The sequence below is a fragment of the Peromyscus californicus genome, unplaced genomic scaffold (assembly GCF_007827085.1).
Source record: "Peromyscus californicus insignis strain IS unplaced genomic scaffold, ASM782708v3 Scaffold_11__1_contigs__length_118956290, whole genome shotgun sequence".
Taxonomy (NCBI): domain Eukaryota; kingdom Metazoa; phylum Chordata; class Mammalia; order Rodentia; family Cricetidae; genus Peromyscus; species Peromyscus californicus.
The window spans coordinates 52838663-52909887 of NW_026294402.1; the positions used below are offsets into that span (position 1 = coordinate 52838663).

General features: G+C 48.9%; 1 protein-coding gene across 3 annotated transcripts; it reads right to left on the bottom strand.

Annotated features, from left to right (window-relative positions):
* Positions 1-6798: 6798 nt before the first annotated feature.
* Positions 6799-23177, bottom strand: Tbc1d21 (TBC1 domain family member 21). 3 transcript variants are annotated; one of them, XM_052729129.1, is made up of 11 exons: positions 18565-23177; positions 14797-14904; positions 14581-14684; positions 11671-11765; positions 11044-11154; positions 10840-10940; positions 9921-10017; positions 9556-9653; positions 8711-8827; positions 7954-8037; positions 6799-7541 (listed from the first exon to the last, which is right to left on the bottom strand). In XM_052729129.1, exons 1-11 carry the CDS (start codon positions 18718-18720, stop codon positions 7509-7511), a joined length of 1104 nt encoding a protein of 367 aa, XP_052585089.1. In that variant the 5' UTR covers positions 18721-23177; the 3' UTR covers positions 6799-7508. The 3 variants fall into 3 exon arrangements, with proteins under 3 accessions (XP_052585089.1, XP_052585079.1, XP_052585099.1); XM_052729119.1 differs by having other exon boundaries at positions 9556-9656; XM_052729139.1 differs by lacking the exon at positions 14797-14904 and having other exon boundaries at positions 9556-9656.
* Between the last annotated feature and the right edge of the window lie 48048 nt (positions 23178-71225).

A 71225-nucleotide genomic window follows, 5' to 3' on the forward strand; every position in this document is an offset into this window, starting at 1 on the left:
CATCATCTCGTTGAGCTCCACAGCTTGTGGCTTGTGGCTTGCGAGTTTGACATGTACCCGGGGTACATGCTCCCTCAACCCTGGGAAGCTGAATGAAGGACCATGCTTGTGTGCTCGGCTGCCACCGAGAGAAAGTGAGGATTGACATCTAGTCCACACTGGGCATGTTTTGCTTGGCACAAGGGCACTGTCTGTCAAGGGCTACATGTGCCCAGAGCGGGGCAGCCTTGTTCTCACACAGTCTTGTATTGGTGGTCAGAGTCTGTGAATTTTAAGTTGGCTTGCAGTAGTCTAGGGCTTCCAGCTCAGCCCTCAGACTCTGGCAAGCCAAGCACAGAAGGACAGGAAAGAGTGTGTGGGTACAACAAGCAGGTCCACATCTGACTCACTTCCACCCAGAAGCCACTGATGGAGCAAGTCTTTCCAGGGAAGCTGCCTGGACCCTCCCTGAGGCACAAAGAGGGAGCCCTATGGCTCCTAGCCTGTCCACCTCAAAGTCCTTGCCTCTCTTCTCTTCGTAGACCTCTCGCACAAAGGCCTCACCTTGGGCTGAGCCCCCTCAGGCCAACTTCAGAAGGTTGCCGTCCACATCTCTTACGACCACACAGTAGGCACTTCCCAGCTCATGTTCTTCCCAGCTCTCCCTCTCTGTCCTGTCTGTCTGTGACCAGATACACATACCTCACCTCTCCCCACCCCCCCACCCCGCCCCATGTGTGTGCTCTCACGCCTAATAATTCCTTTTCTCTCCCCAGATTCCCCTCTGGCCCTCTGTCACTTCCTGTCCCCTACATCCCACATCTATACCTTTGCCATGTGCTCTCAGATCTCTTTCTTCCCCATTTAGCCTCTTACAGGGCCTGGGGTCTTCCCTGCCCATCAGGAGGAGTATCGTCCAGGACAAGGAGCTCTGGAGGTGCAGATTAGCATCTTTGATGGCACTTAGGACTGCACTTAAACAGAACGTAAGATGGAGCCTCTGTAGGACTGTACCCCACTGTGAGCTAGGGGCCTAGAGCCAGCACATTGGTTCCTCAGGAGGTCCTAGAACAACCTTACTGAATGAACTAAGGGCTCCTCAGACGCTTTGGCCACAACTGCTACAGGACACCTGGGAGAGCCACCAGCCTATAGGGCAGGCAGTATGGTCAGGATGAGCACCAGAAGACAGAAGATGACATGTGTGGGCTGTGAAGACACAACACCAAAAAACTGTCAAAATTTTGTGGGTGACTTTATATTGATCACCCGTTGAAATAATATTATGTATATGTTGGGTTAAATAAAATTTTCCACTTATCTTTTTCCTTTTTGTTTTGACAGGGTCTTTTAATGTGGTCCAGGCTGGCCTTATTCTATCTGCCTCGGTCTTCCAAGAGTTTAGATTATAGGCCTGATCCACGATGCCTGGCTCTTTTTGCTTTTTAAATACGGCAATTAAAATATTTAGAAATACATGTATTGTGGTGATGTATTATGTACTCTAATAAAATTTGCCTGAAGATCAGAGAACAGAGCAAGCCACCAGATTAAACATAGAGGCCAGGCAGTGGTGGCACACACCTTTAATCCCAGTACTTAGGAGTCACATGCCTTTAATCCCAGCACTAGGAACTAGAGCCTTTTGGGCTGGAGCCTTTTTTCAGCTAGAGCCTTTTCAGCTGGACCCCTTTCGGCTGAGGACTCAGAGACATTCAGTCAGAGGATTCGTGGAGTTGGTGAGGTGAGATGTGGTAGTGGCTTGCTCCTTTGTCTCTCTGATCTTTCAGCATTTACCCCAATATCTGGCTACCAGTTTTTTTTTTATTATAAGACCATTTTAGAATTTGTGCAACAATGAGTTCCTATTTGATTTTGTGGAGCATTGCTGGTCTTAGGTATGAAAGGCATTAGAGAGGCCTGTGCCATCACAGAGCGGCTCACCCCCTGGTCTGTCTTTCCTTCTCCCCAACCTTATAAGGTCCTTGACTTAAGATGATTCGATACAGAACTTCTCAGTTTTATCGTGGTTCAAATGTGATCCACATGCTGTTGAAACCATAGTTCTGAATTTTGCTTTTTTACTTTTGTTCTGTTTTTCAAAACACTAAGGATTGAACCTAGGGCTTCATTCATGCTAGGCAAGTGCTTTATCACTAAGTTATATGTTCAGCTTTTTTCTCTTTCTTCCTTCCTTTCTTCCTTCCTTCCTTTCTTTCTTTCTTTCTTTCTTTCTTTCTTTCTTTCTCTCTTTCTTTCTTCTTTCTCTCTCTCCTCTTTTTTTTTTTGAGTCAGTGTCTAGCTAAGTCACCCAGGCTGTCCTTGAACTTAAAATCTTCTTGCCTCAGTTGCCCAAGTAGGCGAGATTACAGCCTGGCTGAATTTTACGTTTTTGTTTCTTCTAAGGCTAACCATAGGCAGCACCATACCCTCTTCTACTGCGCCCCTAAACTGTGATAGTCCATATGTTAAACGTAGATTCATTTTCACGTTAGGTTATTTTCTGTTTATAATGGCTTGTCCAGGCATAGTCCTATCATAAGCTCAAGAGTGTGTCATCGGTTCCTTGTCTGGGGTAAGTAGACATTTGTTTTTGCCTCCCTAGGAACACCAATTAGACTTCTGCAGTCAGCAGTTCCCTCTCTTGGGTGAGTAGGTTTGTTCATGTCTCCCTAGGAATAGTGTCACACAACAGTGTCTAGCATTTAAACTGAGACTCAGACCAGGACCCATCAAAAAACATCCTGCCAGGGTGATAGACGCACCCAGACTTTTCAGAGCAGAGGATCAGCAAGCCAGGTGTCTAAACAATCTCCCCTCCTGACCTGAGAGCTGACCCTTCCTCAGGATGCTTCTAACAGGAGTCCATTCAGCCCTGTGAGGAACACTTATCCCTAAAGAGACAGCTGCTGCCTGGTTGAAGGATGGGGGCCATTAATCTGGGGCTGCCCTTGTTTGCATAATTGTTGCATATATTTGCATCTATTTGCTCCCAGCCTCTGAATACTGCACTGTGGGTGTTCGGGTACCATTTGCATATCACTGCAGGTGAGGGTCAGGTCTTTAAGACTTGGGTACTTATTAAATCCCCACCTCCAAGAGATTCTTTTATGTTGTAGTTCAGAAAAAATAAACCTGGGATGCTTATTTCTAGAATGATCCTGGGGTGTGCTATCTAAGTGGAGGGGTAGGGAAGCTCTAGGGCCTGCCAGTGCGCCACACTGAAGCTCCTACAATCCTCTCCTGACAGGCTCTGGATCCTGTTTCCCCATCTCTCCACCTAGCCATGCACACCCACCTTTTCCTGGGCCCCAGGCTTTGCCCCTTCAGATTCCATGTGTTCATTTCCCCATGACTTCTCCTGCTCACTCCTGCAGACTGACTTCTTAGAAACCCCAGAGCCCCAGCCCAGACATGCTCCCAACATCCACCCGACTCCTCCCCTCCCATCCTGAAGAATGAATGTCTAGAGAGCCTGAACTTGATATAATGGGTTATGACTACTAGGGGCCTTCCCCCAAATCTACTAAGGGAATAACTGACTTAGAGAAGGAAAAAAGAAGATGAATGAACCCTCCTGCACACCCCTTGCATCTAAGCCCACTTATGGGTCCTTAATTATTGAACATAGGGCAGTCATTGAGGTGAGGGACTGCCCTGAGGAGGACCAGATATGTTAAGGGAGAGTAGCAGACCCTGAGGTGAACCAGAAGGAACCTTAAGACTGTCATTGTAGAGATACCTGGACTCCGCTCAACTCTAAGTGCCATGGGAACAGTACTTGTGTGTCTTTCATCTAAACAGTTGAAACTCGGAGAGCAGACAACTCCCAATTAATACTATCATCTATGTTGGTGTCCCCTCAGATTCATAGAGTGGAACTTATGAGGCATGAGGAGGTGGGTCCCCGGGGGAACGATTGTGGGTCGTTGTCAGGAAGGCTCTACCCTTATAAGTGGGGTTACCACCCTAATGAAAAGAGGGGCTGTGAATGTAGCTCATTGTAGAGCGCTTGCCTGGCATGCATGAGGCCCTGTGTTAAGTCTCAGCACTGAACAAAGCAGGCTTGGTGGCATACACCTGTCACCCCAGCGCTGAGGCCGCAGGAGCTGGAGAAGTAAAAGTTCGAGGTCATCCTAAGCTATGTAGGAGTTTCAGGGCAACCTGGGCTACATGAGTCACTGTCTTAAACAACAAAAAAAGAGCTAAACAGTTTGGAAGGAGCTGCCTTTATCCCCTTTGCTGTCCTGTGTGGACACTAAAGCACCATCAGGGAGAGAGAACACACCACACACGGATTCAACCAGCACCTTGTATTGGCACTGTTAATCCCAGAGATGTGGGGGGAAAGACCACTGACCCACGTCATCACGGCCAAATTAATTAAAGCAAGCAACTAATTAAAGCCAGTTTTTTTATTCATGTACACAGGCTGCCTCCGCCTATTCAAGAGGGTTGAGAGTTCAGCCTTGGGATGAGGAAGATAAGGGCTTTTATAGCTCATGGGTAGGGTGTTTTCAAGTGGGGGATTTGGCAGGCAAATTGGCAGGGTTATAGAACAGAATACAACAAAGTAGTCATAACAACAGATGGTTATGATAACCTTTCGAAACCAAGGTAGGGTTGCAAGATGGTCATAACAACATTTTGAAACAAAGACATGGTTGCTGGTTTCTGAAACGGGGCAGTACAGAACCATTTGTAGTTAAGCTTACAGGTAGGGTATTGCCCAATCCTTGAGAAACAGATTTAATCATAAACTGGAATGAGCCTAGTTTGTCTTTACTATAAGATGCCTTTCAAGCCTAAGATGGAGGCAGACTGGTTCATCAGGAACCACCCAGCTTTGGCTGAGGTATTTTGTTACTGAAGTATGAACACATCAAGATAGTACTCAATATATGTTGAAATAACCTTTTATACCAAACAGGCCCTTTAATGATGCTGACTTTAGGTGTGATGACTCTGGGGCTTTTCCATAGTTCTGGCCTAGACTAGGCCTTCCTAGGAAAAGCCCATAGGGAATATAATTGATCCTAGACTAGGCCTTCCTAAGAAAAGCCCACTGGGTGATAAAATTGATCCAGTGAGCAGAAACCTGGCTGAGGTTATACAGAACAAGAAAAGAGAAAAGTCTCAGTCACAGCCTGCTGAGAGTGGGGACTCCAAAGATCTCTATGTCCCGCCCCCAGTCTTAGGCTTGACCTATCTGCACCTGGATTATTCAGTGTCTAGGCTCAAACCACCTCATCTTTAAGACCTCACAGAGATTTCAAACATGTTCTCCAGTAGGCCAGAGGATCCTTGAAAGGACTGTCAGGAAGGATGTGAAATTCAAGGGGGATCGTAGCAAGACGGGCTCTGGAATCACCACCCCTGCTTCAGCCAAAGGGGGAAAGACTGTAACCATGAGGCTCCAGTGATTTTTTTAAAAATATTTTATTTATATATTTAAAATATTTGTGCATGTGCGTGTGCACACGTGTACGTGTGTGTGTGTGTGTGTACACGCGCATATGTGGTGAATGTATCCATATCATAGCACATATGTGGCAAGGACAGCCGTTGGGGTTCAGTTATGCCCTTCCATCATGTGAGTCCCAGGGATCAAACTCAAGTCGTCAGGCTTGAAGGTCAGTGCTCTACCCACTGAGCCATCTTGCAAACCTCTCTGGTGACTTTCAAAACAGATTTGTGGGGTTGGAGAGGCGGCTCAGTGGTTCAGAGCACATTATGCTCTTCCAGAGGATCTGTGTAACACCCTGTTGGGTGGGCCACAACTGTCGGTAATTCCAGCTCCAGCAGATCTGATGTCCTCTTTTGGCCCCCTCGGGCACTTGTACTCACATACATATACCCACCCACAGACCCTCACATACAAACACATATAATTCAAAATAAAAGTAAATATAAAAAAAGAACAGGTTGGGAGTCATGTCTCAGAAATGCTGAGATTTTCTTTCATTCTTGAGCTGGGTAATATTGTGTATATTCCACCCAAAGTCATGGGCTAACTTACGCCACCAAGCCAAGGGACCACGAAAGAGTACCCATCTGCTGCCCCGATGCCAAGGATCAGTCAGGAAAATGTTTTACTCTGTGTGGTTATTTGGGAAAATAAAAAATATGGCTTCCTTCTTGGAGAACTGTTTTCCATGCAAGAAAAAAATATGGTTTCCTTCCTGGAGAACTGTTTTCCATGCAAGAACGCTCATCTACATTGTCTTGTCTTGAGAACACAGAACCGAGGAGAGCACACACAGTACATGAATTTACCCACGTGCTTTACTGCTTAGCAAACGCTCTCTTCTTAACTATGCAAAGAAAACCCTGTTGATGGGACAGGGCTCCGTTATTCAGCACCTCCACCTCCATCAAAAACAACAGCTAAGAGACTCGGAGTCAGCTATGGGTGGGAGACTGTCCCTTGAGAAGAGAAGACCAGAAAATACAGAGAGGCATAATACCTTCTGAGAGATGGTCACTGAGAATGACATTTTGAAAACAGGAAAGAGGGGTTGTTGGCTGGAGAGTGGGAAAGATGGTTGTGCCTTACCCCCGGGGCCAGGGTCTGCAGCAAAACCAACGGACCCACCAGACTTCCTGAAATCTGTAGCGCCTGGAAGTGTGTGCGTGCACACGGGCCTGTGTGTGTGTGTGTGTGTGTGTGTGTGTGTGTGTGTGTGTGTGTGTCGATGTGCAGCTCTGGGGCACCCAGCCAACCCCAACCCCTCTGTAGGTCCATCCCCTGCTCCATGCCTACTGGCACAATGGCTCACCAGAGCCTTGGGAGGCTGGGCATGGAGCTTGAGGGCTATGGCATGGCCTGGGGGACCTGAGCCAATTGCCCCAAGAGAGAATAGTTTCCTGGGCAAGGGCAGAATGAAGTCTCAGGAGAGGATGAGGAAGGCTGAGAAACCCAGCTTCGATCAAGGAGACACTTGGAGGTGGTGGAGTAAAGGTAGAGTCATGAGGAAGACTTTGAGACCAGGAGGGGACAACCTGGTGGCCAGAGATTTCAGTTGGTTCTTCCAGAGTTGGTGGGAAGTCTAGGGTGTGGGAGAGAATGGAAGAACTATGTTGAGAGTAAGGGGTAGTGGGGACAGATGCAAAGGCCACAGCTCATCTCCCCTTAGAACTTGAGTCCAGATGTGTGTTCACTCTCGTCTGTGGCAAGTGTCTGGGAGGCTTCAAAGCTGGTCCTACCCTACCCATTTGCTTTTAGGTGTGGATCTCTGAAGACCCATCAGTCACCAAGGGTGGCTGTCCCACGCCGTCCTGTCCCAGTATGCCTTCTCCATAGTCTCACAGTGTCTGTCCACTTACTATATGGCCTCAACTATCATGCACTGCAAGGTCAAAAAAGACTCGTGACCACCACAAACCAATACTTCAAAGACTGTTTCCATGTGTTGTATTGTCTATGCCCTCATCCCAATACTCATTGAACTTGACCCTGACCGCATGGCTGAAGAATTGCCTTCATCCAGTCCATTGAGGGCATGTGTCCATTGTGAGTGTTGGCGTTCTCAGAGAAAGAAATCCTTTAATGGCTGAGGAACCTGGGGGTGAGGAGAGTCATGAAGGTGTGATGGAGACAGACGCTATCTGATTTGGCTCTCATCCTTCAGTCTATCCAGCCAGTGACATTCTCCTGAGTCCCTGGGGGTCCAGGTTTGTACTTGGACCCTTTGGGAAGGACACAGTGAATGAGAGATGAAGGCTGTGAGCCCAGGGATCAGACTGCCCGTGAGGATATCAGCAATGAGGAAACAATGCAGAACAGCTTCTGTAGGCTGGTGGGTGGGAGCGCAGCACAGACTGTCTCTGAAGCCAAGTGTGACTGGTAGAGAGCGGGCATGAGAAACCAGGGAAGGCTTCTTGGAGGAGGAATACAGGAAGAGGAACAGAGGAGGAGAAGGAAGAGGAAGAAAATGACAGGAGAGGAGGAGGGCAAATCACTAGGCAACTTACCTCCTTTTGCATGAGCTCAGCATAAACCATGCAGGCAGCAGAGATCAGCTCATCAGCATCAAGGTCAATGAGGCTGTTGCAGGCCTGGGGGGCGGGGAGAGACATATGTGCTTGGGATGTGTGTGTGTGTGTGTGTGTGTGTGTGTGTGTGTGTAAGCAAACACCTCTCCTGTGCTTTCGGACATAGGCAACACAAAGGTAAGAAAGCTACTATTCACAGCAGTTATTGGGGGCACCTCGATGTCTCCACAACCCACCACAGTGCCTACAGATCATATGCTTTGTGGGTATGACAAACACCGCCTTCACACGGGGCGTCTAGGAAGCCCGGGCGCTCTGTGACATGTCTCAAGCTCCTAAGGAAGACCTGGTTCATAACTGGCATACCACCCAAGATTTTTTTTTTTTGGTGCTTCAGCTGGCCTTTAAGCACCTCTGAAAACCTTAGGCCCTTCTGCCACATGGCCAAGGGTTAGCTTCAAGGCAGTAGAATCTAATGGTTAGCCCTTCAGTGTCCTCACATGCTTACTGGGATGGCAAACCAACACAGCCTCTGTCACGGTCGCAGGGCCTTTTAGAGCTAGTCTATTAAGGGCCATCAGCATGGAGCCTCACACTTCAGCACTCCTCATTTGTTCCTCTCTGGAGGCAAAAGCAGCCATAAGCTAGCACACCATGGGTCTCTGCATTCTTCTACGAAATGGGTACAGGCATCCGGCTCTGGAGGCTGGAAAGGGATCCGGCCGAAGGCACTCACCAGGAGGATGGCGTCACCACTCATGCTCTCCACCAGTGCCTGCTCACGCACCATCTGTAGCATGCTGTAGGCCACCAGCACCTGGAAATTCCTGCAGGGCTTCCCCGTCAGCAAGACCTGTGGGCAGCCAGCAGGCCTCAGCCCTGCGGTCTGAGACCGGGACGCCCTGAGGGTAGCAAGCTGTCATCAACTACACACTCAGAACAGGGTAGAGAGAAACTAGAATTTGAGTGGGAGCTCGGCAATCGGTGGGAGAAAGGTTGCTATATGAGATTTGGGGGTAGAATGGCGGGCCAAGATGATAAGGTGAGGGAGGTGGAAGCTGGATGGTGGGACGGTACATGCCAGGCTGCAGCTGGGCTGGATCTTCTGTTTAGGAACAGCCGTGAGGTGAGGCAGGACAGCGAGAGGTGGGGGGCTCATTCCTAAGGAGGATCATCTCCTAGGAACTGTGATTGGAAGACTACAGGTGTCCTTGGGGCCTGCCTTGGGGGAAATCAGGTTCTAAGAGAAGCTGGCATTCTAGGGGAAGGGAAGGCCAAGGAAAGGCAGCAAAAGAGAGCAGGGACAGGGTGCTGAGCTGCAGGCCAGCCCCGGCACATCAGCAGGTGCCCTGTGCTAACTGCCCTGTAGATGGTCAGTGGAGTCTGGCATCAGAACTGATGCACAGATGCTCTAGCACTCTACAGCAAGGCAGGAGTGGGGCTGCTGACCTAATTAAACCCCAGACCACTGAGCACCATCTGAAGCCAGGAAGAAAGGGATGCAGGAGAACTTGTAGCTTCTCCTCCTGACGCAGGAGAGGTACAGTCCACACCAAGTGTCCCCAGCTGCATGTCCCTCACCTCCCAGAGCCTCCAGACATCGTCGAAGGATTTGAAGGCACGCTGGAAGCAGAGGCAGAACCAGGGGAAGAGAGACTGCACAGCTCCTGAGCCCTTCCCTTCTGTGAGGAGAGAAGCAGGCGCGTCAGCCGCCACACAGGCAAGGCCACACAACCGATCACGCGGGACATAGGAAGCATGAACATTCCGGCTGCTACTTTCCCAACAGGCCATGGAGTCTGTTTGGAGCAGATGTTCAACATCAGAGACCCAGGCTCCTTCACATAGGTCATCTCCTCCAGGCCTGAGTATGTCGGCCATGGGCCTTGGCCCTTCCAAAGCCTACCTGCTGGTGTGGGAAGTAGTAGTGACTGTGGACCACTCACTGAGGTGTTCAGCAAATTCAGGGTCCAGTAAAGTGATCACGCTGTTAAGCATGTCCAGGTTCTTGCCTACCCCGATGTTGATGACACAGCTGTGCTCCTGTACAAGATGGGACCAGAGAATAGTCCTCCTCAGTTCAACTTGAGGGCATCACAGAACCAAGCCCACCTCTCAGTCCCAATTCTGAGAGGTGATGTGCCTGGTTCATTATCCATGTGTGTGTGTGTGTGTGTGTGTGTGTGTGTGTGTGTGTGTGTGTGTTTTGTTGTCGTCTCTGGTCCCTGTGTGCAGCTGTGCCTGTTTGCATATGTGTACATCTCAGGCAGTCATGTGTTCATGTGCATCTTAACATATGGGGGTGGGGTGGAGCTGCAAAGATGTCCCACATGTGACCATGACCCTACTTATTAGGTCAGAGCCAAGAAAGAAAGTTCAGCAAACATATTTTTGCAGAGGTGCAAAGAGAGGTAGAGGATGTGGGAAGCTTCTAGAAGGTGACAAAGAAAATCTTCCCAGACGGTAAACCCCTCATCCTGGGTGCAGAGTAGGGTACACCCTGGATACTGCTGAGTCCTCCAGGGTGTCTGGACTATGAGTCATGTGGAGGAAACAGGGGGAGGTGGGAACAAAGAGGCAGCCCTGGAGTCCTGACAAAGGCTGCTGGGTTTTACTCTGGAGGCCTGGGAAGCCACAAGAGATCTGCAGGGAGATTTGTGTGTAAGGAGTGAGAGGCCTTAAGAGGGTACCATCATGGGGCTGGTGGGAGTGGGACTCTAAACAGTCCTTCTGAATTCTAATGCCTCTACTACCCACCCCCTGACCTACAGATGTTTGGGGGCTGAGGGAAGTAACTGAGGCCAGTGGTGCCTTGGTTTGCTGGGTGGTGGGGAGTAGGAGATTTGAGCTTGGCTTAGTCCTCACTGTTTTCTGCAGGAAGAACTGGAAGAGCCAGAAGGTCTCATGCTCATGCCCCACCATCAGCTGGAAGAGCATCACCATCTCATGGAAGCCTCGCTGGTACTCTGCGGGGGAGGGTTCCCGGGAGGAAAAGCCAATGGGTGCTGGCTGGCCCAGGGTCTAGGAAGGAGCTGGCAAGCATGGGCTGGGGCTCTACCCTCAGCTCACCAGCCTTCGTGTTGCAGACATAACTCAGCAGCAGGGTCTTCTCCAGTTTCTTCTTGTCCACAAGCACATTGCCCAGGGGATCTTTGTCATAGAGTCTCTGGATGTCATATGCTAGATTAGAGCAAGGGACAGGAGGTGACATTAGATCATCTCCAGAGCAGAAAGCATGGATGAATTCATCTCCCATCCTTTAGAGGACAGGTCCTAAAAAAAATCCTAGCTGGGAGGGGGGCTACAAAAGGCATGCCAGCCCCACCAAGCTCCACTCATCACCATACCTTGCTGGTCTGGGTTCCTCTTTGCCTCCAAATCTTTGACTAGACCATACCTTTTGTCAAGGAATGCCCCCTCCCAATCCAATTCAGATCCAGTCTACGTCAAAGTCATGGCTTGGGGGGGAGGAAGTCAAAGCAACAGGGATGGCATGTGGCAGGGGAACCTCTAGCAACACCTGTGGGCAGGGGTGGGTGGATTGACCTAGGTCTGGCTAGAAAATTTTCCGGGCCAAAGTCAAGACAGTTGCCAAGCCCCAGGAGTCAACCTGTGCCTAGAAATGACTAAGAAAAGACCAGAATGGCATCTACCCTCTCCTCCGCCCAGCCCTCCCCCGTCTCGCCCTCTGCTCACCGATGTTGTTCCTAGTCTCTGTGAAGTTCCCATGCAAGTTTTCCAGCAGGGGCTGGATTTTCTCATACATCTGGCACAAGGCTTTGTAGTTCCTCCTGAGAGAACACATTGGGGCTGGGTAAGGTGGCCTTCCCCTCCCAAGAAGGGACAATCAGAGCAGCAGCAGCTGCTGAGCTCAGGGGAAATCGGGTAGCCTTGTCTACGTGGTCCCCACCTGCTCCCCGCCTGCGCTGTTCTCTCCCACCTCAGCCTGAGCAGCCGGAAGTGCTCTCCAGCATGCAGCTGGCACCCAGGGTGGAGACAACCTAGTGTGGGGTGGGCTCTGTGCGACAACTGTAGCACCCAAACCCTGGAGCCACCGCTTAACAACTGAGTGTCTGCAGAGGGATGTCACCCTCCCTCTCTAAACCTCAGTTTCCCCACCTGCAGAGTGGAGACGGTCTTACGCTGACCACTGCAATTTGATTAGCTGGTGCGGTAACTGACTGGCTGTCTCTAAAGTCGTCGTGTCCTAGAAGTAACCCCTAGATCCTATAATATAGGCTTATTTGTGGACGGGGTCTTTTTCAGTGTGATTAAGGATCGCAAAATGCGACCGTTCTGGGTTTTCCAGGGGGACCCTAAATCAAATGACAACCGTCTATAGAAGAGACACACACACAGAGGTGGGAGGGCTTGTGTCCACTGAGACAGAACGTGAGTGGATGTAGCCTCAAGCCAAGGAAGCGTCCGTGGGAGGTGTGGAGAAAGACTTCTGTCTCTCAGAGCCTTCCCAGGAGGCCAGCACGCCGCAACCTTGTCCTGTGCCTCCGGAATGCCAAAGGGAAAAAATGTCTGATATTGTCAACCACCCTGTTCATGGCACTTTGCTCACTTGTGGCTTTTTGCCTCGGCAATCATGTGTAACACACACAAGGCCTGTTCCCTGGCTTGGCACCTAGTCCGACATTCACATCCCTGCTGTTCCAGACTATTCTCTGCTGGTCCCTGTGCGGGTTGTCTTTTCCACATCTCGGCTGGGAGCTGCTTTGGGGCTGAGCTCAGCTGCTCAGGCCCTAAGACTTGGTCAGGTAGCCCAGGATAAACACCTCTAAGAAGGAAGCAATCCACCGTGGAGTCATTCAGACCCAGTCCACCTCGAGCACTCACATGGGCAGGTGAGGCCTGCACTGAGCTAAAGAAAGGCGATTTGGGGAGGACTCGAACTCTGCCCCAGTGTATGCTCCACCTGAGATGAGGCAAGCCCAAATCCCAGGGTCACAGAGGCGAAAGTCCACAGTCTCCAGTTTGTGGGAGCATCCCTACTGACATGAGCCCTAGCTGTTCTTCCCCTGGACATGGTGACGTGCCTGTTTCTATAATTAGATCTCTGTAACCACTCTGTGAACTGTATTGTGACCGCATTAGACAGAGGAGGAGACTGAGCCTTCAGCAGGGAAGTTCGTGGGCAAGTTCACTCAGAGTGTGATGTTAATGCTAGAATTTGAATTGAACTCACTCTCAAACTTAGACTGTTCCAAGTTCAAAATCTGTGTATACTTACCTACAAAGATCCTCCAATCAGGAGGAAGTGCCCTGTGTGGTCCTGGCCTTGAAGCAAGGATGGAGTTTTTGCATTCATTTATTTATTCATTCAGTGTGTGTGTGTGTGCGCGCGCATCACACACTTGTGGAGGTCAGAGGACAAGTTGTGAGAGTGAGTCCCTTCTCTCCACCCACCATGGGATTGAACGCAGTTTGTCAGGCTTGGTGGCAAGTGCCTTTATCCCCTGAGCCATCCCACTGGCCCAAAGGTGGGGTTTTGGGAGACAGCTAATAGGGAGACCGGTGTGGGTGGAGGGAGAAAGAGTGAACCAAGAGCAGAGGCAGTACGAAAGAGCATGCAGCTCTGCTGGAGTGGGGTGGCCGAGCTGATGGGGAGTCCCTGTGCTGGTCAGTTTTACATCACCTTGACATAAGCTAGAGTCATTTCAGAAGAAGGAACCTCAGTTAAGAAAATGCTCCCACCAGATAATCCTGTGGGCAAGCCTGTCATGAATTTTCTTGATTAATGATTGATGTGGGAGGGCCCAGCTCACTGTGGGAGGTGCCACCTCTGGGCTGGTCCTGGGTGCCACAAAGAAATTAGATTGAGCAAGCCATGAGGAGCAAGCCAGTAAGCAGCATTCCTCCATGGCCTCTGCATCAGCTCCTGCCTCGAGGTTCCTGCCCCAGCTTCCCTCAGTGATGGACTGCAATGTGGAGCTGTAAGCTACGAAACAAACCCTCTCCCCCACTGCAAGCTGCTGTGGGGCATGGTGTTTCCTCACAGCAATAGAAACCCTAACTCTAAGGTTGTCCCTCAGGAACGGTCAGATGGAGGGCGCTGGGATAGGAGAGCTAGGATTAAGAGAAAATAGGCTATTTGAAATGTCAGCAGATGCCTGAAATGTCACACCTCTGGGACTGTTTAACCCGAGGACATGAGCAGCCCATAGCGGGCACCAGGAGGAGATGTGGGCAGGACAGAGAGGTGGAACCTAGCCTCAGGAGGCAGTTTGGCCATGGGGTTTTGGGGTAACAGTTGGCAGGAAAGGGGATTAAGCCCAGGAAAGAAAATTCCTAGGGTCCTTCACAGGAAGGCTAGGCAGGTAAGGATGAGGTTGGGAGCAAGGCGATAAGGGGAGTTTTGGGACAAGACCATGCCTGCAACTGATTACTTGGTCGGTGAACTGGAGAGGAGATGCCAGCTTAAACTTAAACCTGGCTATACCCACTGCATGTGGGTCCTGTGTGGGAAGCATCAGAGTCTTCTCAGAATAAGGAGTCCATATGAAGAAGAAACCCGAATTTCTAGGTTGGGAGGGTGCCGGCCCCCCCCCCCCACATCCCTGACAACTCTCCACAGAAAGAGGTTCTGGAAAGTTCTACCTTCTGTTGCTGTCCACCATGAGCCGCTCATCCCGGGAACTCTGCCATGAGTAGTAGCCTGTGAGGAATTTCCAGGCTTCTGTCCTCACGAAGGGGTGTAGACCCTGGACACGGGAGGTCATGAACTCTCAAGATACCCAAAGGCATGCCTGATCCCTGCCATCTGTGCCGCCCCCTAGTGCCAGGGAAAGGCTGAGGGTAGCCTGGGAATCATACCCTTTCCAGGATGTTAACACAAATGAAGTCCCTAGACTTGGCCAAGTGACCATTCTCATCGAAGAAGCTGTCCCATTCCGTCTTGTCAATCGGGGGTTTTCTCTTCTCCTGGCAAGGACAAACAGATTAGTCCTCCGCTAGAGGCTTTGGGCTTTCCTTCTAATTCGTGGTGATTTTCAAATGCTAGGCTCTGGACTCTGGGAGGGATCGAAACTCACAGCTGCTGGCTCACAGCTAGAGTACTCTATCCTGAGAAAATTGCTGAAAATAAGTGGAAAACAAAAATCCAGGGTGGACAATAATGTTCACTGCACAAAAACTTGCCCAAATTAAAAATGTAGGCGCTCTGAATGCGCTGCAATAAGGGAATAGTTAAGTAAACTGTTTTATACACACCGCACAATACTGGCAGGCATATAAATAGATGTTTACAAGGCACGAATAATGATCTGGAAAGATACAAATGTTACAGGAAAAAGCAGAACACACAGTTGGTTACTTGACATTTTCCCTATGTACTAGTGCTACCTCTCCGTGTGGTCTGTAGCCCTGCAGTGACAGTACCCATCTACACGCTACCTCTCCACGTAGTCTGTAGTCCTGCAGTGACAGTACCCATCTACACGCTGGGCCCTCCAGTGCAGTCCCATCAGTGTTCTCCACACTACTGTTTGGATACTGTGTCTGTTATATATTACAAAAACTGTACCTCGTAAACTCGAGTGTACAGGCATTCTTATAAAAGAGACTGAAGGTTGGGTGGAGTGGCACATGCCTGCAATTCCATCCAGCACCTGGGAGGCAGAGACAGGCAAACCTCCAAGTGTGAGGACAGCCTGGTCTACAGAGTGAGTTCCAAGCTATACGAAGCTATACAGTGAGACCCTGCCTCAACAACAACAAGTAAACAATAGGAAGAATACTGAAGAAAATCCCAAGAAGACATCCTCCATTAAAAACAACAGTGGGAGCCAGGTGCTGGTGGCGCACGCCTTTAATCCCAGCACTTGGGAGGCAGAGGTGGGCCAATCTCTGTGAGTTTGAGCTGAGCATGGTCTACAGAGTGAGTTCCAGGACAGCCAGGGCTACACACAGAAACCCTGTTTCAAAAAACAACAAAACAAAATAAAACAAACAAACAGTAGGACTGAGAAGATGGCTCATCAGTTAAAAACACTGGCTGCTCTTCCAGGGGACTCAGGTTCAATCCCTAGCATCCAGATGGCAGTTCACAACTGGCTATAACTCCTATTCCAGGGTACCTGATTCCCTTTTCTGGCCTCCTTGGGCACAAGGCACATGTGTGGTGCACAGACACACATACAGGCAAAACATCCATACACATAAACTTTAAAGAAAATAAACAATAGTGATTGGCGATAAAGAAGTAGCTCAGTTGGTAGAGTGCTTGCCTAGCACATAGGACTCCGGTTTGATCCCCAGCACCACAGACTGGGCATGATGACACACACCTGTGGAGGCAGGAGGCCCAGAAGTTCAAGGTTATTCTCAGCTATACAGTGAATTTGAGGCTAACCTGGGATGCACAGGGCCCTGTCTCAAAATAAAACAAAAAGCTACAGTGGTTATCTTTGAGTAAGCTGGGGAAATATAAATAGCATTTCCTTTTTCATGTATTTTATGTTTTTCTATGATTGTGCTGCCTTGATAATGGGAAGATATAAGATAAGGACAAATTAAACAATTCTTGTGCTCTACTTTGTCTTCCCTGAAAATGTAAAGCAGCCTGCCACAGGAATATTTAAATGAGATGTGTGTGTGTGTGTGTGTGTGTGTGTGTGTGTGCCTGTGCGTGGTGTGTGCGCTTGTGTGCCATATACTCGTGCATGAGTGGTAAGTACAATGCCTGCAAAGTGTTTATAAAATGACAACTAAGAGTGAGGCTGTGGGGTGAGCATCCCCTCCTGCTGAAGAGAAGGGGATCTTGAAGTGCCACATCGGAGAGAGATGTGCCGATGGACAGAACCCAACAGCTGGCCAGAGGTGTCCCCATCTTTCTCTTAATACCTGAATGCATAAACACGGGACTCTAAACTAAAATTGTATACAAGTCATGGAGGGTCTTCTGGTTCAGAAAGTTTGGGGAACAGCCTACAGAGATGTAGTTTCCTGGGCGACTGATGCTGTGGTTCACAGACTGAGTGAGGAGCCAGGCTTCAGGCAGTAGAAAAACCCTTGACACCAAAAGTTGCAGCCACCTCACTGACTGCAGGTGGGGCAGCTTCACTACCTGCACATCAGGTGGGCTTGAGAGCTCCCTTTTGTTATTGTTGTTGTTGTCGTGTGTGTGTGTGTGTGTGTGTGTGTGTGTGTGTGTGTGTGTGTGCGCGCGTGTGGTGTGTATATATTGGCACATATGTGAGCACATGTGTATAAGTGCCCGTGGAAGCCTGAGGTTGATGCCCGGAGCCATCTTTGATTGCCCTTCCACCTTATTCAATGAGTCAGGGTCTCTCACTCAAACCTAGAGCTCACTGATATGGCTAGATCTAGTCAGCTTGGTCTGGAGATCCCCTGTCTCTGCCTTCTGAGGCTGGAATTACATCACACCCACCCAACATTTCGCATGGCTTCTGGGATATGAACTCCAGTCTTCATGTTTAATACTGAGGTATCTCCCTAGCCTGGAAACCCTTTTCTTGATAACTCACACATGCTTCATCTACAGGGCCATGAGCCATGGGGCACAAGAAGGTGCAGGGAACTTTAACACTGGTCTGCCCTTGGGAAGCAAGTTCTCCCTGATGCTGGCAATCAACTCCACACTTGGGAGTTTGTGAGTTGATGAGAAGGACTCGTCAGCCCACATCCTGAGTCTGCAGAGAAGCTCTGCCACTGACTGGATACCTGATTGTCAGGATGCTAAGTCTCTAGGATCCATTTTCTCACTCATCAAATGATAATAGCCCCCATCACATCCCATCTCAGAGGGCTGGAAGGAGAAGGAATGACTATAAACAAAACATTTACAACATCATTTGTACACACCAACTGCTGTATGACAGCTTATTCATTATTATTATTATCAATGGCCTTCTCTAAGTTTGAAGAACAGAAGAAATACAGAATATTCAAGGCTTGGTGATCACAGGCAATAAAATCATAACATTTAAAATTCAGGTGCTCATTTTGAATTTTGAATGTATCATTCTATTAATCACATGATAAATGGATCTTGAGATTGGTTAAGGTCATAATAATTAGTTATGATTTTGAAAAATAGTGCATGGAAAATTTTCATGGCTCAAGTCGACTAAGGAATTGTTTATTAACTGCGCTTGGGACCCAGTAACAGAAGCACTACTGCCACCTGGTGGCAACATACCAAAATTGTTGGCAAAAGCACCAAAGAAAACTCAACAATGTCTGCGCAACTCTAAGAAACTCAGTAAATTTAGAATAACGCCTTTGGGGAGGAAGCCATGCTGGGTTCTAAGATCTCCCAATAAGGTAAAAAGGGATGTAGGTATCTGTTCTGTGGTTGGGTTGATGGTGAGACCAGAGTACAGCTGGCCTTGCTCCACCTTCCATGTCCAGCCTTCCCACTCAGCAGGGACAAAGAGCCCCAGTGTAAACCAGAGGTTGGGGAGGGAGGCACCTGGGACTGATGAAGAACATGTGTCAGTCAGGTCTGGTGGCACACACTTGTAATCCAGCACTCAGAATGCTGAGGCCAAGGGATCACAAGTCAAGGCCAGGCTGGGCAGCACAGTGAGACCCTCCCTCAAAAGAAATCAAAGAACAAACCAGGATGAAGGTGGCTGACTGCCTCGCAGAGAGGCTGTTTTCCGGAGAAAGGGTGGTCATGTTTCCCTTCAGCTGTCTTTGGAGTTGCCTGTGTCCAGATCTCCTGCGGAGCCCTAGTGATGCTGAGGGAGCCAGGGAAGGGGCTCTTCCTTGCATTCCCTAAAGGAACAGAGCCTCTCTTGGCTTCCCCACTTGAACAGATCCAGCCAGGTGTGTCACAAGGCCCCGGAACCCTCATCACAATGACCTTGGAAGACTCACAGAAGTCAAAGGAGCAAACCTACTGGGTCCCCCCCCCCAATCACAGTGCACACAGGCTCTGCTCTGGGGGTTGGGCTAAGAGAGTACCAGGATCCGGTGGGTTGGACCAGCCAGGGTAGCCTTCCTGAAAGAGGTGGGCCACAAGTCCCTTCTCCATGTCGCTGGCTCTTCATCTGTTGTTTTACCAGACCAGTACCAGAGCTAAGTGGTAACTACAGTCAGCCTCAGGTTTAGGGAGGACTTTACAAAACACCAAATCAGTGTGTCTGTTCTAGAGGCCAGGAGTGGATTTTTTTAAGTTTATTTAGGGGGCTACGGTTTAGCGTTTGAATAGTGGTTCCTGGTGTGTGGTGTGTGTGTGTGTGTGTGTGTGTGTGTGTGTGTGTGTGTGTGTGTGTATGTGTTGCACTTCTAGACACCAGAGGTTGGCCTGGGGTGTTCTCTTCAGTCTCTGCACCTTATTTTTTGAAGCAGGTTTCTCACTCAGTCTGGCTAGACTGGCTGGTCAGTGCGCTCCAGGGATCCCCCTATGTCTGTCCCCAGCCCTAGAGTTACAGATGCACGCAGCTGTGCTGGAGACCCAAACACAGGGCACCATGCTGTGCAGCCAGCACTTCATCCACCGAATCACAGCTCCAACCCTCTGTTTTATTTACCTGTATACCCAGAGCATGGTCTTGACGGAACTAAGACAGTTGGTGTGACTACCAACTGAATAAATGATTTAATAGAATAAGAATAACTGATACTGCCAGGTGTGGTGGCGAGCACCTTTAACCCCAGCGCCCGAGAGGCAGAGGCGGGTTCCAGGCCAGCCTGGTCCACAGAGTGAGTTCTAGGACAGCCAGGGCTACACAGAGAAACCCTGTCTCAAAGGAAACAAATAAGCAGAATGGCCGACACTCTCTTGGATTTCCCACCGATTTCTCTGCCTTGTACGCATCCCTCTCCCCTCTCACCCCAATTTCCGTTAGACCAGGGTCACGTCATTATTTTGTGTTCACTCTGGTGATGCCCTCTGGTGCCTGGTAAATGCTGCTTCAATCGGATCTAAATCGGTGGTGCCTCTTGGCTCCACAGTCATGCTCTCTACCTCTGACATTGCTTGCCTTTCTGTTTAGGTCCATTCTGACCGGAAAGCACTTTCAGTCATTACACAAACACAGATTACACAATTTGCAGTCAGGAGATCCAGGGTGGAACTCGGAGTCTGACCTCAAATGTGGATTCTACCGATCTCCTGGATTCCCCAGCCATGAAAACAAAACACAATCAACCCCTGCCTTTGTGGCCTTATTAACTGAATTGTCCAGATGGAAGTCTTGGGTGGACACATTCATTGTCTTCTTGCCTGCTACTGTTCTACTGGCTGGAGGCACCACAGGAAGACTCTGCAAGCCCAGCACCCATCTCTCCTCCCTCTGCTTCCTAACCATATATAGGAAGATACCGAGGGCCTCTTCACCTTAGCCTGCTGCCCCAAGTCTTCACAGAGCTGGAGAGGTGGGCAACACTAGCAGGGACTGAGTGGAATAGGAATCAACTCCTTGCACATCAGAGCAGCTTCCTTTGGAGGTCTGTGAGGTTTCCAAGTCAAATGCAAGGGAGCAGGAGACACAGCGTGGGCGTTCCGAGGGAGCACAAGGATGACGGATGCCTCTGTTCCTCCACATTAGCAATGCACATTGCGTAGAATTAACTGCAAGCTTCCCTGAGAAGAGGGGGACTGGGCAGAGAAGAGTTCCAATGATCTGAATGCTAAATGCAACTTGGTTTCTAAAATGAGTGTGGTGGACATAGATCATCTGCTGAACTTCCTTTAACCTTCGACTCCCTGGGTGCAAATGCTGGGTCGTAACTCTTCAAATTAGCCAGCCCAGTCTACTCATGTTACTGAAACCTCGGAGAAACAATGCAGGGGCTTAGCATTCAGAGTCCAAGGATCTGCACAGGGCACAAAGGGCCTGAATCTGACCCACACCTTCTTTTCAGATACTTTCAAAACAATGTATTTATTCATGTATGTGAGTGTATGCTCATGCACGCACGCACACACACACATGTGTGTATGTGTATGTGTGTGTGTGTACGCATGCGTGCACGTGCAATAGTGTATGTATGCACAGAGACAGAATAAGGCATGGAAGGTCCTCTATCACCACCCATCTATTCCCTTAAGGGAGGCTCTTTCCTTAAACCTGGGGCTCCCACTTTCTCCCTTAGCCTAAAAGCCAGCAAGCCCCAGCTCTTCTCCTGTCTTTCCCCTCCACTTCAGAGCTGGGGTTATAGGTGTGCCCCAGAAGCCCAGCTTGTTACGTGGGTGCTGGAATCCGAATCCCACTCGACTGCTGAGCCATCTCTCCAGTATCCTTTACAGTCTTACCAGCACGTCACATCTTCCGGGGCTAAACAGGCCTTGCGTCTGTTTTTGTATATAATTGAAAAAAATTTTGGATGCCAGGTTATTATTTTTCTTTTGTGCATCTCTCTCTCTCCTCACTCTCTTTCTCCTTTCTCCTCTCTCTCCCCTCTCTCTCTGGAATCCAGCTTTCTGCTTTAAACCTCTGTGCATGGAGATGCTTCAGGGCACGAGAGCCACATTTTCTGAAATGCCATTCTTGAGGTCAGCATTACAGACGTTCACCTAAGCCATCTTTTCCCTTAGGAATCTGTTAGCTGATGGGCTGTGTTGGTGGGGGGGGGGGGCGCCTTCCAGGGGTCAGGGGACTCTCACCTTCAGACATTTCAGACTTTTCACCTCTTATTTGTTGCTGTTGTTTTTTGTTTTGCTTTGAAATAGTTTGTCATTGACCTGGAATTCTCTAAGCAGGCTGGGCTTACTGGCCAGCAAGCCCAGGAATCTTCCTGTCTCTGCCTCCCCAACACAGGGAGTGTAGGTATGTGTCAGCATACACAGATCTTGTTACCTGGGTTTGGGGAGGAGTGACTGAACGCAGCTAAGAAAGCTCTTGGGTTGTAGTGCCAGGGAGACCTTTGTCCAAATCCAGAGGCAGCCTCACCAACAACTTGACCTTGGTCCCAGCAGTGGGGAATACTGACCGGGTACAAGTAGCCTTTGACTCCTGCTTAGCTTCGGGAAAGTGGCCTGGGCCTAAAACCCTTTCTTTCCAAGAGATAAGGTACATTAAGGTTGAGTGGAGCTCATCCGTTTCCTGCAACCGTCTTTCCCCTGTTCCAGGCTCGAAGTGTGCTCCTTTGTTCTGCTTAAGCTTGTGCGTCATGTGGCTCCTAGCCAGCCCGCCCTGCTAGATCTCTTCCAGGTGGAGCGGGAAGGAGGCCTTCACCTGCAGCAGGAAGGCTGCTATGTGAAGGTCATCATCCTGGGTTGGTGGCAGACTGAGACCCCTGGTCTCAGGGGGACAGACACCCGCTATTGAAATAGCTCTTGTTCCGTCTCTTCTCCGTGTGACTGAAGCGGGATCCCATCTGGTGCTGGGTGACTTGTGTGTTCCTTGGCGACACCTGCCAGCCGTGGAGTGGGTTGACACCCCGAGCCTGCTGCTCCTGGCAGCAGGCATTGTTGTGCCGTTTGTCATCTTCCACACAATGAGACTCCTCCCGGGAGGCGGGACAGAAGTCATTTGTTTGACACTCTCTCCTCTTACCCTGTATGAATCTCGGTATCCTCCCGGCGGGCGCCTGGGGGGAGGTGGGGGATGGTAATGCCTGCTGGGCCTGAAGGATAAACGAAGCAGTGTCTGTCAAGAGCCCAGTGTGGCTGGCAAGCACTGTGGCACCAGCCACCGGTTCTCACTGCACCTCCGGCTACACCGCGGCTGTTCCCTATGCCCAGGGCTTGTTCATGAAAATCACCGTGCTCAAGACTCAGTCAAGATGCCACCTGATTCCATGAGGCTTGTAGTGACATCTGTGCCCACGTTCAGAAATCCCACAAACCTGTCAGTTTCTGTTCTTCTACACATATCCAGGAACCTAAGACTGAAAAAGCAGTAAGGTCAACAACGTAAGGAACCGAGTTGGCTTGCATTCCCTTCAAGCCAATGCCACATGACATAATTCCGAAATGCCGCTCAGCTGGTTCTCTGTGAGTAGTACCTGCCCCTTCAAAGTGTACGTCCCAGGACCCTCAGGGTCTGGGACAATCGAGGTCTCCGTATAAGTCATGCACACTGAAGATGTTTTACTGTTCTTTTCTCTTCGCCCCTCTTTGTGGAGAGCCAGGATAAGTTTAGATTTGGGGTGTCAGGCTTTCTGCCCTCACTCCCACAGAGCGGGGTATTTCTGACAGTGCTGGAGACGGCTGCATGTCATGTGTCACCTGTGTGATAGGAACAGGGGCGAGGGTGGAGCGGGTGGCAGCTCTTCTGAGCACTGAGATTGTCGGAGTCTCCTCAGAACCAGAACAACCCATCCGCACTGTGAATCTACTGTACGACTTGGGGTGCCTAGGCGTGTTTTGTTGTATTTTGGGTCACCTCCCAGTTCTGCCAGCCTACTGCCTACAACACTAAAAATGACCCACAGGAACCATTCCAGATAAAAGCAAGTTGGGGTGACAAATTCTTTGAATCCCCTACTGTCCCAGAGGACTTTGCTCGCACAGCCCCATGGGGAGGAAGTTAGCACATTCCTCTGGAAGTTGCACGTGGTAATGATGGGGTGGGGGTGGGGGGGGGGGTGGATGCTGCAACCCAAATTGTAACAAGAATGGAAAGAGTGAAATGGAGAGGAAAAAGGACAAGACATTCCTGAGAACACTAGGGACAGCTAATGGAGGGAAATAACGTGGCTAATTACATTCTCTGAAGGCTATCCATTCCAAAATAAATTTTTAATGAAAAAATAATGCATTTTCCCTGCAACTTAAATCTGGTAGAGAAGGGAATGAGCTGAGCCTCTCAGTGCAGGCAAGATCAATGATGTGTATCTAGAAGCAACAGTGAACTCCTCGCTGGTCATTTCCCTGGTGTCCTAGGCATGCAAGTTGGGGTTTCATGGAAGCCATAGGAATGGGCCAAGGGAGACGCACATGCAAGCCAGGCATGACTCTCTCGTGCCATGCAAGCTCAGTCTGTCTGCTCATCTACTGCAGAGGCCTCCTCCAGGGAAGGATCCTTCCGTTTTCCTCCTCTATTTTCTCTTCCAGGGAGTGCTGGATCTTAAATCGAGGGTATAAAGGTGAACTCTTTCAAGATGGTAGCTGTTACCCAACAAGCTTTTTTTTTTGTTTAGTAAGTGGGCCTTAGAGGAAATGGGCTCCCTTCCCTTGCCTAAGACAATCTGTAGATCAGAACATGGAGAGACATGCCCCAGGTTCAGGGTCTTACAATGGGACTCACACCCTAGTCTTAGAATTTACTTGTCATATGGTCCAGGGCGATTTGCTGTGTGGTGTAAGTCATATCCATAAAGCCTTCAGCCCACAGCACTGTGCCCACAGCACTGTGCCCTACCATACCCCAAGCACACAGTAAGCAGTGGCTCTTTGGGGGTAGTGTGTGTTCTAAAACACACTGAAGCAAATCTTGAACCCCGTCAGGAAACTTGTGAGATTTCCAGCCTGTCAGTGGCTACCTGGACTGGGGACAGCTAGGGACACTGGACCAGCGAGGAGGTTGCTGAGGCTGCTGCTGACCCTTGGCCTCAGATAGGCTCTATGATCAAGGGCTCAGCTCCCATTCCAGTACATAGGAGGCCAAAGGCTGGAGCCAGCAGGATGCCCTGCAAGCAAAGGGTAGTCGATGTATCCAGGAGCTCACAGAAATCCAAACACACTGGCCTCGGGCATTCTTTCACTTTGTGGCATTCCTCAAATGTAGGAGCACCCCTAAAAGTCAGGACACTGTGCTTCCACTTCACTCCTCAGCATCTTCAGGGCCACAAGACAACCTGTACACATTGCAACATGCCTGCACTTCCACATTCCCCCAGACAGACACTTCACTCCGTGTGGAGCTTGCATTCCACAGCATGTCCAACATACATGCCCACGGGATGCACACATACCACATTTGCGTGTGCACATGCTCAACACACAATAACTCACAGGTACCCCCACAATGTGCCCTTTACAAGGACAGCTTCTCTGGGCCTTGATGGTCATGGTGGCAATTTCCAAGAGAGGTCGTCTTCCGTAAGTGGCCAAGGAGGGAGTGGGCAGGAGAAGGGCTCCTGAGGGACACAGAAAAGGGATCCCAGGACTACTGTGCTGTGGTTGGGATAGGTGAAGGAGGATGCTGAAGGTCAACAATGACACCTCGGGGACCTGAAGGCAAAGAGGAATTTCCAGAGCTGTCCTGGCTCACTTTGGCACATTGCAGAAGCTTAGACATGGGAGATATTTCTTTCCTGCTTCGTTCTCCATTCTTTGCTTTCTTCTGGAAATATTCTACTCTTCACACCCTGGGCAGCTTTGGGAGAGTACTTCTCTGACCTAAGGAGACCTATCAAGCTTCACCACGAGCTATAAAGTCCCCACCTTCCCACTAGGGAATCAGCAGCTCCCGGGACCTGGGGTTCTAATTCCCATCAGTCTTGTCTTCATGTAGCTCGTCTCGAGCCAAGGCCTGCTCAGTGGATACTGAGATCACCCCATTGCCCATACACAGCAACTGTGTTGCCGGGATTCTCAGCCACTCCTGGGGTCTGTCTCTGAGAGGCAGGAGGTAAGTAGGGGACCCGACTTGATCTGAGTTTGAAATGCTTTCCCTCTGCAGCTTGGAGAGTGAAAAACCCCGCCACACTCACCCGTGTCCGTGGAGAGACATCTGTCCTTCCCCTCCTGACACCCAGCGCCTCCCCACCTGCCTGTTCCCTCCTGCACGTTCTCTCCCTAGCCTTTCAGGACACAGTGATCCTGTAAACCTCCGGTCCACGGTCCCTGAACCAGCTAGAGGCAGTGCTGATGAGAAATGTTCCTGCCACTCCCCAAAGGACAGAGCCTACAGACTCGGGGTGCAGCCTAGCCTGTGGAACAGCCCTCTGCGCTAGGGAGATTATGCAGGAAACTGTTCCGTGGAGACACAAAGGAGCCAGGGAGGTCAAGATGACAGGGGCAATTACTCTACAGCAGCATCAGAGAGAGACAGTTCTACAGCCCAAACCTACCCTGAGCCCCAGCCCTGTCCGCAGGCTGGTCTGGACCTTGGAGTTTTAAACTGGGCCCTAAAGCGTTCCCAGCAGCTGTACTTAATGGAGAAAAGACACCCCAGAGAAGGGCAGTAACTTGCTCAAGGTCGCACAGCCTATCAAAGGCAGACCTGTAACTAGAATCCAGTCTCCTGCCTCCTGGCCTAGCATCTTTAGATCTCAGCAAAAGGTGAGGTTTGAAAGCAGACTTTGAAGAGAAGAGAGGGAGTGCCTGGGCGAGGCGGGGGCGGGAGGGGGCTGACAGGAGACTCTCAGAGGACCTAGTTTCTTGGCACTTAGCATTCATTACCTTCTCCTCCTTGTGTCTGGCACTGATCCAAGCAGAGGTCAGAAAGTGGCAAATACCACACATGCCCCTGGCCCCAGGGGTGGCAGGGAGGCAGGGCAGGGCTGGTTGGGTACTGCCCGCTCTGCTCCGAGTTTCTTGGCCTGCAGCAGCACATGACACACTGCACTATGCAGAGGCTGAGATAAGAAGGAGGATTGATCTTCCCGCTGCTTCAAAGACAACTGAAGCCAGCCCTGTCCTTGCTCTGGATCAAAGTTCTGCAGAGGATGTCTGTGGGCCTACCCAGCCCCCACCTGAGGCCCTATGGGCAAGAGGCCTACTCCTGTTACGCCCAGACCTTTTTCCAGCCTTATTGAAAGCTAGACACCCCCTACCTTCCAACCAGGAACTCGGGAGCCTGGGAGCCAGGGTTCCGGTTCCCACCAGTTTGTCTCCTGGGCCAGGTCTTCCCGGTCAGTGGATGCTGTAAACATCTCATTGTCCAGAAGACTAAATGAGGCAGAGAGAGGTCAAGTCACTTGTCCACAGCCATGTGCTAGTTATCCCTAGGGAAAACTCCGTTCTTGTGTTTGTGTGTGTGTGTGCATGTAAGTGAAAGCCGGAAGACAATCTTGAGTGTTGTTACTGAGGATCCATCCACCTTTTGATTTTGAAACAAGGTCTCTTACTGGTCTCCAGCTTGTCAAATAGGTCAGGGTGATTAGCCAGCAAGATCCAAGGCTCCCTGGGGCTGAGATTACAGCATACCACACTCAGATTATCCTGTGTGGGTTCTGGAGCTAGAACTCCGGTCCTCATGCTTACAAGGAAAGTACTGGACCAAAGGAGCCCTCTCTCCAGCCCAGAAAGACCCCATCTTTGCTGGATTTGGTCCCAGAAAGCACATCTGATGGTGGAGACATAGTTCTCTCTTAGAGGCTGTGGGATCAACAGGAATGTATATGAACATACTCCCCAAAACTACAGAATTAACCTGTGAAAAAGGAAGGTCAGGGCTGTTTCTAGGATGACTTTTTAAAAACTTTCTCATTGTAAAAGGAAAAAAGGGGTTTTGTTGTTGTTTATTTATTTATTTATTTATTTGTTTGTTTGTTTATTGAGACAGAGTCTCACTCTGTGGTACTGACTGGCCCAGAACTCTCTTTACAGACCAGACTGGCCTTGAGCTTACAGAGATCCATCTGCCTCAAGAGTGCTGGGGATTAAAGGCATGTGTCACCACCATGCCCAGCCTACGTTTAATTTTTGGTTATGTGCATGAGGGTGTGTCTCTCTGTGTGTGGCAATATGTGCACATGAGTGCAGGTGCCCACAGAGGCCAGAGATCCTCCTGGAAGGAGAGTTAGAGATGGTTGTGAGCCATACAACATGGGTGCTGGGAACATGGGTCTCTCTGTAATGTACATGCTCTTAACTGCTGAGATATCTTGCCTGTCCCCCAAATTCTTATTTTGTGAGAAACCCTGCTCCTTACGTCTCATTGCCTCCCTTGTCCTGTCTTTCCCAGACATCCCCACAAACTACACCAGACTCATCTCTTTGCAAATAGTGTTCTGCCTTGTAAGTTTAAAAAAAAAAATCTCCTTAACTGGGCATCCTTCAAAGCAGTGCAAATCCCAAAGTCCTTAGGCTCTGGAACCTTGAGAGGCTGTGTGACCTGGTGGCCAAACACGGGCTCCTGGGCCAAACCTCCTAGTGCCTCAAGCTCCTCGAGGTCACAGTCCTTTGGATTATATGGCAGTGGTCTAATTTTCAGTCCAGTCTTGTTCCACACACCTATATTGTAGTCAGTTACGGACCGCATAGACAAAGGCTGCCCTGCAAGATTCTATCACCCAGTGATATTAGAGCCATCGTGGTTTCTGTAAGTACAATGTCAAGTTCACACAGTGACAAAGTCACTTAACAACATGTTTCTATGAATACGTGCCTGTCCATTACTTCACTGGGGACTTCCAGATATAGTGCCCCACTTCTTTGCAGTTTGGCTCTGCATAGTTTCAGTTATGTCTTGGTAACCATGATTTGAAAACACTAAATGAATTCAGAAAGAAACTATTTGTACCTTTGAAATCATGAACCATTCTTATGAGAATCATGAACTCTTTCCATATCCTGGACCATCCCATCCAGAACGGGACTGTCCATTTTTCCAGGACAGGCAAATAGGATGTTTTGAGAGAGGAGGGACTACATAACTCATCATATTTTATTATAACATTTGCTAAGTTCTTCTATTTTATAATTAGTTGTTATTGTTAACCAATTTTTGCACCCAATTTACGAAGTTCAACTTCATCAGGCTGGTGAGATGGCTCAGTGCATAAAGACGCTGTCACAGTGCCTGACAACCCCATTTCACTCCTGGGACATCTCCAGTGCAAAGAAGACAACCAGCTCTCACAGGCTGTCCAGAGTGAAATGGTGTCTTCCGATCGTGACAGGACCGTTACAGGACCTCTACACTAATGAACTCGGCAGCTGTGGTTGCTTGAACAAGATCAAGCCAGTCAACATTCAATAGCCTATCTGTAGACAAGGAGCTATTGACAACTGATGGAGGAGAGTCAGTTTTCTTTCTTTCTTTCTTTCTTTCTTTCTTTCTTTCTTTCTTTCTTTCTTTCTTTCTTTCTTTCTTTCTTCCTTCCTTCCTTTCTTTTTTTCTTTCTTTCTTTCTTTCTTTTTTTGTTTTTTTGGTTTTGTTGTTGTTGTTTTGGTTTTTTCGAGACAGGGTTTCTCTGTGTAGCTTTGTGCCTTTCCTGGAACTCGCTTTGGAGACCAGGCTGGCCTCGAACTCACAGAGATCTGCCTGCCTCTGCCTCCCGAGTGCTGGGATTAAAGGCGTGCGCCACCACCGCCCGGCCCGAGAGTCCGTGTTCTTTAAGAGTGTGGCTCCTGGTAGGTTGACCATGATCCCGTGTATGTTCTCATATTCATGAGTCTATGGAAAGCACAAATTGTAATGGTTGGATTAGGTTGGTTATTAAAAAAAAAAAAGTACAGGAAGTTCGTGGAGAGTATGGATAGTGGAGGTGAATCTGGGAGAAGTTAGGGAGAGGCATGGAGATGAATATTATCAAAATACATTGTATGCATGCATGCATGTAATTCTCAAAGAATTAATAAAAATAATGTATTTTTTTTAAAAAAATCATTGTTTGGAAAACTTAGTACTACCCACAGTTCCAGCACACACTAGGAAAATGTCCCCCCTAGACAGGAGAAGGCTAACATAACTCTCTGTTTCATTTTTAGTTTATTTCCTTTCTAGACAGCATTTTTATGTTCATTATTACTTGATTTTAAGTTGAGGTTTGTGTTACGCCTCAGAATGTCTTTCTTCTCCATGAGAGCAATTTGAAAAGAATGTGTGTTCTGCTTGTCAGATACAAATGTCAATTTTATTGAGCTTGTTGACAGTGTGTTCACAACTTCTGTGTCGTTATTGATTTCCCTCCCAATGCCTCCCAATATCGGGAGATTGGTTTGTTTGCTAATTCCTCTCTCAGTTCTGTTGTTGGACAATCCTCAGTTAGGACTGTTGTGTCTTCTAGATAAACTAATTCCTTTATCCACATGTAAAATTCCTCAACATGAATCTTACTTCCTATTATATCTATTTTCTGATATTAAAATAGCATTTAAGAAGTTGGTAACATTCCGTGATCTATATTTTTGTTCTTTTACTTTTTTGGTATATGAGGGTGGGTAATGGTGAGGTGTGGTTTCATGTTTCCAGGTTGACCTCAGAGTCGCTATAGAGCCTGGACCTTGAACTCCTGATCCTCCTACCCTGCCCCACCAAGTGCTGGGATTACAGGCATGTGCTAGCACACCCAGCTTGTCCTTTTTCTTTTAGCCTGCCTGCATCATTATACTTAGAGTGCATATTTTTGTTTGTTGTTTGTTTTTTTTTTTTTTTTTTTTTTTTTTTTGGTTTTTCGAGACAGGGTTTCTCTGTGTAGCTTTGCGCCTCTCCTGGAACTCGCTTTGGAGACCAGGCTGGCCTCGAACTCACAGAGATCCGCCTGGCTCTGCCTCCCGAGTGCTGGGATTAAAGGCGTGCGCCACCACCGCCCGGCCTGTTGTTTGTTTTTTGAGACAGGCCTGACTGTCCTGGAACTCACTATGTAGACCAGGCTGGCCTTGAATTCACAGAGATCTGCCTGCCTCTGCCTCCCTAGTGCTGGGATTAAAGGCCACCATGCCTGGCTTTAAAGTACATTTCTTATGACTAGCATACAATTAGTTGGGCCTTTAAAAAAAAATTCTAACCTGGCAAATCTTTTTTTTTTAACTGATGTGTTTAAGCCATTTATATTTAATACATTCACACGATTGGGGTCAGTTCTACCATTTTGCTATCTGTTTCTTCTGTTTTTAATTGTTTCCTCCTTTCTGTCTTTCTTTGGATTTTGTTTCATTTGGATATAGTACCACCTTTTAATTTCTCTGCTAACTTGCTGTTGCTTGCTTGAGACTGTCTTCATGTAGCTCAGATTGGCCTCAACACTCTGTGTAGCCTTGAGCTGTGGATCCTCCTGCCTCGTCTCCCACATGCTGGGATGATGGATAGATATGTACCACCACACCCCAGGTCTCTGTGGGCTTTTTTACTTTATCTTTGTGTACAGTTGCAATTAGAAAAATGTTAAGTTGTCGCTGTGCATGTGTGTGTGGAGGGGTGGGGATATTTGTGTTATGGTGCATGTGTGTGTGTGGAGGGGTGGGGATACATGTGTCACGATGCATGTGTAGAGATCAGAGGACAGATGCAGGTCTCACCTCCTACCTTTATGTAGACTCCAGGGATTGAACTCAGGTCTCCATGCTCTTGCTTTTCAATCCACCAGGTCATCATCTTTTTTTTTTTAAATGGTTACTCTAAGGCTAAAAGATGCATACCCAACCCTTCATGGTCTACTCAGAGTTAATTTTACTATGCAAGTGAAACAAAGAAACCTCACAGCCACACAGGGCCCCCTTTCTTCCTTTCTTTATGTTGTAGTTGTCCATGTACAACTGTATCTTTATTAACTAAAATTTCACCATGTATTGTTAGACTGCTTGCTTTCAACCCTCCTGTGTGAATCTGAAGTACTTGATAGGATACGACAGTCTAGTTTATCTACCTAGCTGTGCGAGTCTAGTTTATCTACCTAGCTGTGCGAGTCAACTTTCCATCACTATGACAAAGTAGCTGAGATAATTATACAAAAAAAAAAACCCAGATTATTTTGGCTCAAAGTTTTGGAAGGCTTTAGCCTATGCCTGGGTGACACCATTGTTTGGGGATCTGTGGATGGGAACACATGACAAAGCAAAACTGTTTGTACCACGAGCCAGATAGGATGGGATGGGAGTCCCGTAATCCTCTCCAAGGACATCTCTAATGACCGAAGGACTGCTCCCTGTCTCCTATAGGAAGGGATGGGAGTCCCGTAATCCTCTCCAAGGACATCTCTAATGACCAAAGGACTGCTCCCTGTCACCCAAGGCTCTACCCTGTCCAAATAGGGCCACCCTGGATGCCAAGCCACAGAACAGGAGGCCTTGGGAGTCAAGATCCAAACTGTAGCACCAGTAAAGTTCCACGTTTCCTTCAGTGATAACTTTTCTCTCTCTCTCCCAAAGAACTTCTGTTAGCATTTCTTTTAGCGCTGGCATACTGGCAAAGAATTCTCTTCATTTTCATTCATCTGAAAATGCCTTCATGTGGCCTTAGAAAAGATGTTTCCACTGATACAGAATTCCGGGTTAACACTTTTTTTTTTTCTGAGCACGGGTGATGCTATCACTGGATTTGGCTTCTGTGGTTCTGATGAGAAATCTTGAGTTATTGAAGTGTTTTCCCCCTTGTATGTAATATATTGTTTTCCTCTGGCTGCTTCTAATACAGTTTTCTTCCAATTTCAGTGGTTTAAGACATTTGGCGCAGATTTTCTCTGAATTTATTCTTGTTGAGGCTGAACTTCTTGACTCTATAAATTTATGTCTTTTCACTAAATTTGAAAAGTTTTTGCCATTATTTCATCCAGTAGTTTTTTTTTTCTTGCATCAAGCTTCCTCCTATGTGAGACAGTATTGACTTGAATATCAACGCTTTTGACCTGCAAGCCTCTGGGGCTCTGTTCAGTCTTTCCAATTATTTTTCTCTGTTGTTCAGATTAGGTTATTTCCATAGGTCAAGTTTATTGACTCTTTGCTTTGTCATATTGAGTGATATTTTGTCAGTTATAATTCTATGTGCTTGTACGTTTTTGTGAGTATATGTCACATGTATGCAGGGGCCACAGAGACTGAAAGATGGCATCAGATCCCCTGGAGCTGAACTTACAGGTGTTCGTGAGCCACTCAATATGGGTGCTGGGAACCAAACTCAGGTCCTCTGGAAGCACTCTTAACCACTGAGCCATCTCTCCTAGCCCTTTTTTTTTTTTTTTTTTGGTTTTTCGAGACAGGGTTTCTCTGTGTAGCTTTGTGCCTCTCCTGGAACTCACTTGGTAGCCCAGGCTGGCCTCGAACTCACAGAGATCCGCCTGGCTCTGCCTCCCGAGTGCTGGGATTAAAGGCGTGCGCCACCACCGCCCGGCTCTCCTAGTCCTTTTATTAAAATTTTTTTAGTGATAAAATTTCCATTTGTCTTCTCTCTCTCTCTCTCTCTCTCTCTCTCTCTGTGTGTGTGTGTGTGTGTATGTGTGTATTAGTGTTGTTAATAGCTGTGTTAAAGCTTTTATTGTCATTTACATCATCTGGACCTTCTTGGGGTCAGTATTCATTAGATGTATCTTACTTTGAGAGCAGTTGAGGTTGGAGTAAGGTAGGGCATTTTGACTCTGATGATGTAATCAATCAGGAAGACCAGACCTGTCTTCTGTTTTGGGTGAGTTCTTACACCCACAGTGTAAAGGTGATCACACCCAGACTTCAGTGAATCTTTTCTATAGCTCTCTGTGAATCCCCTCACATTCCCAGGCTTTCTGAAACTCTTTTCTTGATCCTTGGGCCAGAAGCCTTAGAGTTTAGCCTCCTCATATTGCCACATAGCAACAAGATCACAGGAAGCAGAAGATTAAAAGAATTTCCCCAAGCTCCTGTCCTAGTCGCTCTTCTGATGTTGTGGTGAGACAGCATGGCCAAGGCAACTTACGGAAGAAAGAGTTTATTTGGGGTTTACAGTTTCAGAGAGTGAGTCCGTGACCATCATGGTGGGGAAGTGTGGCATCAGGAAGGCAGGCCTGGCACTGGAGCAGTAGCTGGAAGCTCTTATCTTGAGACACAACCAGAAGGCAGAGAAAGCTAACTAGAATGGTGTGGGCTTTAAAAACTTCACAGCCCTCCCTGAAAGACACACCTCCTCCAACAAGGCCACACCTCCTAATCCTTTCCAAACAGTTCCACCAACTGGGGACCAAGCATTCAAATACATGAACCTATGGGGGCCATTCTCATTCCAACCACCACAGAATCCTTCCCAGTTCCTCTGACCAGAGAGCAGGGTTTTCCTCCCAGAGAAAACTCAAGGACAACTGGAATGCAGTTCCTGATTGGGGTTTTCCTTGGGGAAGGCTCAGAAGAGTTTAAAAAAAAAAACAAGGAGAAGGAGGGGGAGGAGGAGGAAGCAGGTGGTGTACAATTCTATCACTGACTCTTAGTCCTACAGGGTCCCTGTCCTCAGTCCCTCGGTTACAAAGAGGATTTCTTTTGGAGCAGATTTTTTCTTATGCTTCTATGCAGGTCTGGATTTTGGCTTCTTAAAATCCAAACTGGTAGATATGAAAGAAAGAATAACAGCAACAACAGCAAAACACTCCCAGAAAACTCCCTGGAATAGTGGTTTTTCCTTGGGTGCTTGTCTCACACCCACCAGCTATTGTTTCCTTTGCGAAGACGTCTTAGACAGTGCCGGATTTCCTCCTGGGTGAGCAGGAGAGTGAAGTGTGCTCACTCCGTCTCAGCTGTAATCACAAGGTATAGAGAGGTGATTTCAAGTTGAAAGGAATGGGAGAATTTGACTAATTTTGCAAGCAGCACTGCAGTATTTACAGGGATGTGAAAGTCGCTCTACTTATACATTTAATTTATTAGATTTTACAGCACTTTTCCAAGCACACGATGAAAAGAGTTTGGCTGTTCAATTAGACATTTAAGTTACTTAGGAAAAAAAATCAAATAGATTAAATGTTTAAATGCAGTTGAAATGGTTTAAACAAATTTAATTAAGTTGTACATGGCACTGATTGTTTAAAAGAGTATAGTTTTTTCCCAACTCAAGTTAATCAAACTTTAATTGAAGGAAAGCAAAGGTTCTTGTTCTTATTGTATTACATGTATAAATAGAACTGCGAGATTGGTACGTGGAACTTAATTCCTTAAAAAAGCTATGTTTTAATGTGTGTTCTTAAATTGAATATTAATTCTGAAAAGGTAACTATAAATAGCATTTTTACATGCACACCCCCTCCCCCTCACACCGGAAAAATCTCCTGACAGGGCCTCGCCACCTCCGTACTCAGCCAGCTCCCACAGTTGCGAAGGTGGTTGTCTTTCCATCTGGGATCCACAGGTCATGTAGCCTGCAGAGGCTTCTGGAGACCATCTGCACAAGTTACTGTCCCTCCTCTGAGCCTCAGTTTCCATATTTATAAAATGAAAATCTAAAGAGACCTATTTGAAAAGGTTTCATTTTGTTTGGCCTTGAGAATGGAGTTGTGTGTAGTCCAGATTGGCCCTGGACTCACAATGTAGCTGAAAATGAACTTGAACTTCTGACCCCCCTGCTCCCAGCTCATAAGTACTGAGATTACAGACGAGGAATGCCCCCCGCAACACCCACCCATTTTAGGCTGCACTGAGATTAAACCCAGGACTTTGTGCATGCTAGGTGAGTACTTCTTACCAGGCTATGGTAAAGATTAAATGAGATGTTGCCTGTAAAATGCATGTATGTGCAAAGGTTGAGCCTGGAAAGCCACAGCAGTAGAAGCGAGGAGTAGCCACTTCTGCCCCTGGTCGAAGTCCACCGTGAGAAGCAGTGAAAAGCCAGGCTGGAAGGAACATCTGGGCAGGAGAACCCGCTCTTTTGTCCTGCTGCAGGCAGCTCTCTCCCTGGTCCAGCTGTTCCTGACGATGCAGGTGGTTGTCTTGTGTCCTCGGGTGGTGGCCGAGATAGAGAGCGTTGGTCTCTGAGTGTTGGTTTAGAGCTCTACCATTTCCTCCTGGGGGAGTTGACAAAACTTCCCAGAATCTCCATGCTTGGGGAGTTTAGGACATGTCACCAGTGAGGTGGATCTGAACATTGACTGGGGTGCTGTGCAAGGTACCCAGCCTATGGCTGCGTTGCCTCTCTGCAGTTATGTCTTGTTCCACAGTGGAACCAGTGGCCTGGGTAATCCAGTTAACCTCTACACTGGTTATCTAGCTTGCCTATATCGAGTCAACCGAGGAGCAGGGAGCTGAGGTTCTAGTCCTGAGCCAGACAAAGCCCTTCCTCTTACCTGGGACACGGTCTCCTTATCCTACATTGGATGTGACACTCTCCCTTCTGCCCCACAGGCCCCTCATGGCTCAGGATGCCCTCAGTTGCAGAGACCTTAGTTCTGAAGGTCAGTTTGCACAGACAGCTAGGCAGGGTTCTTGCCTCTTCTCAGCCTCACAAGAATGTGGGTGCCTTGTGTTTTGTAGGCCTAGAGACGGCTTGCAGCCCGCCAGGAGCACAGAGCTGTTCCCAGGCTCATGTCTGAGGCACCCGTTCATTAACCCCATGCTCCTTCTTTCAGAGCTATTGTGACAGAAGCAGAAGGCTCTATGGTGTGCAGGGCCGCCCCCACGTCCTCTTGAAGTCTTCGCAGCTGCTGCTGCGGGCTTCCCTGCTGGTGGGCTTCTGAGCATGCGGCTCTGGTCCTAAGAACTGGAATTAGTGAGAGTGTTTCCTGGGGCCGGTTCTCTTGCCTTTGGGGCCATGGGACCTTAATCCACTGGGTTCACGCTCACTGCCACGGCAACTGTATCTTCCAAGGCCTGCATGGAGCTTTTCCCTCACTCTAGCCTACCCCTCTGTCTCACACCTCTGAGCACCTATACTGCACATCAGCTCCTGCTCATGCTGTGTCACGCTTGGGTCTCTCGCTGTTCTCTGGGTGGGTTGTTACCCAAGCAGGCGGTCCAGGAACCCCACTCTCTCTAATTCCCTCACATCTCTGCTCTAAATTGGGCCCAAACGGAAGTGATGGCTGAGGAAAATAAGATGGGGGCGATGAAGGCGGGGGTGAAGAGGCAGGCCCTAGGTGTGTTCCTCAAAGCCCCTCCACACACACAGAGAACCCACCTCACCTCAGGCACATGTGGCTCTAGAGAGGAAGAGAAAGCTCTCTGGACTCAACATGGACAATATCTCCCGGGCGATTGGAGCCTTAGGCTTTTGGGAGGTCGTTCCCAGACCTCTGGCCATTCCACAGAGCGGGCTTCATCACCTTTTACCCACAGTGGGAACAGCCAGCATCTAAGGACAGCTGGACCTCCCAAGGCCTCAGAAATGCCAAGGGCCGATACCTACAGTCTGCTTCCAGCCTCCTGATCTTTGTCTCTAGCAAGGGAGGGGGTGAGAGCTGGGGGTGGGAGGAGGGAGCGGGAGGAGGTGGTGGTGGGAGGAGGAGGTGGGGCCAGAGCCAAGCAGTGACTTCTCAGCCCCTCTACATCCACCTAAAATCCTTCCACGCTTCCCCCCATGCCTTCCCTGCTGAGGGGTAGACCGGGAGGAGGCGGAGTGGGGAAGCAACAATGTTTGAGCCCCTCCTGTAATGGAAGGGATTTGGAGGCCTGGTCAGCCATCTTTCTTACATCCTACAGCCCTACCCCAGCCTTAGAGACCCCAGGAACTCCTGCCCAGACTCCTTCCTGGTACCCCAGAGAGAGGCATGCTGTGAGCATCTTTGGAGCTGCCCTGACTCCTTAAGGTCCTGGAGCTGAGGCTGGCCTGAGCTGTAAGTGGTGATGCTGGCAGGAAAGCACAGGAGACTTCGGTCTAGCCTCAGCTCACCCTCTAAACATGGGCCAGGTTGGGCTCTGGCTCCTGAGGTCTTATATCCTTGCTCTGCAAGCGGCAGTGGAGAGGTCTTCCCTTCACTGGCCCATTTTCCTCTCCTCATCTGCCTCTAGAGGGTTCTAAAGAGGAAAAGGCAGTCAGTCAGCATTCTTTCTTACTAGCCCAGCAGAAGCTTCAAGGAGAAGAGCCTTCAGTGTGTGTGTGTGTGTGTGTGTGTGTGTGTGTGTGTGTGTGTGTGTGTGTGTGTTTCCTGATGATAGGCTAGCCCTCCACTCCACCCACTGCCACCGCCATCCCCCTTTCCCCAGGGCAGGCAGAGACCCAGCCTTGTCCCAGGAGTGCTCACAGAAGAGGTGCTTCCCAGCGCTGGGGCCTCATTATCCCACTGGCAGGTTCAGGAAGTGGAAGGTGCTGACTGTCAAAAGAAGCCAGGCCAACTCATTAGCTGCCACTAACTGTGCAGGGGCTAGTCAGCAGGTGGGAGACTGACACACAGCACAGCCAGGGAGGAGGGATGGGAGGAACCGGGCCAGAGCTCGCAGAGGGCTGGAGACGAGAGCATGCCTCACAGATGCTCAGCGCTGGCAGGGAGTGGGGCAAGCAGCTCATTATACACATGGGGAAACTGAGGCTCAGAGAGGGCAGGCCTCTGCCAAATGTTGTAGACCAGTCAGGAACTGAAAATAAACCTTGGAGGGGTTTCCGCTGGGGCTTCGTAGGCTGGATTATGCCAAAATCGATAGCTGGAAACGGTTCATCTAGATTCTTTGCCCCGTTAGGGACATTGTGGGCAGCGAGCCCTGTGCAGAGACTTGGAAAGACCTGGGGTTGCATGGAGCTGTTCCCTCTGCAGCCAAGGAGTATTTGCTGTCCCCGAGACAGGACAGCCCCGTGTTCTAAAAGCACTACTGATGAAGTTACTGTCAGAGCACAGAGAGACACAGGGCAGCGGCAGGAATAAAAAGGGGCAATCTTACGCACACCCCGCTTCTTCGTTCTCAAAGGACTCACAGGGGCTGTGACACTGTGAGCTCAAGAAGGCTTCGCGGTATGACCTGGTCTTGAGGGTGAACAGAATTCAAAGAGGACGAGATAGGGACAGGCAGATGCGGGGTGTGCACGAAATCTCAAATGAACAGGCAGCAGAAGTACCCACTGAAGATGGTGACTGCCAGGTGCCAGGCTACTGTGAGCACCGTTGTGAACAAGCTTGTCCTTCTAGAAGCTGGTTCCCTAAGTGTCACCGCACTGCCGTGTTAGCGCCATGTTGCAGACTGTCCCGAATGCAGTGGCTTGAAACAGTACTGCAAGGCTCGGTCCTGAAAACCCAACTGGAGTGACGAAAGAATGGAGAAAGGACAGACTCACAGACTCACGTACAGAAAAGCTGGGATTGGGCAGCCGGTGCTCATTCTGATGGGGCAGTGCCCACCATTGCACCACCCTGGAACCTCATCGCTCGGATGTTGCTCAGAAGTCAGCTAGTCCCAGGAGGAGGTCTCTGTAGGGGAGCAGCCTCAGGCTGCAAACATCTGGGAAGAGGAAGCTGCAGTCAATGCTTCCTGCACGCTCTGTCAGCATTCGGACACCGGCTAGGTGAAGGCTTTGCCAATTCCAAGCCTGCCTCAGGGAAGGCTTTGTTCTGAGGGGTCCTTGTCAATAAACACATAATCACTCAGGACTTCATTCAATCCTGACACACCCACTCAGGTCTCCCTCTGCTCCCCATGGTTACAGTTACTATCCCATGGTCAGCAACTCAGACTAGCCCTGATGGCTGTTTTTTCAGGTTTCAGCCAGGCTCTCTCACATCTGGAGGTAGGTTAGCCTTGGCTAGGTTGGGGGAGTAGGGTGCCTGGCCTTCTCTGTGTGTCTCATATCTCAGATCATCTCAGGCATGTTCTTAGTGACGGCGGAAGTACAGGAAGCCAGAATCCTGAATACAAAGCCATCTCAAGCTTTTGCTGACAGCTGTGTGCTGGTGCCAAAGCAAGTGACATTCATTGGTTGAGCCCAGAGCTGAGGAATGGGCAAGTCACTCCATTCACACTAGGAGGCCTAGGCAACACGGTACAGTGGGGGCCTGGACCAAGGGGTATGGAACAGGGAGCCCTGGAGGCTTTCATTCAGTCCCTGGTCATTTGCCGTGTAGCTATGACACCGGCATCTTGCACGGGTGCACAGTCGACCTCTAGAACTCAGGAGAAACTCTGACTTCTCTGGGGATCCCTCCTTGCCTGGTCATGGTGTGTGTGTGTGTGTGTGTGTGTGTGTGTGTGTGTGTGTGTGTGTGTGTGTGGCTGTTTTCAGCTGCTGGTGGGAACTGGGAACTGGTGGAGGTCCACCTGTTTCTTCATCAACCTCACCATTCTGTTTCATAGATCCATAGAGGTGCCTCACATGTGGTCCCTGCTCTCCAGAAAACCTTGTTCTCTTTAGGAAACGCTCCTACCAGCAGTGACAAGCCAGCATGGCAAATACCAGGATCAAACAGATAAGACACAGAGGAGGCCAAAAGGAAGCCCATGCTCAGCCCAGTAGCCAGACAAGTTCAACTGAGAGCCAGAGGCCCCCGAGGTCTGGGCTCTGGGAAGGCTTAGGTTCCTGACCGTCAGCAGCCTCAGAGGCCCGCTGGTACTAGGGCAGGAGTGTTTGTCTCTTTCCAGCCACTTGTCACAGCCCTTTCTACAACCTGCTGCTTCTTCATCTGACACAACCTGACTATGTCACAGCTCAAGGACAAAGAGCAGAGGGAGCTTGGTAAAGGCACCAAAGACAGGTGGCCTAAAAGTGCCTTTCCAGCGTGTGCCCCCAGCTTCAAACTGGCTTCAGATGTTCCCTCAGGCTAGTGGCCTGAGGGTCACACTGTTCACCAGGAAGGCCTTCAGTCACATAGCTCTCCCCTGGAGAGCTTCAACAGCGATCTTATAGTCAACCTCCTATTTCCTATCAGGAGCTAGAGGCTGGATCCTTCCCACAACCTGGAAGTCCTTGGTATCTTCACCTCTGAGCCTCGGGCTGACACCAGCTTAAGGGGCTTCCTCCCTGCTGCGGGACTTCCTCTCACCTCCAGGCTTCCTCTGGCTCAGGATCTGTCACCCACTGTGCCCATCCGGCCCAGAGCATGGGCTATGCTGTTCTAAGAGCCAAGGTTCCTGTCACTCCTGAGTCTGGTTCAGTATACTGCAGGCCCAGAAAAGCTGGATGCAGCTCCCAGGCAGCTGCTAAGGGACAGAAGGGTTTTCAGCTGGGGTTGTAGCTCGGTAGTAGAGTGTTGCACAAGCAAGGCCCTGGGTTTGACCCCCAGCACCATAAATAGTGAGTTAATTAATCAATTATTGAGCAAGAACTATGGAAGTATTTTCCCTCCTTCCTTGTTTACCAGAAGGAGCAATTTCAGACAAGCTCCAGTTGTGGAACTAGGTTCCTAGCCTCGCCCTGATGATGTAGCTTTGAGAAGCCTCTTTGGGTTCAGGTTTCTGCTCCTCTAGAACGGGCTGGTCTCCAATTCAATAAGATAATGTGCCTACCTGAAATTGCTTCATAATGCTAGGCACAGAATAGGTACTCATTTTCAAAAACTCATTCAACAGTCCACACAAACCTTTTATTCCTAGGATATGGGAAAAGAAGGGTCCTAGGGAGGAAGTGCCTTGGAGAGGTTTCAGGTGTCTGCTGAGGAATGTTCCTACTCCACACTGAGTGCAGGTCAACACAGCCAGCAGGGGTCACATGGAAGAGCCCAGAGCAAGAGCATGGGTCGGAGGAGCATGAACAATCAAACGGGACAGAAGATGGTAGGGTGGGCAGGGAGGCAGGAAGGAGGTCTAACGACATTAATATTGGAAAGGCAGAGAAGACGGGGACAAGTCCAGTGTGTCCCTAACGTGGGTCCTTCAGGGACCCTGTGTCTGAAGAGAAAAGGGAGAGGATGAAAAGGTGCTCTAATCCATAAATCATAAATGTCTCGATTGACAGAGAGCATAGTCTGGTCTGAGCCTGCATTATTAACTGAATGCCGTTGTAGCCATTCTTACGCCTACCTAGAACTTTCCCTTTCTGTAGTTTGCAAGACAGCCTGCTTCCTCATCCCTGACACAAACACCAATACATCCCACATCTGTTGCCCGTGGTAAAACCTAATGGTCAATGCCAAAGTTATATAGATAAGTTCTGCCCTTCCTTTGTGTTTTCTTTAGCCAATCTGTATCCACCTGAAGAAAGACCCAAGGATGAGACCTGTGAATTTAACAGAGACACAGGCAGGCATGCATTCTCTCTCTCTCTCTCTCTCTCTCCACACACACACACACACACACACACACACACACACACACACACACACACACACGTTGTCTGTGGTCTCTGGATTTCCCAGTGGTATCCTCATTGTCTCATCTGACACCCACCCCAAGCCTAACATCCCTCACTGGGGCTCTCTTATGGAGCAGTTATTTTGGCTCATGGCTCTCAAGAGACAGATCTCAAGACTAACTGGTAGAATGCTGACCCAGCATACACAAAAGCCTCCGATTCTATCCCCAGCACAGCACATAATAGGCATGGTGGCTCTCAGGCCTGTAATCCCAGCACTTAGGAGGTAGAAGCATGAGGATCAGAAGTTCAAAGTCATAGCAAGTTTGAGGCCCTGTCTTAAAAAAATAAATAAAGATTAAATTACAATATAAAAATAAGTCACAACCCCAAGGGAGGCCAAATGCCATCTGCTTTTTGCCAGATCTCCTCAGGGCCGGGAAGATGAGTGACATGGCCTTGGTCTTGGCTGCCACAGGCTTGCCTGGAAATGCCAACTGGTTTTACAAGCCCGGTGGGAAAGAAGTTCTTACATCCTAAAGGTGGGACTGAGAAACTGAACATCTGAAGTCACACAAAATACACATTACAATCATTTCAAGGACATGAGGCGTCTGGAATGACAATTTTCTCCGCCTTGGGAAGCAGGAACTGGGTCTCTGTGCAGAGCGAGCAAGCAGGACTGGTGAAGGTACGGAAGTGTTCAAGGGACAGCAGCAGCCTGCCTGTCACAGAGCCCAGCCATTTCAGCGGAGGCAGGCACAAGTGTTTGTCAAATTTATTCGGTGAAAGATCTAGGAGATTCAGTAATGGAGACGAGGGCAGAGACCGACAAATGAAGAGATGGAGAGAAATACACACTCAGGGAGAGATAGTGAAGCAGAGAAGCAGGAAAATAGAGACAGTGCAAACAGAGTGGAGAGAGGAAGCTCTCACCAGCGGCAACTGCTGGGGCCGGCGGCCTGCCCTGAGAGGGCCCTTTAATTGGGGCTGAACTCAGCATTCTGCAGCCTGGCGTGTTAGTGTCACCAAGGACAGTGCGTGCTGGTCTGAGGTTGTCCGAAGGGCCCAGCTGGAGTAGAGTGTGTACTATGTGTGTGGCTGCCGCCCTGAAGGCCAAGGACCTGAACCTACACACACATATACTGAGAAGGCGGCACCGGGCCTGGGAAGGTGAAGGCCTCTCCTGCCTGCCTAGGGAGAGCGGGGGAGGAATGAGAGGACGGTGGAGAGAGAACTTTAGAGACAAGTTACACTTTCACAAGACTAACTCTTCCCTCCCCCCACCCCCACCGTGTGTGTGTGTGTGTGTGTGTGTGTGTGTGTGTGTGTCTGCGCGTGCGTGAGCGCACTCTTTTTGTATGTGTAGGTGCAAGTGTGTGGGTGTTCACACATGTGTATATACATCTATGTGGAGACCCGGGGTTGATGTCAGAGGTCATTCTCACTGGCTTTTCTACCTCCATTTTGTTCATTGAGATAAGATCTTTCAATGAAACCCAGAGCTTGCCTACATATATATATATATATTTATATTTATATCTATAAATATAAAATACATATATATGTGTGCACACATGCATATATGTGTGTATATATGTGTGCATACACACATACACATATATACATACATACATACATACATACACACATATATTTTGAGACAAGGTTATGCTATATATCCCTAGCTGGCCTGGAACTCTATATTGACCAGGCTGACCTAGAATTCATAGATTCACTTGCCTGTCTCCCGAGTTCTGGGCTTCAAGCCCTGTACCACCACACATGGCCAATATGGCTAGTCTGGCTAGCCAGCTTGCTCAGAGGCTGGAATTTGCAGGTAGGCCATCATTCCCATTCTGCATTTAAGTGGGTTTCTGGGGATCCAAATCCAATCTGAACTGGCAAGGCAAGTGCTCTAACCACTGAGCCCTCTCCCCAGCACTCACAAAACACTAAGAGGCTGTGCATCTGCTCACATCCCCTCCAGTGACAGTCAGGTTCCAAGTAACCTGAACTTAAGATGTTTCCTTCTCGCCAGCCTTCGCTTGTTGCTTAAGAGGAAGGCTGGTCCTGTGTCTTAAGAAAACAAAATCGCTGCTCCCCGCAGATATGAATGTTAGCTTGGCTGGCTTCCATTTCCCTTGGGGTAAAGTGAAAGCATTCACTGTTCCTCACATCATGAGGAATCCTCATTAGATATCAAGAGTTTTCTAGAAGAGGAGGAGGATGAAGAGAAAGAGTCTGGAGAAGACCCAGGTTCAATCCCCAGGACTCAGGCGGCAGCTCACAACTGTCTGTAACTCCAGTTCCAGAGGCTCTGGTGCCTCTCCTGACCTCTGCATGTTCATGGTGGACATACACACACTCAAGCCCACACAATACAATAAAACAAATACATTTTCTAAATAAATGGGAAAATTAAATTGAATGAACACCACCCCCTCCATCATCCATCCCAAGGAAAATTCTAAACTTTTTCTGTAGACTTATACTATATCTGTTTGTAAGTCTCAAAAATGAGTCAGCAAAAACTTTTGAACTGGATGCCCTAAACTTAGGAGTACAAAAATAATGATTCACCATGGTGCCAGAGTTCTCGATGCTTACGTGAGATGAAGTTTTGAGCAAGTAAAAGGTTGCCTCTTAGGTGACCCAACTACTTTTGGGGATACCTGGCTTTGCGATCCTCCAGTCCCCTGTACAATTAAAAGACCAGACAAGACAGAAGATTGCAGAGCTACTTCATTTACATGAGTCAGCAACACTCTCCACCACCGTGACCACTAGCTGGTAGCCCACACCTGTAATTCCACCAGTTTAGTGACCTAGCCAGGCAGACTTTCATGGGGTTGAGGCCAGCTTGGTCTATAGAGCGAGTTCCAGGAAGGCCTGAACTACAGATCGAGGCCTTGTCTAAAATTAATTAATTTATTTAATTAATTCATAGTTTTACAAATTTATTAAAAATAAAAATACAAATTGGCAATTAGTTAGAAGGTTACCCCAGACATAAAAGAAGAAGAGGATAGCACAGATGTGTGTTGAGTTCACATTTACACACCAGGCATATAAGCATTCTTACTTCTATTGTATCATTTAGTCCTCACAGTAGGTCTACAATGTTTTTATTATCATTATGGGTTCCAAATGAGGGGATTTCAAATAGAGAGATTGGATAACTTTCCAAGATCACCTAGTTGGTTAATGAAGGAATCAAGGTCCAAGACCCAGTATGCTTACTTTTAAGGCCCATTTCCCTACACAGATGGCCCCAGGAACTTCCTAGACATAGGGCTAATCATTGTCATAGAAAGTGGAATGAGCCAGTCTTCCAGGAGACTTGAGGAAATAGATGTGGAGGGTGGATTTCCTCTCTCTTGCTAAGCCTGGGTTTGTATAGCCAGCTAGCAGGCAGGGGTGTTAGCAAGAAGCTTAATCCCAGAGGGCTAGGACTGTAGAGATGCCATAAGGTAGTCAAGCAGAAGCTGATGTAAAGATGATTAGCATGCAGAGTCCATCCAAGTGTGGTCTCGAACCAGTGCTTATATGAGAGGGGAGGAAGCAAGATGGGGCAGAGGAAGCAGCTGGGCATCAGGGCAGCCTCAGTGGAAATTTCAGGTGATTGCACAGCATCTCCAAAGACAAGGTGACTCTTCAGAGCTGTGCAGTGTTGGGGAGAGGAGAAGGGGCCTTTCTACCCTGTCACTGGCTAGTCCCTGGTTTTGGAGTGCCTGTTACCTGGGTGAAGCTGACAGATGTGAGCTGTCAAACAACCATCTTCCAGTAGCTGAGAGAGTAAGTTCCTTCAGCCCCATAGGGGCCATCAGGACCCTGGGCAAGGTTTCTCAGTGATGCCAATGAAGACTTCTCTGGGGAAGCTGTTCCCTGGCTTGATGAAGCCAATTCCACAATACATAGAAAATTCTGGGGGTGAGGAAGCCCATGGACAAGGGTTTGACAGTCCAAATTCTTACATATTGAGGTGGAGGAATAGGAAGGCTGGGCTTCTGGAAGATGTCTTGACATTTGATCATGCCCCCTCTGTTCCCTGTCCCAATGATGTGAGACAGAAAAAGGTGCAGAGTATAAGGGGAGTCAAAACTGACATCCCATGGCTAATATGTCCTCCAGAAAAACTCTGACTGCTTCGTCCAACACTGGGTGGGAGAAAAGGAGACAACAGAAACTGAGTGAAGGGCAAGCTGGTCCTGCTATGAGGCAGTCACATTCCATCGGGGGTGCAGCTTTGTATGTGGGAGAAGGCAGGGACAAGCACACGGTGTGCTTCTGGACTGTCTTGAATGGTTCTGCCAGATTGTAGGGAAAATTAATTCAGAGGAAGCAAGCAAGGTGGAGAGAGTCAAGGAGAAAAATCTCAGAAGACTGGGGATGAGTCCTGAATAATGGAAAGCAGAGATCTGCCCCCCTCAAATGTTCTCATTTCCATGTCCTGAAACTCTATGGGGTGGGGTGGGGGTTACCTCAGTTCAGTCCATCTGCCGATTAGGAGTCTACCCAGAGAGACGTACACAGCACCTGTCTTGGGCTATAAGCCCTTTGTGTCTTACACTCTGAGCCTGTCCATGGTGCTGAATTCCCAAAGCCTTTGTCCCCAAGCCTCCCTTTGGAAGGATCAAGTCTTAGAGTCTGTTTTCCTTCTTCAAGAACACAGCAAGATGGGCCTCGTCACAGATGTTAGTCCTAGGAGACCTCTTCCTAGACACCCAGTCCCCAACCTTCCTTACTTGGCAGAGCCAGACAGGACAGGCAGACCTGCCTTGGGGCCTGCACAAGGCACAAGGTGGGCAATCTGAAGATGTGCCCTGGAGTGAGATCCTTTACAGTGATGGAGTCATTCTTTACTCTGACTTTGGTGGGGGCAATAATGGACTTACACATGGGATGAATCTACATACACACACACACACACACACACACACACACACACACACACACACACACACGCATATCCACATCAAAGAGCGCTCACAAAAAAAAAAAAAATGTGGCAAAAGCCAAGTAAGGTTTGTAGATTGGTTAGTTAAGCTGTGCCAAGGTCCACTTTCTAGTTTGATACCTGTGAAGCTGCTATCCTCCCACACCACAGGGGAAGCCAGGGATAGCTATCTAGAGGGATTGCATTCCCTTTCGCTGTCTCTCTGTCTCTGTCTCTGTCTGTCTGTCTGTCTGTCTGTCTGTCTGTCTCTCTCTCTCTCTCTCTCTCTCTCTCTCTCTCTCTCTCTCTCTCGTGTGTGTGTGTGTGTGTGTGTGTGTGTGCGCGCGCGCACGCGCGCCCAGGTCAGAGAACAGCACTGTGTCATTCCTTAGACACTGTCTACCTTGTTTGTTCTCCTGCTTGCTTGGTTTTGAGACAGAGTCTCTCATTAGACTGGAGCTCACCGAATGCCAGGCTGGCTGGCCTGGGAGTGCTGGGCGTCGAGCTGTCTCCACCCACTGCAGTGCTAGGATTACAAGTGTGCACTGCCATCCCTGACTTCTGTCTTCGCTCGGGTCCTGGGAATCAGACTCAGGTCCTGGTGACACAAGAGAAGTTCCAGTGGAGCCATTTCCTCGGCCTCTGTATCTTCTTAAAGTCTGTGATTACTTCAAGCCAACACTTTGTATGTTCTATATTCTTTGAGTGTTCCATACATTTATACAGTGCACGTCAATCATAGCCACCCACCACTACTTGCTCTCACTCTCCCTAGCTCCTCCTCCCAGCTTCATGGCCTTTATTTATGTGCTTATTCACTCATTTAAGCACAGAGTTCCCAGTGGCTGGGCCTGCTTGAGAGCCCCTTCCTCAGCCACCTAGATCCTTTAGAGGTTTAGCTCAAGACCTTCTTTCTCCAGGATATGTCCGTGTCCTGAAGCACCATGCTGTGGCCTCAGGGTCAGGCCCTTCTTCATGTTGCTCTAAATGTCTCTTTGGCCCCACCCCTTGGCCATGCGCAGAGTTCCTCAAGGGTGGAGGTCATACATCCTGGGTCTTCCATTTCCTCAAATCCTTAAGACCTGCAACTGGTGCCTAGCTATTACTTGGTGGCAGATGGATAAATGCCTGTCTCCCACAGCATCCAAGCACTCTCAAGTCCTTAATCACCCTGCTCTTCCCTAGATTCTAAGTCCATCTCCAAGGTGGTCTGGCTTTATGTGAGAATATAAATATATACATGACTTGCAGTCAACAGGAGTCAACAGGCATCATGAACTGGATACTGAAAATGTGCATCAAACAGGCCTGACTGCATGACCACCCTGAAACTCGGCTGCATTTTACAGATGGAGACAGATACACTGAATGAGGCGGTCACGGTAACAACATTTAAAACCGAGTTCTGCTTTCCAGTCTCCCCACCTGTCGGGAGAACAAGTGTGTGTCTCCTTGCCTGACCTTGCTTAGCAACCACTGGTTTCCTCTCCTGTAAGGTAGGTGCGGAAGGCAGATGGAACCTTCAGAGCATTTGTTATCTGGCAGGTTCCTCAGAAGCAGGATGATGGTGGTGCTGACCCCTCCCTGTGTGCTTACTGAAGTAGTCTGTGAATAAATTCATGATTGAAAGAATGAACTGATGCTTGCAGAGCCTGAGTTCGGGGCAGAAGCTCTGCCAACATTCCTTCTCAGTTTCCTGCCCTGCTTGTCTTCATCCCATCCCAGTCCTTTCTGGCATGAGCCCTCATCCAAACAGTGCCAAGCAGTGGAAAAGCTTCCAGTGCCTTCTGGCTCTAAAGGAAGGACAATGTGCCACCTGCGGTTCGGGGAGTTTAGGCATCAGATGGAGGAGGCAGGCCCTGGGTAGATCTCTGTTCTGTGTATAAATACAAACATGCTTGACACAAGCATAGAGCATCTGCGAAGAGGAAACTTCAAGTGAGAAAAATGCCTCCATCAGATTGGCCTTTAATGACTGATATGGGAGGGCCCAACCACTGTGGTTGGTACCACCCCTGGTCGGGTGGTTTTGGGTTGTATGAGCAAGCAGGAACATGCCACTAAGCAGCACTGCATCAGGTCCTACTTCTAGGTTCCTGACTTGAGTTCCTGGCCTGACTTCCCCAGATGATGGCTCATTACCTAGAAGCATAAACTGAAACAGATCCTCCTTTCCCAGATTACTTTTGGTCATTGTGTTTATTACAGCAATAGAAACCTAACTAGGGCAAGTACCTTCAGCCTGAGGCTAGCCAGGGCCAGGGGGAGGCAGGGCAAACCATTAATCTGGGTCTCTTTCCAAAGGGCCGGAGAGTGAGCTCCAGGCTGGGCCTGCAGCCTGGTGTTCTCCCACAAAATAAATGTGTACAAAGGAGTCAGCAACCCCAAGGAAGTGGATAGGAGAAGGTTGATTAGAGCTTTATGGTGTGTTCCTGCCTGTCACTCTGAGTCTGTGCTTTTCAGAAATGCAAAGATCCCTCCCTGTCAGTCATCAGTGCAATCTCCAGGGGACTGAGTCCTTACTCTCTTCGGACAGCGAGGAGGACTGCACTGGTCCTCCTTATTCTGTGTGGGATACAACCCAAGACCTCCAGGGGATGCCTGATAGCAATGTGCCAAAGCTGATCTACATTATTTTATACAAACATACCTATGATAAAATTTATAAATGAGACACATCAAGAATTGCTTAACAATGATAACTAATAAAATAATAATTATAGTATGCTCCAATAAAAGTTATTTCAAGCTTGTGAATTGTTTGCTTCAGATCTGGTTGACTAGAGGCTACAGAGACCATAGAAAGGAGTTCTGACCTTGACTTCTGACTCCTGTGCTTTTCAGAAACTTGTGCTCCCATAGAGTCAAGCCGGATAATCCAGGATCATCGCCCAGTTTCTAGATCTACTGATTAAAGACCTTCCTTCCATCTGCAATCTCAGCTCTCTTCTATCATATCAATTTAATGTGTTCATGGGTTCCAGGATTAGAGTGTGGGCATTTGGGATGGGTGCTGCTCTGCCTCATACACCAAGCAGAAGTGATTGCAGTGTGCCCAGCATCTCCAAAGGGAGGTCTGCTCCCACCCAGAACTGGAGGTCCAGGTGCTCACCCAAAATTGTCCTTAGATTGGTGTGTGCCTGGGGCAGGTCTCTTCCCTCCAGGGCCCCAGCATTGTCTATAATGGAAAGAGCAGAATAGATTGCTCCTGTGGTAATTAGTGTGAAGTCATCTATAAAGCAGTCACTCTGGATAAATTTTGGTTCTGGGATGGCACTTTGTTACAAGGTGTGGTTGGAAATGTAGTCCATAGCTGAGCAGCCACATGGCTATCTATGACTCTCATTGTGGAGGAGAAGGAAGTTGAGTTTTGGAGACTAGTGGTCTCCACAATTGCTAAGGTCTCTTCCAAAGAGGGAGAGGGATGAGGATTTCCCATGTCTGCCCCGAATCACAGATTCCATCAGCCAGATGCCTAGAGATGTTTGTGCTCACCTATTCCAGCTCAGTTCCTAGTTAGGCCTGGTGGCAGGTACCTGCAGTCTCAGTGCGTGAGAAGTAAAGGCAGGAAGTCCAGGGCCAGCTTCAGCTACACACAGAAGAGCAAGCCTGAGCTACACGAGACCCTGCCTTAGAATAAAAACAAACTCAACTTTCACCCCAAGTGACGTGGTTCCTTGGCATCTTGGTGGTGCTCAGGACAGCAAGGTCAGCTCTCCAACTGGAACTAAGGTGGGTTAAGGAGGGAATGGGGGATGGATCACATGTTGCCTTGCTCTGCCCTCATTTGAGTAGAAGGGGCTGGGCTGAGCCAGGCTTAAGAGACTGGGCATTTCACTTCCATGTACCCTTTAGGATACACAAAACACTCGAGACTTCCCAGATATCCTAAGGACAACAGGGAAGGAGGCACACTGGCAACTGCCCCTCCCCTCCAGGAATATCTTCAAACATTTATTGAGGTTCTGTGTTCCATCCCTGAGCTGTTCACTAAATGAGAATGTGACCCCCACCGCTGGAGTTTCTGAAAATGGTCACATCTGTAAGTAGGAAAATTTGGGATGGGGACCGCCGACTATCCTTTTTCTCCCTCCCACCACATTGTTCTAGAAGCTTCTGAAGTTTAAGATGAAAGGCCTGCTTCAGACTAAGCATCATCACGGACAGAAATACTGGCTGTCCTTGAGTCTGGAAAGCGTGGGGCTGGGAGCCTTTTCTCTCTCTCTCCCCGGTCACCCCGAGCACACGCATTCGTATCTTCTTCCCTTGCCACATGCCCGCTTTCTCCAGTGACCCGGGTTGTCTTACCCCTCCAGCCCATGCTGCCTAGCCGGCACTCACTAACACTGTCCTCAGCTGTGCTCTGGAACAGGCTGCAGCTTCTCCAAGGTGTTGTGAAGAGCACGTCTGTTTTCTACGGAACTCAGGAAGATTGCTCTCCGGCTCGTAGCTCAGTGTACCTTAAGGAATGGCTCCCATGATAAATTCCGCTTTGAATTTAATGCCAGGAGCCTGTTTATGTCCCCTGAAAACTGGCCTTTTGTTCTGGCGGGGAGAACACTATATCCTTTTGCTTCTACTTTGGTCTGAGCTGCCAGGACCTCAGAGCTAAAGTGAGTGATTAATCGCCACAAGCTCAGTATTTTCAGTGGAGGCTGCCTCTCTCTTTCCCATTTGCCAAGCCTTCTAGGAGAGAGGAGGGTCAAAGCCCCAGAGAGAACGAACTTGCTGGCTCACAGTTTACTTGTCTATCTCAGACCTAATGGCTAAGAACCCCAGGATGCTGCTCAGAGTCTTTACAGCTCCACTCACTCCTCTGCAAAGCCTGGGAGCAGCCGCTCTGAGTCACATGACTTCTTATCTCAAACAACTCTCTGCCGAAACTTTGCTTTCCTGTAAAACCACTTCAAACCTATTTGGATACGGGAAGATTTTTTTTTTAATGTGTGATATTGCCTTTAATTGTGTTATATGAAAAACAGAGATGATAACATCCAGCCTTTGTACACAGTAGTTGAAAATCACCGTCAAGAGTAAGACTGATAAGGTTACAACTTAAAAGTAATTCTAAATTTAAGATACATGGGCACCTATGGGTAAAAGCAAACCAATTGAACATCAACAACAACCAAAATGGCCTCAAAGCCTGTGTTAGCACAGGCAGATATGATGGCAAACGCGTCCTGATCCTGGCCAGTGAACAGCAGTGCAGAAGAAATTAGAAAGTGTTTTCACTCTATTAAGTCATAGAAGAATTAGGAACTGTTACGTTGAAAAATTATTCAACAAATCACAGTGGCTGTTTACAGAAAGTCAGATGAAGATAGATCATGTTGTGAAATGGTTTCCTCTGTGTGGTGGTCCTTCTGTGAATCATCATCTTACGTCATGCATTTCTACATGGATGTTGGGGTCTAAGATTCTAAACTCTATGTAAATTCTGCAATGGAATACTCTGCAGCTGTGAAAATGAATGCAGGAACATAGTAAGAAACGGAAAAGACCTGGGATACATGAGGCCCTCTCTCAACAAAAAGAAAGTAGGAAGAAAGGAAGGAAAGGAGGAAAAAGAAATGAAAACAGAATAGCATGGGTAGGATTCTAACTTCTGTGAAAACACTTAAAAGTACGGATATATATACGGATATATATTTTGCTTGCTTATGTAGACTTTGTAATGAACTAACAGCCATTTATGTGAATGCTAGTGAGATTTGGGTGGATTTTATGTTGTACTAAAACGGGCTTTCTATACTTTATTTTTGAACCATGTGAATATATTTCAGGTTCAAAATCAAAACGTAAGGCTGGGATGGGCTCAGTGGTAGGGTCTTGCTTACATGGCTCCCATCACCAATGTAGGAAAAAAGAAAAGAAGGAAAGAAGCCGCAGAACAGCCTTCTCCTTTAGTTCGGTCATAAGCACACCAAGCATTCTATTTAGTTAGGTGTTTAGAGCCAATCAGCTTCCTCCATGTCATCCTTACCTCACACCACTTTATTCCAGAACAATCTGTTCTGAAAGGGGCCCTAAAGTTCATGGCTTTGGGCAGCTAGTGACAGCCACGGAAAAGTCCAGCAGGGACCAAGGAAATTCAAGTGCAAACACTTCCCCTGACCTGAGAACACTGAACTGGAATGCCCAGGTTCTCCATCACTTCCACCTTTCTTGAGATGGACTCTGAGGCCGTTGAATGTCAGGTGTTGGCCTGGTGGGATTGTGATGGAACAGTGGGATTTTCCTCAGCCTTAAAGAACACTCTGTCATTTGCAGAAAGCAAACGCAGCTGGAGATTAAGTGAACTTAGGCAGGCTTGGTTCCATATTGTGTTTTCTCTCATATGTGGTCCCTAGATTTTACACAGATACATCAAATCACGTTTCTATATCTGACGTGAAAATACCCGTGAAGTTGTCTCAGGAGACTATCTCAGAGGGACACAGAGGAGAAAGGGAAGCGCAGAAGGTATGGATGGATATGCTCAACATATGGATATGCTCAACATATGTGCTCATACATGTCTGAAAATGTCCTTATGAGGCATAGTACAGACTGTATATACAACAAAGAAAACCAGGGAGAGGAGAAAGAAGTTCTATGAACAGAAGGAACAGTGGGGGACTATCACCTCCTCCTGAAAGAATAGCTTTTTTGAGATCCCTACGGTATGATGAGCAATTAGGGAGGCTTTCTCATGACTCACTTGGTACTTGGTTCTGACTTCCCTCTGCAGTTCCAGGATGCCCACACTTTACTAGGCTAAGCCCCGAAATGGGTGATGTATTGCTACCTGGCTCCCCAGATTTAGAGTAGGAAGAAGTGGCAGAACTCATCAATGAACCTCTCTGTTCTGTGGAGGAAACAGCGGAATGGGGAAGGGCTCCAAATGAAGAAAGTCACTTCAGGCCACACAGTTGGTACCTGGACCTGCCATCAGCCCCTTGCAGCCATCCTGGCTGTCCTGCGATGCTCAGACTCCAGGATCCAACAGCAAATCATGATCGGGCCTATTAGGGTTTGGATATAAAGAGGCAGCGTGACCCCCAGCTGCTTGAGGAAGTTCTGGAAATTTTAGAAGGTACAGCCTGGCTGGAGAAAGTAGGTCGTGAGGTGTCTCTTGTCCAGGGCCCCTCCCTCTCTCCCTTTCTGCCTCCCTTGCATTGTGAGGTGAGTATTCACTACCCTTTGCTCGTGCCGCCATGATTCTCTGTCTTACTGCAGGCCCATTCATGGTGCCAAGAACCATGGACCTGAAGCCACCAGAGCCACAGGCTAAAACTAACCCTCCTACTTTAATTGGTTTCCATAGGGTACTTGGTCACGGTGATAAATATCTGACCAGGATGAGCTCCTCCTCATACTGTAGTGCAGACTCCAGGGTTCCTTCTCCAAGGTCACAGGGAAGGGCTTCCCCCAAATGAGAGTCTGGCATTGGTAAAAAACAGCGGGGAGGGTCTCCCCAAAGAGAGTGGCAGTGGGTACACACTGGAAAAGGTCTCCCCAAAGAGGGCTGCCAGTGGGCACACACATACGTTGAGGGACGTGAGGGACAGTAACTCAGAAGTAGAGATGCATCAGAAAGACTGCCCCTGAAGGAGAGGAAGAGTAACATAAATTATGACTTCATGCCCCCAGTAAATCTCTCTGTGATAGACTGGAGTTCTGGCTGCAGGCGTAAGTGCTGGGCCTGTGATGGATGAATGGATAGGGTGCTTGAGATGAAAGAGATTCTCCAATCTCCGAGCAATGCTGGCCTGTTTGATGTTCAGTATCCATAACAAGGATGTGCCCTGTGAAGAAAGATAGCCCAACAAATGTCAGTACCAACTTGTCTAAGTTACAACCTCCCTGGTGACCAGGGTCTGAAAGGTTGGCCTCAGAACTCTCTGCCAAGTGCCCAGTGCATAGAGGGACTGGTTCACAGGCCTCCTCACCCATATACATCTTGTCACCTCTTAGCCATGGGCAGGTGCAAAGTGACGGATCTCTTAACCATCCCCACAGTAGACAGTTATCAATTTATTCCAGTCTGGCTTTTTAACTTCTGCTCCACACATCCAAGAGTGAGGGCTGCGAAGGACCAAGTCCTGTTTGTAAAGATGTGGCCTAACCTCCTGGAGACAGATCCATCTACTTGGGGAAGGGACCAGTCTAAGAACAAGGTCTTCTCACAGAGAACATTGGACCACAGCCACCTCACATCTGCTGAAGCCATCAAGGAGCTACTCTCCATCCCCCAGCCTCAGTACAGTCCTAATGTTCAGAAAAATTCTTTCTCAACACTGTTCTCACCTTTATCAATCAAGCACACCCAGGATGCATTCCATCTTTTCATTGTGTATGGTGTAAGTATGGGGGTGGTGTATGCATGTTTGCACATGTACGGGGGCGGGGCTGTGCTTGTCCAAGCGGTCACATGTGCAGTCCAGAGGTGGCCATCAGGATATCTTCCTGTATCATTCTCCACTTTATCTATTTATTTTTGGTTTTTCAAGACAGGGTTTCTCTGTGTAGCTCTGGCTACCCTGGAACTCACTCTGTACACCAGGCTGGCCTCGAACTCAGAGATCCTCCTGCCTCTGCCTCCTGAGTGATGGGGTTTAAAAGCGTGTACCACCACCACCCAGCTCCACCTTGTGTTTTGAGATAGGATCTCTCACCAAGCCCGGAATTCACTATTTTGGCTAGATTGGCTGGCCAGTGAGCCCCCAGGGTCCGCCTATCTCTACTCCCTAGAGCTGGGGTGACAGGCATGAACTGCCACATGTGGGTTTTGACATTGAATGCTGAGGTTCTAAACTCAGGTCCTGCCAGGGCCTTTGTCCACTGAGCCATCCCACCCCCACCCCTGCCCCTCAGTCTTCTCAGTTCTGAGCCATTCTTTCCCACCCTAACCAGTCATGTCCTGGATCTACCCCTCCTAAGCAGCGTGCACCGTCCACACCCAGCTGTGGCAAGCTTATCTTTCCCCTTGCCCCGCTGCACAAGGCCACACGGTGCCTTGAGTCACCAGCTAAGCATTTTGCTCATGTCTAGTTGCTTCGCAGACTTCTACCCTCGAGAAAACTACAAAGCATTTCCTTAGGCTTCACCGTGAGCTCGTGCCCTCCTCCTTCCTTTTACAGAGAAGACACTTGGTAAGTGGGGACTGGACCACTGCCCTGGACTTAAATAGGAGCCTCTTATTTCCTGCCAATCTGCGAGCTCACCAAACACAAAGAAGCTACTTACTCAGCCTGCCCCATTGCCCAGCACAGAGAACTGGCACAGGATCTATGGAGAATGGAGGCCAATAAAGCTGGCCAGTGTCATCCATCTCAGCAAGCTAAGTTGGTCTCAGCAGTGGTTGGCAAAGTAAGGCTGCCCAGATGTTGGTACTGAACTCCTGATGCTTGGGTGAGTCATCCTCAGACTGTGGTCATCCCACCTCCTGTGACGCTCCCCACGGACTGTAGCCACAGCCCTGGGTTTCCCTCTAACACAACACCCAGGGCCAGGCAGCCTGTCTGCTTCCTCTGTGGACTCACGTCTGCTCTGTTCCTGGACAGCTGAGGGGCAATAGCCCCAAGGGAAAGAGGGCATCCCTTGGAGAGATCCCCATAGTTAAGTACGTACATTCACGTTCGTGAAGTGTGACACTCCTGCTTCCTTGGCTATGGCCAGCGGGAAGGCTTTGGGGACTTGTGACACACAGAGTCCCTTCCTTTTGACCACTACCCAGACAGCATTCTCATTGAAAGATGGAGCCACTTCTTATTCCACAGATTTTGGAATGGTCAAGTTGTCCAGAACTGTGTCAAAACCTGTGCAGAAAGGATGCATGTGTCTGTGGGAAAATGAGATGGCGTTATGAACGTGTCAACATTTAACCCCTCTCATCTCCAGGAATTTTCTCCTCTTATCTGACCTAAATCTCTTTCAGTGCTGCTGAAGCCATTTGCTCTCTGTCTGTCCCCCACAGATCTTGGCCACCATCCGAAAGTTCGGTCTTGCCTCCTCTTTGCTGGTTGTGTGGCCAGGATAGGGTTGTCCTGTGACCTCACTTTAAATATCAAAGCCTAGGGATTGGTTTTCATCCTTGCCAGTTAGTTCCATCTGCCTTAATTACATTTTCAATCTTGTCACTTAATGTCAATTCGTATTTCCTTTAACCGCTGAGAATGCCCATGAGGGCCCGGGCATGGGGGTTCCCTTGCCTTTCCTGGGCTACTCCATCACTGACAACTGGTAAATTGCTACCACCCGCCCTGGGGCATGCTGAATAACAAGCTGAGTAAGTCTCCACCCCCACGCTCTACCCCAGCTCAACAGTGCTGGCCGCTGCCCAGCCGCGGTCCACCCGCCTGCTGACTGCCCCTGGGTTTCAGGGTGACCTGGCACTTGCATCTAATACACTGCGGGAATCTGGGAGTCCACCAGTCTGCCCTGTGTTGGGCACCTGCTCAGCTGGCCTCATGCCTGACTTCAGCAAGAAGACTAACTGAACTTCTGTGAGAATACGAACAGCTTATTGCTCCCTTAAAGGTTGCACTCTCTCTTCTACCAAAGGGCTTGAAGGTCTAGACCCCAGGCTTGAGGGAAGACTGAGGAGAAGGCCCCAGAAATCAGAGGAAGGGTAAAGATGACTCAAAGGAAGAAATTACCATATACCAACATAGCCCCAAATTTTGCTTTGTTATTTGAGCAATGCTCGAAATTGAACAAGCACACCCAGGGTTTGCTTCATGCCCCTTTCCTATCAAACCACCCAGACTCCGGCCCCAGGCTGAACTCTGAACCGGTGCCTAGAGAGAGCTCTAGTCCTTGTCCCAGACTAAGCTATGACCCAAGGCTAAGGCCAACCTTGTCACAAGCTGGTCTCTGCCCTGACCTAGTTTCTAGCCTGCCCAGGATGATTTTCTTAGCCTGAAGAGTCCCACCTTGGTCACAGATCAAACCTTGACCTTGGTCTCTGAGTGTACATCCTGACACCTGCTTTGACCAATGACAGATCAAAAGAGACCAGCTGGCTGAGTGTAGGCCAGCCCCTGGGTCTTCATGTAGGTCCACAGGAGAGTCTTTAGTCCCTAGGCTACAGGTGAGCTAAAGGCACCACTGGAGGTGAGGAGCCCCAGGACAAAGAAGGCAGGGTGAGCCACTGTTCAAGCCTTTTCTTGAATGCATTTACTTTGTCCTCAGCACCGCCTTATAAAAACATCCCAACCCCATTTCTTCCCATTTCCAAGGCCAGTCTCCAAGCTACTCCACCAGAACACCCATGGTCCTGGTTTCCTGCAGACCCTATGGCCAGGAACAGCCAGAAGAGAGGACCAGCAGTGGATAAAGGTTAGAAGCAAGGCAGGCTGGCAAGCTGATGTAGCTCTGGAGTGGAAGGAAAAAGAGACCTTCCCTGGAAAGCCTTTTTTTTTTTTTCTTCTCCATCTCCTGCAATGTGATGTCTCTTCTAGGAAGTCTCCCCCAACCCCTCAACCCCTCTGAGCTCCATGCAGTTGCTTTGAGCAGATCCAATGGCACTCATTCGGCACAGACCCCCCACAATTTTGAGTACTGCTTTGTCTGTCTGAGGGCTATTTCTCTACTATGGATGGCTGAGCTAAATTGGTCCTCTGGTGACATCAATAGTGCACATGCTGGAAGTGACACCTCTCAGACCTCATCTTACACTTCTCCAAGGCACATCGGGACAGTGGCTCAGCAGTTCAAACAGTCCCAGCAGTTCAAACAGTGACTTCAACGAGGCATAAGTTTATTATTCACCGGCACAAAGGTCTCAGCTCCTGTAGAATTTCTGGGGTCACCTGGGATGAACTGACCTCATCAAGCAGCTAACCGAAAGGAGTGACAGTGATTATTATCCGGTGGCATTCAGCATGGCCTCTTTCCATGTACACATCATGCTTTCAGTGTATTGCAAAGCTCAGGAGCATTGGGACTGCCTTGCTCAGGCTCCTTTGCCACTAGGCTCTAGCCAAAGGGCCGCACTCGCTGCTCTTTATGGAAGAAGGCCGAGGCCCCATTCTCTTAGGCAGCAGAAGTGTGCGATCCCAGCCTACTGCTCCTGGCGGTTTTCACGGGAGTTACCTCTTCTAGTCTCCTGTCTGGCCACCTTGTATCGGGGCAGCTATTTCCTGGGACTTCCCACAACCTTCATGCTTCTATCCCTGATAACGATTTGATTGCATTGGTATTATTTTAATCTGGGTATGTGTGTGCATGTTCACGTGTATGAAGGTGGGTGTATGCATGCCACAGCGCATGTGTGGAGGCCAGAGGAAAAGCTTGGATGTCCGGTCTCAACTTCTATCTTGAGACATGGCTTTGCAACACTTGCATACCCCAGGCTAACTGGCCTGTTCTAGGGATTCTCCTGCCTCCACCTTCCATCTCACCAAAGAAATGCTGGGACTACAGACATGTACACTGCTGTGCATAGCTTTACATGGGCTCTAGGGATCCAAACTCAGGTCCCCACGCCTATGTGGCAAACACTTTACCCATTAAGGTCCTCTCCCTGGCTCACCTTATTTCACGAGTGCTCAACCCTTGATGTTGATTCCCTTCCTGGTTGGAATGCCTAGAATAATGTTTTCTTCTTGTCCTGCACCCACCCTCACTATCAGGGGACATTTGCCTTGCCCTCTTGGCCAGAACTCAGCTCAGGACCAAATCTAGGGAGGCCAGGAAGTGAAGATTGTTATTCTGAGGGGGGCATGGACTCAGCTGACGTGCAGGTGACCGAGCTGCGAGAGGAAGAAGGACAGGATACACACGGAAGGACAGTAGCCACCTGTCTCAGGTGTCATGATACACTCTAGTCAGAGGAGACCTTGTGAAAGCTGCTACGGGCTCTGCAGCATCCCAAGGCCACACAGCTGCCACGATTCATGGTTCGAGAACCCCACCTGGAAGCAAGCCCAAGTCTGCCCACGTCACCAGTTTCTCTGACCACGGGATGAAGGTGTAAGTGAGACGAGAGAGGTCTTGGAGTTGGGGGGAGGGGGCGCTGTGAGCCACCCCAGCCCCTGGCTGTGCTCTTGCCCTATACTAATAAGGACCTATGTTGAGCACTGGGAATGCTGTGACAGCTCAGACGAGACCACTGCTCTCCAGAGACTCATAGCCGTCCCAAACACAGACCCACTTTGGTCCCTCTGGCACGCATGCCCAGTCTGAGGCCCACGGGCTACACTCACGCAGCCAAAGATAGCTGAGTGTGGCCCAATATGAAATTGTAAAATTACTTAAAATGTGAATTTTTTTTTAACCTGCCTCTCCCCAGTAACTGTACTGCATGGTGTTCTCAGGTGTGACTTCATAGATGACAGTGTCCTCCTGTCACAGTGCTCAGGGATTAAGTCACTCGCCATGAAGTCAGACACCTGACTTCCATTCCCAGGGCAGAATGAGAGGAGAGAAAGAACTCCTGAAAACTGCACCCTGAGCTCCACCGACACACGGTGGCACATGCAAACCACGTCCCCACCCGGTGCCCCACATACTAAAAATTTTAAAGGGCGGGCATGCCTGCTAAGGGCTATTTGCTTTTCTCCTCTCTGGAAAAAGACATGTTTCTCCCTCCACCCTGAGATCCTGAAGCCGAATGTAGGACACCTTCCTCGACCTCCAGGTGGCGTGAACTACCCCTCAGATGCTCATTCAACTCAACATTGGCCACAGTGGGTTGTGGTAATCTGTCTGAGGCCCCGTCTATCCCACGGACCCTCAAATACCAAGTCCTACACTACCTCAGTCTCAAGCCTCTCCTTCTACCACATCCCTTCCACGTCTTTCTCAGATCCCAGGCTTCTTTCTGTCCCTGTGACTCCAGATAGTGCTCCTCCGGGGACACACCCTCCCTCCACCTTACTGGCCAAGCCCACCAGCTAGCTCCTCCCCAGGCAGCTTTCCCCCCACCCCTTAAAGATGAACTGAGTCTTCTCGCCCCCACTCCAGCCTCTCTGCTTCCTCCATCACCATCATCTCAGTCATCAGGACCTGTAGCCACCAGAACAGGTTGACGGCACAGCCTCTTGGCCCCACCAGGACCTCCCTAGTAGAAAGATGAAGACCAGAGAAGGTCACAAATGATTCCTCTGCTCATGAAGGTTCTAATACGGTTGCTGGTGTGGACTGGAACCCTCTGCCTGAATACTTCTTGTTTCCCATCAGACTGTGAACTTGTTCTGAGAATACGAGACATCTCTCCCATTCTTCTGGTCCCTCCTGCCTTCTCCAATAGGTTTGCTTGGTGTAGCCAATGAAAACACAGGGCATCAAATTAAATCCAAATTGCAGATGAACAATGAATAAATTGGGGGGGGGGTCCAAATACGGCTTATACAACACAGGTAATGTAGTTACACTGAAAAAGTAAGTCAGTTGTTGCTCTGAATTCAAATTTAATTTACATTGCGATTTGTGTAGAGTTTGGTTTAATTTGTGTTTTTTCTACAACCCTACCCCAACTGCTGCCCAAGTCTTTGACATCATAAGCCTTTCAAACACACTTAGTGAATGAAGGCTGATTGGAGGAGCAAATGGGAGCCTCGGTGATAAATCAGAGTGGTTTGCCCACCTCCCTTGCTTCCTGCCATTGCTGCTAAAATAAAACCAGCAAGAAGTTCTTTGAAAACCTGGCCTCAGTGAGCAACTGTGCCTGTTAGGAGAGATGTCGCCATCACTCCAGTGGCTCCAAACACAGCCAAGCTAGGCATCTGCAGTATTTGTATATATCAGTAATTCTTTTCTATTGCTCAGATCCATCTGGGTTTAGCACATTAGAGTCAATGACATTCTATAATAATCACGTTATTACTATTATTATCACTGCTGTTGATATTGTTATAGTATACCACTGTATAGATCACTGTGATTATTTTCCCTGCAGAGAATTGTATGTTCTTGTCAGTGATTTTATTATAAGAATGAAACCCAAACCCTTCCCCAGGGCTCGGAGTGACAAGCCAGGGTGGGAGAGAGCTGGTGCTAGGACTTCTCAGAGACAGAGGCACACGGTTTACTTCTCCCCCACATCTGGAGCAGCACGTCCCAGAACGTGGTCCCTGGGCTAGCAGTGTTGACACCTCCTGGGAACTGGTTACAAACACAAATTCTTGGACTCCAACTGACCAATCCAGCAGCTAAGGCTCTGAGGGTGGCCAGCCATCTGCTGACGGTCTCAAGGTTTGGGGGAGTGTTCATCTAGTTGGATGCCAGAAGACACGGGATGCTCTGATGACCACAATTTTACCATGTTCACCAGAATCTGGGGGAACACATCTGGGGGGTCAGAAGAAAGCATAGGCAACAGGGGAGAGGTTGGTGGTTCTTAGTGCCAGGACCCCATGGTCAATATCTTCCTTCAGTCTCAGTCTCCACATTGAGGATGAATTTCCACCACACAAACTGAGAAAGAGTGCCGAGGTCCTGGGGTGGGCTGGAAGAGGGCTCCATGGGTTAAATGCTTGCCATGAAAGCACGAGGACCTGGGTTCAGATCCCCAGGAAATACAGAAAGCTGGATGCACTAGCACATGCCTGTAGTTCCAGCATTCTTACAGCAAGATGGGAGACAAAGATAGGGACATGCTTGGAAGCTTACAGGCCAGACAGCCTGGGGTACACAGGGGAGAACACGAGACCCTGTCTCAAAAGGGAGAAAGTGAAGATCAATAGCCAAGTCATCCTTTTACCACCACACATGCATCATGGTATACACACTTCTGTGCACACATGTGCGCGCGCACACACACACACACAGACAGACAAAGAGAGATTTTTTCCAAAGGTCCTGACAGCAAGAGGCAAATTTGAGAAAGAGGGGCTTCAGAACTTCAGCTGGAACCTACATTAGGAGGGAGGATGGCTCCGAGACCAGCAGCCGTGAGACACCAACGAACCCATTTGCACTCACATCAGGGTTTGAAAGGCAGGACAGTTTCTGATGGAAAAGAGGAGATGGTCAGCGCTGGGCTTGTGAAACACAGAGGTCGAAGAGCTGGGACCCCGACGCAGAGGCTTCCGTGTGGGCAGACCTCCAGCCTCACGGGTGGGCTCTGTGGTTACACTGCACACCACCTCGTAGCCTTGGCTCTCAGCGTAAAGTTGGTTCTACTGTTGTGTGATCCATTCACCCCAGATGGGCCAGTGATGATGACACGATGAAGTCTGGCTCTGTAAACCAGAGTTTATTGGGGTGACTCACAGGTGTCTCAAAGGCAGCGACGTCACTGAAAAGCCTACTCCAACGTGGATGGCAAGTCACGAAAGCTGTTCATCTACAGCTCCCACCCAGTCTGCTGGCAGCTCCACCGAAGAGGGTCTCCTCTCCCCAGCACCTGGTTATTGCTGTTCTCTCAAGGAGTGGCCTTGTGAGTCTTGGAACTTTCTGAGCTCCCTAACTAACTGTCTGGAGCACTGTGTGACCTGTGAGCTTCCCTCCTCCCCTCAGGGTGAATGGCTGGCTGGACTTGGAAGCTCCTTGCTTGCTGAAGTTGGGACGAACAGCCACAGACAGATCTCTAAGCATCCTTCCTTGGCAAGGTCTCGTGCCTGGAGTTTCCCCGCGGGCCCTTTGATCTCACGGCAGCTTTGTCTGTCATGGACACTTTTGAGAGATTTGAGGGAAGGAGGGGGTGGATGGGACCAAGGGAACAATGGTAAGTAGAGTGCACTGCCTGGACCTCTGTTTGCCTTCCCAGCCTGTGGGGAGGAAGCGGTCCTTGAATGTGGTTTTGCTGTGTAATGTATGGAGAAGAAGGAGAGGCAGATGGGAAGAAAGAAAAAGAAAAACGTTTGCGCCACACCTGTTTACCCTCCATTACCACCTTGCCCTGCCCCAGCCTTGCTTCAGGGCATCGGGTGTTCTCTTCCTTGGAGGGGCAATGAAGATCAGAGAGCACATCCTCTTCACACCAACAGCTTTGGGAGTGTAAGGAGTGCAGCAAACGCTCCTGCAGCTCCCTTGCCTCAGTGAGAGGGCCTTGGGGAGAAGGGCACATCCTCATGTGACATAGCAAGTGCCTGTCCCTCGGTACAGAGCAGAATCTCCACAGAGTCCAAGTCCCGCAGGTTTGGAGGTGGGGTGTCTGTAGGGGACCATTCCTTCGGTCTCAGGGAAGGCAAGAGGCAATGGCGGTTGTTGTGACTCTGCCTCTGAGAATTTGCAGATGGGGTTTCATTCTGTTGCTATGACAAAACACTCTGGCCAAAAGCAACTGTGGAGAGGAAAGGGTTTACCTGGCTTCTAGTTCCCTGTCACAGTCCATCAGCAAAGGAAGCCAAGGCAGGCCCTCAAGAGCTTGGATCAGAAGCCGCGGAGGAACAATGCTCTGGCTTGTTCTGGCTGCTATTCAACTAGCTTTCTTAAACAGCCCAATCCTCCAGACAATTTCTCACACAATGCCCACAGACCAGCCTGATAAAGGCAATTACTCAATTGAGATTCTTTCTCCAGGTGATTCTCGGCCGTGCCAAGCGGACAGTTAATGCTAACTAGGAGAGTGGACATGAACGGCATGTGAGGACCCCTGGAGAAGTCAGGCATCCCACCAGGGCTTGAGGATGAATAGATTTTCCAAGAGTGGGGGTGGAGAGGTCACTGTGACCCAGTTCGGTAGCAGCTCTTTGGCCCCTGGGCACAGAGCCACTGACACCTGCAGATTGTAGGAACTGACTCTCTTGCTTTTCCACGTCTTACTCTCTGGCAGGAGATCTACTGGGAAGAGCTGTGTTTTTACTTTATGAAGCCACAATGTGAGAACTTGTCAAGACTTTGTCACAGCCAGGCATAGCAGCTTACCCCAGCAATCCCAGAGCTTGGAGGATTGCCATTGAATTCAAGGGTAGCCCGGACTAGGCCAACCTCAACTACAGGATAAGACTCTGTCTCAAAAAGCAAGCCAGGAATGGTGGCTTGTGCCTGTAATCCTAGGAATTGGGAGATGGAGGGACGAGGGTCAGAAGTTCAAGGTCAGCCTTGCCTACACATGGAACCTGATACTTGAGGCCCTGTTCCAAAACTTAGCAGCAACAGCAGCAAAAACAGCATGGATAGACTTTGTTACTAACCATTTTGCACATAGCAGAGCTCTCCGGAGAAGCAGAACCCCTGGTGGGAAGATGAGGAAGTAAAGGACAAGGTCAGTGCTAGCACCCGCTGGTGTCTGAGCCCTAAAACTTGTCCCTCTGTACCATGCTAAAAAAAAAAAAAAAATGTCCACAGAGGTCAGAAGGCGTTAGAGCCACTGGAGCTGGAGTTACAGGCGACAGAAGGTTCTGGGAACCAAACTCTGAGAGAGCAGCAAGTGCTCTTAAGGTCTGAGCCATCTCTCCGGCTCTTGCACATGATTTCAGTCTTCAGTACCACCCCCAGGTGGGATGTAGGGAGTTAACCTAAAAGAGTGGCATGGCACAGTGGAGCCACAGTACCAGTACTTGAGATATCTCTGGTCCTCAGGGTTCCGGCACCTCAGGCACTTGTAGGACACTGGACGTTGACATGGTCTGTGACAGCAGGGTAGCTGTTGGAGTCCAGTGGTGCCATCTCTGGACAGCAGAGGAAGAGTATGGGACAACAGTGTCTGGGTTCACATTGCTATGCTGCCGGGGCACCAATGGTGTTGGCCCAGACCAAGACCTCCCCACCCTTCCCCACTGCCTGGCAGAAGGAAAAGTGCCCTCTTCTCCAGGCTGGGCTACTCTTCTGATTCACTCTTACAAATCAGATCTTTTTGCAAGAGGAATCCGAGTGCACCGATGTCACCAGCTCTTATCAGCTCTTGCCGGGCTCTTGGAAGAGGGCCCTCTGAGGGCCCTAAACTCCCCCAAAGACCTCCAGAACCCAGGAGCCTCAGCCTCCAGACACCTAGGCAGGAGTCCAGGCTTCCCTGACCTCAGCCTCTCCCTTTGCCACCCCCTCCAGGTCCCTTGGGGTGGGGACTTCGCCATGCAGGAATTTTCTATCACATCATGAACGCCTTGGAGGAAAATCGGCAAAATTAATTGGAAATTAAAGTCACCAAATGAGCTCTGAATTAAGAAACCATTAACTCCAAATGACTGCTGGAAGGGAGCGGAAGTTAATTACAAAGGCTGCCTGGTTATTTTGTGTATTTTTTTTTTTTTTTTTTTTTTTTTTTTGCGTTGTGATGATTGTCTTAGATCCTGAGTTCTGCATCTGATTAGCATTCTGTGGCTTACCCATGCTGTTTTGATGAGTGGCATAGCCCACCCTGAAGTCCTCGGGCTACTGTCAGGCATCCAACAATCTACCCCCTGCCTCGGATGGGGGTCTCCCTATGTCCTGTCTGCCTCATCCATGGCAGTGTCTCCCCCGCTGCCCGCTACCTCTGTCCCTCTAAGGAAAGTGGTTGTTGTCAGTAGCACTCCGGGGAGTCCTTGCCCACACATTGTCATTACATAATAGGCACCACCATCCACTTCATTAGGCTCTGCTGGGGATCAAATGGAAGAGGCTCACGGCTTATTAGCCAAGGGGCTGTGGGAGAAGGGGGGATGCTGACTGCCCGCCAAGAGAACCTTCCAGATGTGTTATCCTGACACTTTGCTCTCCCCTGGGAGCCATCTACAGCTACTGAGATGACCATTATGGTAGGTGTTCAAGAAAGTCGGGAGCAGGGAGTGTTTCGTTCATAGTTCTATCTCAACAAATACTGAATGGGTGAGTAAACTGGAACCATCCCCAAGTCTTCCCTTGACCGTGAACGGAAGGGTTCTTACCAGTTGGTTTGCGGTATATGCATGCCTGCCTGCATGCGTATGTTTGTGTGTGAGAGAGTTTGTGTGACATAGGCATGTGTGGAAGCCAGAGGTCAACTTCAGGTGTACTCCTCTATCTGTCACCTTATTTTTTGAGACAAGCTCTCTCTCACTGAACCTGGAGCACACCATTGGGACTAGACTAGCTGGTAGGCAAGCCCTCAGGATCTGGTCCACCTCCTCTGATGCCTCCCCTGTGCTGGGATTACAGGTGTGCACCATCGTGCCCAGCTTTCATGTGGATGCTGGGGATTTGAACTCAGGGACTCTTGCTTACAGCAGCAAGCGCTTTACCCACTCAGCTATCCCTCTAGCTCCTGAAGAAACTTGTTCAAATGGTCTTCCAGCTCTGCGAGCTGGGTTACCTCAGCTGAAAGATGTGACAGAGTCCATCACCTTTCACTGGCTACATGGCAGAGCCTCCTCACCGGTGTCCTGCACTCGGCCTTGCAGCACCACATCCAGCCCACACTCCTCATTCTATCCAGAGCAGCTGATCTAAACTGCCTATCTTAACCACATCTCCCTACCTCAGCCCTCTCCCAAGACTCTTTGCTGCCTACCAAATAAACCCTGTTAGAAAAGCTCCCCAGCCTCCCACTAGAGACCTTAAGAGATGTCTAGTCTCAAGGGAGTCCTTACTCCAGGAGCCCTCCCTGACCAACTGGGCCCATGATAAATCTAAGGGCTGTTGTTGTTGTTATTATTATTATTATATGACTTCTTTTGTCATGAATTTTTGTCACCAGATATTTAACCCTATGGTGTCCATGGCTTGCCTTCTCCTATATTGATCATAATCTTCTTTGAGCAACTGGAGTCATATTTCCTTAGGGCTCCCATTGAAAGCTGAGGAAAGGCCTGAGAACATACAGCTCACATTCTAAAGCACACCAATTGACCAGCCAATAAATTCATAACCTTCTCTCCTTCCTCCTCTGCCCCTCTCCGACCACAGCTCTCAGTATATCTATGCTCGGTAATTCCCACCCTATCTTTATGAGCATTGATTTTTCTCATCTGGTCTCATCCCCCAGGCTGTGGGAATCTCTGAGAACAGGAGACAAATGGCCCTTCACAGAATTCCAGAAGCTGGCACCATGCCTCAGTAAATAAGAAATGATGAAATGATCCTTCCCCGGCAATCTCTCCCTCCCCCACACCCCAGCAGCACCTTATCTCTCCCCTACATGGCATTAGCTTCCTCACTCACTCATTTATTCATTTATTTGTTCAGCAACTGTTTATTAGGCATTGACTATGTGTCAGGTGGGAGGGGAGGAACTGGAGAGAGACCGAGGGAAGAGCAGCCCCCTTAGATGGCTTCGTCTCTCCATCACACAGTGACTTCCAGGACATGCCTGAATCACTTCCGTAGTTCCATCGCTTATCTTAGTGCTTGGCACATAAAATATTCATTAAGCATCTACTGAATTAATTGGGAATGCATCTAGCCAGCCTTCATGCCCCTTTAAGCCTGTGATCTCCCCCCAAACCTGTGGGATTCTAGAGGACTTGGCATTGCAGTAAGGTTGGAGTCGGGAAGGGGGGAGGGGGGCACACAAAAGGCAAACTCCTTGAGAAGTGGTGTTTTAGTCAGTGACCATGACCTAAACATCTCTGTCCTTGAGGAGCTCAGAATCTAAAAGAAAAGGGGAAGGGGGGGAGGGAGCTCATATAGCTCAAGCTAGTCTTGAACTTGTGGCTAAAACCAGGTTTGAACCCCTGATCCTCTGCATCCACCTTCTGAGTAATGAGATTACGGAAATGCACTAGTACTTCTGGTTTATGCGTTATTGAGACTCAAACCCAAGGCTCTGTGCTGGCTAGGCAAGTACTCTACCAACTGAGCTACATCCCCAGTCCCAGAGAGGATGCTTGATCTAGAGAGTGAGCGAGCAGCGGTGTAGAGGGGACGTGAGGGAGAAAGGCAGGTGTGAAGGGCAGGGCAGTAGAGAGCTAGCTGCAGGGCAAGCTCCATGTTACAGCCCAAGCTCTGGAGACAAAGGAGAGGGTGGGTTGGTGAGGCTAAAGAGTGGACGAGAGGAAGGGTGTGTTCTAGCCTAGGATGGAGCACAGGTTTTTTTCATATGAGCTGGGAGGGACTTGAACCTTGTCACAGGCCCTGGAAAAGGCAACAGAGGAGAAAATGGCAGTCATGCGGGTGAAGTAATGCAAACCCAGCATGCATTCAATGCGTATCTATCCTCCTAACCTGACCAGTTCCCCTTCACTCAGTAAGGACACTTTCCCCTGGGTGCAACACCCCTCTGCTTTCTTAGATAACCATCCCACTGTGTGGCTACAGTTGGCCAATCACAATATCCACTCCCCTGGCCATTGTGGTTGACTAGGATGATCATGTGATATCATTTGAGCCACTGGGGCTCAGATCTGGTGTGTGTGTGTGTGTGTGTGTGTGTGTGTGTGTGTGTGTGTGTGTGTGTATGTGTGTGTGCATGTTCAGGTCTGTATGCACCTATGTGAGCGTATTTTTTTCAGTCTTCCACCATCATATTTGAGAAAAGGACACGCATTGAACCTGGACCTCTCTGATTCAACTAGACTGGCTAGCCCTGAGTATCTTCCTGTCTCCATGTTCCCAGAGTTGGCCTTGGGTGCAAAACACTGCTCTGGCTTTTACATGAGTGCTGGAGATTGAATTCAAGTTCCCATGACAAACACTTGACTGACTGCCATCTCTCCAGCCCCTCTGGTCTACTTTGTTAGAACAAAGGGGCGTTTCTCTTTCTGCTGAAGATGCTTGTACTTACTGTAGCCCTCTGCTTAAGGTCTGATAAAGATCTGCCTGAACAAAGCCAGTACTGAGGAATGAAAATCTAAGAGTTGACATGTGACTGAGTTATGTACATGTGCCTATGTTCTCAGAGCAGTGTGATCTAGGTCTGGAATTTTCTGTGAAATTCTCTTTTAAAGCTCATTTGGATCATGTTTCCTGCTTCTGTTATTTGCAAATGAAAAAATAATCCTAAAACACTGAGAAAGGATCTAGAGGTGCTGGAGTCTTCCAGGGGAAAACACCAAATAAACTGCTTGTGTTTTCTAGACTAGAGGCTGGGCTGGGGAATTGAAGCAGAAGACTGTGTGCCTGCAATGGATGATTTGGGAAAACATCTGTGGGGAAAGACCAGAGTACATCCCAGAGTTTGTGTCTGAGGGGAGCAGTTTGAATTTAAAGAGGCAAGATGGACCTAGGACCCAAACCCACAATGGAAGATGAAAACTGACTCCCAAAGGTATCCTCTAACCAATACATGACAGCGTGGCACAAATGCACCCACACCCACACACATACACACACACCCACACCCCCCCACACACACACCTACACATAACACACACACACACAGCACACACACCCCTACACACACACACCCACACCCCCCCACACACACACCTACACACACACACACACCTATCTACACACACACACACACACACACACCCCTACACACAACACACACACACACACACACACACACACACACACACACACACACACACACAAAGAAAAAAAACTATTTAGCCTTATGCCAAAAAGAAAGATGAAAGGAAACAGATATGGGAGGACCAGCTGGAACCAAGCTCTGCTGCCACACTGGGAAGAAGCAAGGTTATTTAAGAAATACCCCGAGGGAAAGACCTGTGTTACAGGTTTGGAAGCTAGTCTTTGTATCTAGGTCCATAAGGCAAATGTCAGAGGTGGGGGAGGGGGATGTCCCGGATATCTTAGATGTTTTCTGGGTCCCTGGCCACTGGACTCCATAGCCAACCCCCTGGGACAATGAAACTTATGAACTTCTTTCTTTAGGAACCTAAAAATACATGGTATCACACACTGGTGTGTCAGGTGGTGTGGCTGAGAGGGGTGCTGGACAGGCTCTCCTAAACGTCACTTTTGCTCTTGGTATCTCCTCTTCCTCGACTGTCAAGTGGAAGCACTAATCACCTCCCTGCCTTGTCACAGGGTCATTATGATGATTGGACAAGACAAGGGACAGAAAAGTGCTGTGAGCAGCAGAAAAGTCGGGTGGAAGAACTGAGGCCACACGTCCGGTTCAGCCCCACCTGCCGTGACTCTCATCCCTTGCTTCCTTACTGTTAAAAAAAAAATCACCTTTTTCTTTCCAAGCAATGAGGGAAAACGTCAAGAGGAGTTTCCAGCTCACCACTGTGGATATTGTCGATCGCTTACCCAGCCCTCACCCTCCTCCAGACACTTCTTCCATTCACAGAACCTAGCATTCTGTGGCTAGCCTGTGGACCAAGGACCACACGCAGCTAAAGATAGCTCAGAATATGGTCCCACACCAAACCCTAAATTTATTTGAAAACATCGTGCAGTGTGTGTGTGTGTGTGTGTGTGTGTCTTGAGAGAACGTTGCAGATGAAAACAAGATGCTGCCAGGTTGAAAGGCTGGACACAGCTGAGGTCCAGATCATGTGCACATACAATCATCTTCCAGAAAGCTACAGCTCTCCCTTCCCTTGCCAATTATTTCAGGAAGGGGTATTGGTTTGTTTTAAATTTATATTATATTATATTATATTATTTTATTTTATATTATTTTATTTTATTTTATTTTATTTTATTTTATTTATTTATTTATTTATTTATTTTGTATGCCGGGGGTGGGGGGTACCTATGCACATATGTGGTAACACACATGTGAAAGTCAATGGACACCTAGCAGGAGTCAGTTCTCTCCTTCCACTGACTAGATCCTAGGGACTGAACTTATGTGGCCAGGCAGGTGACAGGTGCTGAGCCATCTCACCAGCCCTAAGAAAGGCCATTTGAACCATTTTTGCATTTGAGATTCAAGAGACAGACATCTGGGAGGCATGAATAATGATGTTGCATCGACTAAAACCACTGACAAG

Coding starts and splice junctions, on each gene's coding strand:
- Tbc1d21 (XM_052729119.1), bottom strand. CDS start 18,720: ATGCAAGGAAGAGCCCCTTCCCTGGCTCCCTCAGCATCACTAGGGCTC. Junction 14,905..18,564: donor AGTCAGCCACCTTCATCCTG/GTTTGTTCTTTG, acceptor TGTCCTTGCCAG/GAGAAGAGAAAACCCCCGAT. Junction 7,542..7,953: donor CTGAGCTCATGCAAAAGGAG/GTAAGTTGCCTA, acceptor CCTCACCCCCAG/GTTCCTCAGCCATTAAAGGA.